The sequence below is a fragment of the Oryx dammah genome, unplaced genomic scaffold (assembly GCF_014754425.2).
Source record: "Oryx dammah isolate SB20612 unplaced genomic scaffold, SCBI_Odam_1.1 HiC_scaffold_10, whole genome shotgun sequence".
NCBI lineage: Eukaryota > Metazoa > Chordata > Mammalia > Artiodactyla > Bovidae > Oryx > Oryx dammah.
Window position 1 is genome coordinate 22,707,796 of NW_024070194.1, and position 70,929 is coordinate 22,778,724.

The window sequence follows — 70,929 nt, forward strand, 5'->3', positions numbered from 1 at the left end:
GCTGGTCACTCCTGCAATTGCAGACAGCGGACAGCTCCACGGGGCAGCTCAGCCTCGCTCATTTGTTTCCAGGGAGCCTTGGCTGGGGAGGATCATTTCTGCTCCATGTGGTCTCAGTGCTGGCTCCTTCATGTGGTGGTTTTGGGGTTTCAAAAAGCAACAAGGGGACTTCACTGGTGGTCCAGTGGTTAAGCATCTGACTGCCAATGCAGGGGACACAGGTTTAATCCCTGGACTGGAAAGGTCCTACATGCCCAGGGGCAACTAAGCCCCTGTGCCACAACTGCTAAGCCTGCTCTCTGGAGCCCTCGAGATGCAGCTATTGAAGTCTGTGTGCCTAGAGCCTGTGCTCTGCAATGGGAGAAGCCACTGTAATGAGAAGCCCCTGCACCACAAAGAGTAGCTTCCTCTCTGCAAAAAAATAGCCCCCGCTCACCACAGTTAGAGAAAGCCCACGTGTAGCAATAAAGACCCAGCACAGCCAAAGATAAATAAATACATAAATAATAATAATAATAAAAACAATTTCCCTAGGTGATGCTGTTGAGCATCCAAGTTGGAGAACCTCTGTGTTTGGAGAAAGCCTGCCTCCTCGGGGACTCAGAGAACTCATGTTAGCGCCTCTCTGTGTCTGTTTGTACAATTGGTATAACCTGGGCATAAATTCTACCTGCCTGTGATGCTAGGATGGGCTCACAGATGTGGGGAGCTATACTGGGTCAAAATCTGAACCACCACCTCAGTTGTGCCAGCTTCCCGTGGAAAGAGGCATAGCCCTATTCTGTCCTCGCTCCCTCTCCACTCATCCTGTTTCGTGGTTCTTCACGGCACTTAGCACCACCTGGCAGGACATTCTCCTCTGTTTGTCTGTGTAGGTTTCATAAGTCTAAGTATCTGCTTTGCTTAAAATTGTCTCCCTGACTCCAATAACAGTGCCTGGCACACAGAACCGCCCAATAAATGTTTGTGAGTAAATGTGCAGATCCTACATGCCCAGAGCAGAGCCAGGACACTTATTAGGCATGGTTAATGTTTACTGGGCACATATGACATGCCAAGCATGGTTCTAAGTGCTTTATGTGCCTTACCTCATTTGATATATGATAGCCAGATGGCCCTCAGTGATCCGTAGCACCTGGTATCCATGGGTTTGTATAATTCCCTCCTACCCCAAGCTGGGGTGACAGTAACTAATAGGAAACTAAAAATAAAGAGCATGACGTTAAGGATAGACCATATATTATGGCTTCTTCCTCGCTCTTCTGGATCATCTATTCTAGGAAAAGCCAAATGCCACATTGTTAGGACTCTAGTAGCCTATGGAGAGATGCATGTGACAAGAAACTTATGCATTCTGCAATAACCAGCACCAACCAAGTCTGTGAATGGGCTTTACTCCTCCAGCTTCAGTCAGGCTTTCAGATAACTGAAGCCCCAGCCAACATCTTAACTATACTTCCTGAGAGATCTTGCGCTCAAACTACCTAAGAAGCTGCTCCTGAAATCCTAACAATAGGAGCTCTGTGAGATCTTCACGTTTATTATCGGAGTCCCCAGTGGCTCAGATGGTGAAGACTCTGCCTGCTAAGGCAGGAGACCAGAGTTCGATCCTTGATTCAGGAAGATTCCCCTGGAGAAGGGCATGGCAGCCCACTCCAGTTTTCTTGCCTGGAGAATTCATGGACAGAGGAACCTGGTGGGCCACAGTTCATGGGGTCACAAAGAGTTGGACACGACTGAGCAACTAACACACACATAGGAGTGAACCCAGGCTTGCGTGATTACAGAGTCTACCCAGTGAGGTGACAGATGTCCAAACTGAATGCCAACTTTTCCCTTGAAGGAACAAGGCTACAATCAGAACACTGAAAAAAAATGCATCTGCCTCCAGTACAAATGTGTTCTGGCTGAGAGGAACGTGAACCTAGGAAACCAGCAGGCTCAGAAGAAGAGAAAAGCCAACAGCAGTGAAAACCAGCAGAAACAGACACCCAGAGTTCAGATAGCAATACTATCAGATACATATTATAAAAGAGAAATATTTAATGCACTTAAATCTATAACAAGCTTGAAACTATTTCTAAAGTATAAGAAGTAATATCAAGTAATGTAATGATGAAAACCTAAATGGATTTGAACTTCTAAAATGAAAAATACAATAACCAAAATAAAACATTCAACAGATGGGTTAAACCACAGATTAGATGTGGCTACGAGGGAACTAGTGAGATAGAAAGCAGACATCAATCACAGATTTAAGAAAGTCCATATGTTTTTACACACAGACACATCAGAGTGAAAATGCACAACACCAAAGACAGAGATTTTAAAAGCAGTCAGAGGGAAAAGAACAAAACAGAGATTACTTTCAAAAGAACAGCAGTACAATGTGGATGAACCTCAAGAACATTATGCTAAATGGAAGAAATCAATCACAAAGAACCATATATTGTAAGATTAAATTTATATAAAGTGTCCAAAATAGGAAAATTTATAGAAACCAAAAGTAAACTAGTGCTGGGGGGTAAGAGAGTAACCCTGTCTGCTAATGGATACAGGGTTTCTTTGGGGGTGGTAAAAATGTTCTAAAATGAGATGGAGATAGTTGCACAACTCTGTACTAAAAACCATTAAATTGTACACTTTAAATGGGTGGATCTTATATAATTTATTTATTGGTAAAGCTATTTAAAGAAAGAACAGCAGTTAGACTGACAGGTGATGATGTCTCAACACCAACCTTGGAAGTTGGAAGACAACAGAATGCTATCTTCAAGGTGTCCAGCTAGAATTCTACATCCAGGAAAAATGTCTTCCAAGAGTGAGGAAGCCCAAGGGCTTCCATGGCCGTTCAGTGGTAAAGAATCAGCCTGCCAATGCAGGAGACATTGTTTCAATCCCTGATATGGGAAGATCTCACATGCCAAGGAGCAACTAAGCCCGTGGGTCACAACTGTTGAGTCTGTGCTCTAGAGCATGGGAACCACAACTACTGAGTCTTTGCACTGCTACTACTGAAGCCCACACACCCTAGACTCTGCTCCATAACAAGAGAAGCCACTGCAGTGAGAAGCCCGTGCAGCTCAACTAAAGAGTTAGCCCCATTCACTGCAAACAGAGAAAAGCCCGCATGGCAATGGAAACCCAGCATAGCCAATGAATAAATAAATAAAATCATTTTTTTAAAAGAGTGAGGTCTAAATAAAGATTTTTCAAACAAAACCCAAGAAAGTTTGTCACCAGAAGACTAACCCCACAGGGAATTCTAAAACAGCAGTTCTCAAACTTGTCTTTTCGTTAGGCTCACCAGAGAACATTAAAAGCTCCTGATGTCTGGGCCTACCCCAGACATTCTGAATCAGTTGATCTGAGATATTAATCTGGGCATAACATTTTTAAAAGTTCCCCAAGTGATTCAAAAGTATAGTTCAGGCTGAGAACCTCTGTTTTTTGGGATCTATTTCAGGCAAAAAGAAAGTGATCCCAGAAGAAAGTCTGAGATTCCTTCATTCACTTAACATAATCTGTGGGGACCTATCAGGTGTTGGGAACTGTGACTAGACACCAGGAACACAGCAATGAGCAAACAGACAAAGGTCCCTACCCTCTGAAAGAAGGAAACAGACAAAAACAAAAACAAGATAAAGAAGTAAACTATGCTATTAGAAAGTAATATATGCTTTGGGAAGAAATGAAGCCAGGAAGGAAAAGATAAAATGTTGGATGTATGTGCATGTGTGTGAAATTTCAGATAGAGTGGACAGGAAAAGTCTTTTGGTAAACGATATAAAGACTTTTGGCTAAAGACATAAAGGGCAAAACAAGCCATGAAGATATCTGGGCTATGGGAAGTGCAAAGGCCCTGAGATGGAAGGGTGTCTGCCTTGTTCCAGGATCTGGAGGCCAGCGGGTGGACTGAGCCAAGGGGAGAGTATTCAGAGAAGGAGCCACAGCACTCTGCAGGTCTCGGGAGGACCCTCGCTTTTACTTTGAGAAAGATGAAGCCTATGGGGAGTGTTCTGAAAGGTGGCATGGCTTGATTCTAACAGGGCCTTCCGGCATCTGGGTGAAAGTGGACCTTAGTGACCAAAAGGGGATGCAAAGAGCCTCCTCAAGAGGCTGGAGCATGGTGCTGGAGGAAAAAGGATGGAGGTGGATTGGGATGGTGGGTGGAGGAGGTGAGAGGTGACAGATTCTGGATCTTTTCTGCAAGCGGATCCCATGGGATCTGCCAATCTCCAGGATGAGGGGCGGGAGAAAAGTTCAAGGGTGGGAAGACAGGATGATGTGAAGAGCTTCCAGCCTGTGTCCGGCAAAAGCAAACTTCATTCAGTTCAGTTCAGTCCCTCAGTTGTGTCCGACTCTGCAACTCCATGAATCGCAGCACACCAGGCCTCCCTGTCCATCACCAATTCCTGGAGTTTACCCAAACTCATGTCTATCGAGTCGGTGATGCCATCCAGCCATCTCATCCTCTGTCATCCCCTTCTCCTCCTGCCCCCAATCCTTCCCAGCATCATGGTCTTTTCCAATGAATCAACTCTTCACATGAGGTGGCTAAAGTATTGCAGTTTCAGCTTCAGCATCAGTCCTTCCAATGAACACCCAGGACTGGTCTCCTTTAGGATGGACTGGTTGGATCTCCTTGCAGTCCAAGGGACTCTCAAGAGTCTTCTCCAACACCACAGTTCAAAAGCATCAATTCTTCCGTGCTCAGCTTTCTTCACAGTCCAACTCTCACATCCATACATGACCACTGGAAAAACCATCGCCTTGACTAGATGGACCTTTGTTGGCAAAGTAATATCTCTGCTTTTCAATATGCTATCTAGGTTGGTTATAACTTTTCTTCCAAGGAGTAAGCATTTTTTAATTTCATGGCTGCAATCACCATCTGCAGTGATTTTGGACCCCCCCAAAATAGTCTGACACTGTTTCCCCATCTATTTGCCATGAAGTGATGGGACCAGATGCCATGATCTTCGTTTTCTGAATGTTGAGCTTTAAGCCAACTTTTTCACTCTCCTCTTTCACTTTCATCAAGAGGCTTTTTAGTTCCTCTTCACTTTCTGCCATAAGGGTGGTGTCATCTGCATATCTGAGGTTATTGATATTTCTCCTGGCAATCTTGATTCCAGCTTGTGCTTATTCCGGCCCAGCATTTCTCAGGATGTACTCTGCATCTAAGTTAAATAAGCAGGGTGACAATACACGGCCTTGACATACTCCTTTTCCTATTTGGAACCAGTCTGTTGTTTCAGGTCCAGTTCTAACTGTTGCTTCCTGACCTGCATATAGGTTTCTCAAGAGGCAGGTCAGGTGGTCTGGTATTCCCATCTCTTGAAGAATTTTCCACAGTTTATTGTGATCCACACAGTCAAAGGCTTTGGAATAGTCGATAAAGCAGAAATAGATGTTTTTCTGGAACTCTCTTGCTTTTTCCATGATCCAACGGATGTTGGCAATTTGATCTCTGGTTCCTCTGCCTTTTCTAAAACCAGCTTGAACATCTGGAAGTTCACGGTTCACATATTGCTGAAGCCTGGCTTGGAGAATTTTGAGCATTATTTTACTAGCATGTGCTGCTGCTGCTGCTGCTAAGTCGCTTCAGTTGTGTCCGACTCTGTGCGACCCCAGAGACGGCAGCCCACCAGACTCCCTTGTCCCTGGGATTCTCCAGGCAAGAACACTGGAGTGGGTTGCCATTTCCTTCTCCAGTGCATGAAAGTGAAGTCACTCAATCGTGTCCGACTCTTCGCGACCACATGGACTGCAGCCTACCAGGCTGCTCCTCCATCATTGGGATTTTCCAGGCAAGAGTACTGGAGTGGGTTAGATGAGTACAATTGTGCAGTAGTTTTGTTGCAGAAAGGGTGACCCCTTCCAGGGACCGAAACTGGGCTCTTGTCTAACACTTGGAAATGAATTGTCCGAGGAGACACATGTGTGATGAAGCAAGAGACTTTATTGGGACAGGGCACCCGGGTGGAGAGCAGTAGGGTAAGGGAACCCAGGAGAACTGCTCTGCCACGTGGCTTGCAGTCTCGGGTTTTATGGTGATGGGATTAGTTTCTGAGTTGTCTGTGGCCAATCATTCTAATTCAGAGTCTTTCCTGGTGGCACAGGCATCGCCCGGCCAAGATGGATGCTAGTGAGAGGGATTCTGGGAAGTGGACGGACACGCGGTGTCTTCTTTTGACCTTTCCTGAACTCTTCCGGTTGGTGGTGGCTTACTAGTTCCATATTCCTTACCAGGATCTCCTGTCATAAAACAACTCATGTGAATGGTTACTAAAGGGCCTGGCCAGGGTGGGCGGTTTCAGTCAGTGTGCTTCCCCTAAGTGTGAGCATTCTTTGGCATTGCCTTTCTTCAGGATTGGAATGAAAACTGACCTTTTCCAGTCTTGTGGCCACTGCTGAGTTTTCCAAATTTGCTGGCATATTGAGTGCAGCACTTTCACAGCATCATCTTTCAGGATTTGAAATAGCTCAACTGGAATTCCATCACCTCCACTAGCTTTGTTCATAGTGATGCTTTCTAAGGCCCACTTGACTTCACATTCCAGGATGTCTGGCTCTAGGTGAGTGATCCCACCATTGTGATTATCTGGGTCGTGAAGCTCTTTTTTGTACAGTTCTTCTGTGTATTCTTGCCAGCTCTTCTTAATATCTTCTGCTTCTGTTAGGTCCATACCATTTCTGTCCTTTATCGAGCCCATCTTTGCATGAAATGTTCCCTTGGTATCTCTAATTTTCTTGAAGAGATCTCTAGTCTTTCCCATTCTGTTGTTTTCCATTTCTTTGCATTGATCGCTGAGGAAGGCTTTCTTATCTCTCCTTGCTATTCGTTGGAACTCTGCATTCAAATGGGAATATTTTTCCTTTTCTCCTTTGCTTTTCGCTTCTCTTCATTTCATAGCTATTTGTAAGGCCTCCTCAGACAGCCATTTTGCTTTTTTGCATTTCTTTTCCATGGGATGGTCTTGATCCCTTTCTCCTGAACAACACCACGAACCTCTGTCTATAGTTCATCAGGTAATCTGTCTATCAGATCTAGTCCCCTAAATCTATTTCTCACTTCCACTGTATAATCATAAGGGATTTGATTTAGGTCATACCTGAATGGTCTAGTGATTTTCCCTACTTTCTTCAATTTAAGTCTGAATTTGGCAATAAGGAATTCATGATGTGAGCCACAGTCAGTTCCGGGTCTTGTTTTTGCTGACTATAGAGCTTCTCCTGAAAGGGATGGGAATACCAGACCACCTGACCTGCCTCTTGAGAAACCTATATGCAGGTCAGGAAGCAACAGTTAGAACTGGACATGGAACAACAGACTGGTTCCAAATAGGAAAAGGAATATGTCAAGGGTGTATATTGTCACCCTGCTTATTTAACTTAGATGCAGGGTACATCATGAGAAACGCTAGGCTGGAATAAGCACAAGCTGGAATCAAGATTGCTAGGAGAAATATCAATAACCTCAGATATGCAGATGACACCACCCTTATGGCAGAAAGTGAAGAGGAACTAAAAAGCCTCTTGATGAAAGTGAAAGAGGAGAGTGAAAAAGTTGGCTTAAAGCTCAACATTCAGAAAACGAAGATCATGGCATCTGGTCCCATCACTCCATGGCAAATAGATGGGGAAACAGTGGAAACAGTGTCAGACTTTATTTTTGGGGGGTTCAAAATCACTGCAGATGGTGATTGCAGTCATGAAATTAAAAGATGCTTACTCCTTGGAAGTGACCAACCTAGATAGCATATTGAAAAGCAGAGATATTACTTTGCCAACAAAAGTCCATCTAGTCAAGGCGATGGTTTTTCCAGTGGTCATGTATGGATGTGAGAGTTGGACTGTGAAGAAAGCTGAGCACGGAAGAATTGATGCTTTTGAACTGTGGTGCTGGAGAAGACTCTTGAGAGTCCCTTGGACTGCAAGGAGATCCAACCAGTCCATTCTGAAGGAGATCAGCCCTGGGATTTCTTTGGAGGGAATGATGCTAAAGCTGAAACTCCAGTACTTTGGCCACCTCATGCAAAGAGTTGACTCACTGGAAAAGACTCTGACGCTGGGAGGGATTGAGGGCAGGAGGAGAAGGGGATGACAGAGGATGAGATGGCTGGATGCCATCACTGACTCAATGGACGTGAGTCTGAGTGAACTCCGGGAGTTGGTGATGGACAGGGAGGCCTGGCGTGCTGCACTTCATGGGGTCGCAAAGAGTCAGACACGACTGAGCGACTGAACTGAACTGAACTGATAGAGCTTCTCTATCTTTGGATGCAAAGACTATAATCAATCTGATTTCGGTGTTGACCATGTGGTGATGTCCATGTGTAGAGTCTTCTCTTGTGTTGTTGGAAGAGGGTGTTTGCTATGACCAGTGCGTTCTCTTGGCAAGACTCTATTAGCCTTTGCTCTGCTTCATTCTGTATTCCATGGCCAAATTTGCCTGTTACTCCAGGTATTTCTTGACTTCCTACTTTTGCATTCCAGTCCCCTATAATGAAAAGGACATCTTTTTTGGGTGTTAGTTCTAAAAGGTCTTGTAGGTCTTCATAGAACCATTCAACTTCAGCTTCTTCAGCATTACTGGTTGGGGCATAGGCTTGGATCACCATGATATTGAATAGTTTGCCTTGGAAACAAACAGAGATCATTCTGTCATTTTTGAGAATGCATCCAAGTACTGCATTTTGGACTCTTTTGTTGACCATGATAGCTACTCCATTTCTTCTAAGGGATTCTTGTCCACAGTAGTAGATATAACAGTCATCTGAGTTAAATTCACCCATTCCAGTCCATTTTAGTTCGCTGATTCCTAGAATGTCGACGTTCACTCTTGTCATCTCCTGTTTGACCGCTTCTAATTTGCCTTGATTCATGGACCTAACATTTCAGGTTCTATGCACTATTGCTCTTTACAGCATTGGAAATTGCTTCTATCACCAGTCACATCCACAACTGGGTATTGTTTTTGCTTTGGCTTCATCCCTTCATTCTTTCTGGAGTTACTCCTCCACTGATCTCCTGTAGCATATTGGGCACCTACCGACCCGGGGAGTTCCTCTTTCAGTATCCTATTGTTTTGCCTTTTCATACTGTTCATGGGGTTCTCAAGGCAAGAATACTGAAGTGGCAAGAATACTGAAGCGGTAAGAATAATGAAGAAAACTTCACTAAGTGAAGTCGCTCAGTCGTGTCCGACTCTTTGCGACCTCATGGACTGTAGCCTACCGGCTCCTCCGTCCATGAGATTTTCCGGGCAAAGGTACTGGAGTGGGTTGCCATTTCCTTCTCCAGAGGATCTTCCTGACCCAGGGATCTAACCCAGGTCTACCTGCATTACAGGAAAAAGCTTTACCCTCTGAGTCACTAGGGAAGCTTCATTAGTGGCCCAATTAAAAGGTGGAGAGTCAACCGCCGAGAGGCAGCGTCCGGCTGGCTAAGGGTGGGTTCCTGAGGCTGCGTGGCCTCGGGCAGATCAGAAACAGAGCCTCGGTTTCTTCTGCCAAAGGAGTAGGGACCGGCAAGCCGACCAGTGCTGGGGCTGCTAAACTGAGCAAGGGCGGTCTCCGCGCCGCGCCCCGCCCTCCCGGCCCGGTCCCCGCCCTCCCGGCCCGGTCCCCGCCCTCCAGGCCGAGTCCCCGCCCCTCATGGTCCCGCCCCTCCCCGGCGCTGCTGGCTGGACCCGGCGGGTGAGTGAGGGTCGCAGTGTCAGTGTCTGGCCGAGGGCGACGTGGGAACGCCCCGGACGGCGGGACAAGAGCGCCCTGGATTCCCGTGACCCGGGGCGGGGGCCGCCGCCGGATAGTCGGGCGGGGGTGGCGGGGAGACCTGGATCCGGGGACAGTCTTCCGCCCCACTTCCGGAGCCGCCACTTTCACTTTCTTTTTCGCTGAAGCTGGTGCGCTCCTTCACGTGACTGACAGGGGCCGCCGCGGGCGGGAGGGCGTTGGGCTGAAATCCCGCACCCCGGAGGGCGCTCCCGCCTCCAGCAGGGAGAAGGGCTCCGGCCCAGCGCTCTGGCTGTGCGGCGCCCCTCCTCCCCTTCCCCGCAGCCAGGCCTGTCCAGTTTCCTCTGTCGCCCAGAGCCGGCTCGGCTTGGCGCTCCTTCTCACCTCCCACCCGTTCCTCCTCCCAGGCCCCATCCCCGGTCCTCGGGTAATGTGATGCTACCCGATTGCCACCCGGGACCCTGAGGCACCAAGAAGGCCCGGGCCGCGCCAGAGGCCACCGGCTGAGGCTGAGTTTCTCGTGGTCTGCCCGTCCTCTAGCAGGTGACTGGGAGATAGCATTTCCCCGGAGCTGCAGCCCGCCCCCCTCCGCGGGGGGATGGGCACAACCACGCCAGATGGACGAGAAGATCAAGAAAGGTGGGCACAGCCTGGGGGCTGCTGAGAAGCTTCGGGTGGGAGGTGGGCCTTGCCAGACGCGGCCTCTCCTCCAGAAGGGCCTGGGAGAGGGGTATTAATCTGTTCTCCTTCTGCCCACTTGCCCCGCAGATTCCTCCCTTGCAGGCCGGTTGCTTCCAAGGGCATCTTGTCATTCTTTTATTTGATGTCCCTAAGGCCTCCCATGGGCAGCACTGCTGAGAAGAGGGCGGGGAGCTCCCAGAGGGCAAGAGACCACCCATGCTAGTGGGGGAACCAGACCTCAATTGACCTGAATACCAGGATCTTTGCCTTCCACCTCGCGCCTTCCACTCAGGTTGGAGAATTTAAGTTAGGTCATGTCACCAACCTGCTCACATACCCCTGTGTTTGTTCTTAGAACAGAAGCCTAGAGCAGTTGGGTAGCCTGCATGCCTGCTGACTTTGCTCACTTCTGCTTTTGCTCATCTCTGCCTTCCCCCATCTGCCCCCTTGCTCATTCTGCTGGAGCTTCATCAGCTTCTCTGTTCTAATCCGACCATTTCTTGACCAAGACCTTTCATTTTCTCTCTCCTTGGAACACTTTTCCCCAACCAGGTCTTGACATTATCCAACACCTCCTGCTTCAGGTCTCAGCTTCAATGTTACCTCCTCTTCTCTTTCCTCATCTCCTTATCCTGTTCATTTCCTTGCCAGCATGAATCACAGTCTGAATCTTTTTCTTTTGTTAACTTGTTAGTTGTCTTCTTACTGGGCTGGGAAGTCCATGAGAAGAGGGCTCCCGTTTATCTTATTCACTGCTGAAGCCCAGTTTCTGTGACAGTGATTGGCACACAGTAAGACCTCAATCCTAAAGGAAGTCGACCCTGAATATTCATTGGAAGGACTGATGCTGAAACTCCAATACTTTGGTCACCTGATGCAAAGAACCAATTCATTGGAAAAGACCCTGATCCTAGGAAAGCTTGAGGGCAGAAGGAGAAGGGGGCAACAGAGGATGAGATGGTTGGATGGTATCAACGGATATGAGTTTGAGCACACTCCGGGAGATAGGCAAGAACAGGGGAGCCTGGTGTGCTGCAGTCCTTGGGGGTCACAAAAAGCTGGATACAACTTAGTGACTGAACAGCAAGAGCTCAATAAATGTTTGTTGGATAAACAAGTGCAAGTATGGGGGACCTGGGAGTATGAAGGGAAAACAGAACCAAACAAGCAGGGGTGGGGAATGTCAGCGAAGGCCTCTCAGAAAAAAGGGACTTTAAGCTGGGTGCTGAAGGATGTGTGGGGAGTTTACCAAGAAGACAGAGAGGAAGCAGCATGTATAAAGAATCACCTCCTTCCTCACCCTCTTTACCCCCAAAGAAAAATAAACCCTGTGCTAACCTGCTTCCACTGTGGATTTCAGCTGAGGAGGTGGCCCAGAGACTCAGCCGAGCAGTGGCTGGTGGGGATGAACAGGTGGCTATGCAGTGTGCCATCTGGCTGGCAGAGCAACGGGTGCCCCTGAATGTGCAACTGAAGCCTGAGGTCTCTCCGACACAGGATATCAGGTGAGGAGTGCGTGGCTGACCAGGAAGCCCAGGGTTCGGAGCTTTCTGAACCCCAGTGGGCTGCAGTGTAGTGCTGGCCTATAGAACAGTTAGAGCTTCCCTGGTGGCTCAGTGGGTAAAGAATCCGCCTGCAATGCGGGAGACCTGGGTTCGATACTTGGGATGGAAAGATCCCCTGGAGGAGGGCATGGCAACCCATTCCAGTATTCTTGCCTGGAGAATCCTTGTGAACAGAGGAACCCGGTGGGCTGCAGTCCATGGAGTCACAAAGAGTCAGACATGACTGAGCAACTGAGCACATAGAACAGTTAAGTTATTCTTAATGGCAGGTTCCTGTGTCAAGAGCCCTAGCTTCAAACCCAGCTCTGTCACAAATCAGCTCTGCGATCTAAGGCAGGTCATTTCAACTCTCAGAGTTTTTTATTTTTTAAATTTTTATTTTTACTTTATTTTGCTTTACAATACTGTATTGGTTTTGCCATACATTGACATGAATCAGTCACGGGTGTACGTGAGTTCTCAATCCTGAACCCCCCTCCCACCTCCCACCCCATATCATCTCTCTGGATCATTCCAGTGCACCAGCTCCATGCATCCTATATCCTGTATCAAACATAGACTGGCGATTCATTTCTTACATGATAGTATACATGTTTCAATGCCATTCTCCCAAATCATCCCACCCTCTTCCTCTCCCACAGAGTCCAAAAGTCCGTTCTAAACATCTGTGTCTCTTTTGCTGTCTCACATACAGGGTTATCATTACCATCTGTCTAAATTCCATATATATGTGTTAGTATACTATATTGGTGTTTTTCTTTCTGGCTTACTTCACTCTGTGTAATAGGCTCCCGTTTCATCCACCTCATTAGAACTGATTCAAATGTATTCTTTTTAATGGCTGAGTAATACTCCATTGTATATATGTACCACAGCTTTCTTATCCATTCATCTGCTGATGGACATCTAGGTTGCTTCCATGTCCTGGCTATTATAAACAGTGCTGCAATGAACACTGGGGTGCACGTGTCTCTTTCAATTCTGGTTTCCTCGGTGTGTATGCCCAGCAGTGGGATTGCTGGGTCATAAGGCAATTCTATTTCCAGTTTTTTAAGGAATCTCCACACTGTTCTCCATAGTGGCTGTACTAGTTTGCATTCCCACCAACAGTGTAGGAGGGTTCCCTTTTCTCCACACCCTCTGCAGCATTTATTGCTTGTAGACTTTTGGATCACCGCCATTCTGACTGGTGTGAAAGGGTACCTCATTGTGGTCTTGATTTGCATTTCTCTGATAATGAGTGATGTTGAGCATCTTTTCATGTGTTTGTTAGCCATCCATATGTCTTTGGAGAAATGTCTGTTTAGTTCTTTGGCCCATTTTTTTGATTGGGTCGTTTATTTTTCTGGAATTGAGCTGCATAAGTTGCTTGTATATTTTTGAGATTAGTTTTTTGTCAGTTGCTTCATTTGCTATTATTTTCTCCCATTCAGAGGGCTGTCTTTTCACCTTGCCTATAGTTTCCTTTGTTGTGCAGAAGCTTTTAATTTTAATTAGATCCCATTTGTTTGTTTTTGCTTTTATTTCCAGTATTCTGGGAGGTGGATCATAGAGGATCCTGCTGTGATTTATGTTGGAGAGTGTTTTGCCTATGTTCTCCTCTAGGAGTTTTATAGTTTCTGGTCTTATGTTTAGATCTTTAATCCATTTTGAGTTTATTTTTGTGTAAGGTGTTAGAAAGTGATCTAGTTTCATTCTTTTACAAGTGGTTGACCAGTTTTCCCAGCACCACTTGTTAAAGAGATTGTCTTTTTTTTTTTTTTTTAAGAGATTGCTTTAATCCATTGTATATTCTTGCCTCCTTTGTGGAAGATAAGGTGTCCATAGGTGTGTGGATTTATCCCTGGGCTCTCAGAGTTTTTTTTTTTTTTTTTTAGTTAAAAAATGGAGCAGTAATAGTAGAGCTGTTAATAGGGTCGTTAGGAGGTATATTAGAATGATAGGTCTCATAGAACAGGAAAAAACATATTAACAGTGGCATAAACAAGTTTGATGGTAGGCACTCCAGATGTGGAAGCTCTGCTGTCTGTAGTTCTCAGAGCTCCTGCTTCTTTTGTTTTATTATTATGCCATTCATGACCTCCTTTCTCAGGTTCACCTTATGATCCAAAATGGCTCTTCCCGTTCCAGCCATTGCATCACCATTCTTGTCAATAGGAAGGAAGAAGGGCACACCCTCTCACTCTCCTAAGAACACAGCTCACAAAATTGCACACACTTCTTCCACTTAACTCTAATGGCCAGAACTTTTTTGCACAGCCACACTCAGCTTGAAGGGAGGCTGTCTGCCCCAGGAGACTTAAACTTGATGCTGAGATACTCAGTACAGTGCCTGGCACATATTAAACACTCAAATGTTTTTTTCCTGCTGTGTAGTAAGACACTTTTACAGTTTCTAATTTTCAGTATTGGATCCCATTTGATTTTTTATTGAGATATAATTGACAGACCCTATTCAGCAATTTAAAGTGCATAGTTCAAGGCTTTTAGTATATTCACAGTTGTGTAACCATCACCATAACCAATTACAGAACATTTTCATCATCCCATTAAGAAACCCCATACCCATTAATAGACACTCCCTATCTCCCGAGTCTTCTTTCCTCAACCCCTCAACCTTAGGCAACAATTAATTTACTTTCTATTTCTAGAAATTTGCCTACTTTGGGAATTTCATGTAAATGAAATGGAATTATACACTATGTGGCCTTTTGGGTCTGGGCTTCTGTCACTTAGCAGCATGTTTTCTAGATTCATCCATGTTGTAGCAGGTATCAAAACTTCATTCCTTTTTATGACTGAATAATAATCTATTGTATGGTTATACCGTATTTTCTTTTTTAATCAGTCGAGGGACATTTGAGTTGTTCCCACTTTTTGGCTAACATACACAATGCTGCTATGAACATTTATGTACAAGTTTTTATATGGACATAATTTTTTCCCCAGTTTTATTGAGATATCATTGACATATAAAACAGAGTTAGTTTAAGGTATTGTGACTTACTTACAGTAAGAAAGGTATATTCTTCCTGTTCTTGGCACTGAGCTGCTAAAACCCTTGGAATTTCTTCAGTGATGAGAATGATAAAGGTGCATTTTGTTATGGTAGTGAGGTGACTCTTAGACTTCCCCTAAATTGCCTAAGGTTGGAGGCTGGTCATAAGAGGAGCCAGCCCTGTGGTTAAAGAATTGGAACTTTCAGTCTCATCACCCTGATCTCCAGGGAGGGGAAGAGGGCTGAAGGTTGAATCATCAGTAGCCCATGGATTAATCAGTCATGCCTATGTAATGAAGCCTCCATAAACACTCAAAAAGACAGGGTTTGGAATTTGGAGAAAATGATGCCCCTTCTCACATACCTTGATCCATACATCTCTTCCATTTGGCTATTATATCCTTTCATAATATAGTAAGTAAATATTTCTCTGAGTTCTGTGAGCTGTTCTAGCAAAATAGTCAACCCATGGAGGAGGTCATTGGAATCCCTAATCTATATCCAGTAAGTCAGAGAACAGGTGACAACTTGGGGTTTCGATTGGTATGTGAAGTGGTGGGGGCAGCCTTGTAGGACTGAGCCCACAGCCTGTGGGAGCTGACCCTGTCTCTGGGTGGAGAGGGCCAGAATCAAGCTGAATTGTAGGATGCCCTGCTGGTGTCGGAAAATTGCTTGGTGCTATGTGGGAAGCCTTCCCTCTCTTTCCCCTTCCACGTGTTGGAAATTGAGCCTCAGAACCATTTTAGGTGTATGACATATGCTTTAATATATGTATATATTGCACAGTGATTACCACAGTAAGTTTAGTTAACATCCATTGGCTGACATAGTAACAAATTATTTTTTCTTGTGACAACTTTTTAAGACTTACTGTCTGAGCAGTTCTCAAATATACGATATTGTTAACTATGGTCACCATGCTGTACATCTCTTCTCCAGAACTTACTTATCTTAAAACAGGAAGTTTGTAGCTTTTGACCACCTGCACCCCCATGCCTCCCCAATCGTCTGTTGTTTCTCTGACATTGATTTTTTTAAAATTCCATATATTAGTGGTATAATACAGAATTTGTCTTTCTCTGTCCGATTTATTTCACTTAGCACGATGTCCGTGTTGTTGCAGATGCCAGAATTTCCTTCTTTTTATGGCTGAATAATATTTCATTGTGTATATATATGGAAACAACCTAAGTAAAACTGCGGTGTGTATGTATACAACGGACACCTATTTTCATTTCCCATTCTATGGGTTGTCTTTTCACTGTATTGATAGTGTCCTTTGAAGCACACATTTTCAATTTTGATGAAATACTGTTTATCTGTTTTCTCTTGTTTGTGCTTTTGATGTCATCTAAGAAACTATTGCCTAATCCACGGTCATAAAGGTATAGCCTTATTTTTGTTTTTAAAGAGTTTTATAGTTTTAGCTTTTACATTTACATCTTTGATCCCTTTTGAGTTAAGTTTTGTTACGGTGGGAGGCAGAGATCCAACTTCATTCTTTTGCATGTGAATATCTAGTTGTCACAGCACTGTTTGTTAAAAATAAAAAGACTGTTTTGTCCCTGTTTAATATCTTGGCACCTTTGTTGAAAATTATTTGACCATAAGTCTGAAGTTTATTTCTGAAGCCTAATTTCTTGTCTGTTGCTCTATATGTCTGTCATTATACCAGTAAGACAGTTTTGATTATTATAGCTTTGTAGTAAGTTTTTAAAACAAAAGCATAAGTACTCCAACTTTGTTCTTCTCTTTCAAGATTTTTTTTTGGCTATTCTGGGTCCCTTGAATCTCCGTATGAATCTTAGGGTTAGTGTGCCAATTTCTGCAAAAAAATGTGAGCTGGAATTTTGACAGGGATTGCATTGCATCTGTTGATCAGTTGGCCATTTGATTTCAAATAAAATACTTGTATATCCATTTCTTGATATATCCACTTAAGATGGTATCTGTGTACACTCCTTGTTACGAAAAATGAGGAATTTAACATACTCATCTCACTGATCCCTTTTCCTAACTTCCTGGGTTTTGTTAGTACTGTAGTAGAAGTGCTCCCAGTTGACCTCCACTTGATTCCCCCAATTAAATGACACCATAGTTGCTGCTGTAAAACATACCACCACACACAGCTTGTTTATATCAGTTGTATTTATTTCCATAGCATAATTTAATAGCTGTTATATCAATCAATAAAACATGAGTGCTAAAAGAGAATTTTATCTATGAAAACTTAAATTGATTGCTTTAGAAAGACAAAATAGAGATGAGGCACCAAAAAAGAAAAATAGCCGTTCATTTGAGGGTGAGTGAGTTGTAAAAAAAAAAAAAAAAATGGTAAAAATCCAAAAGGGCTCTCTGTACTCAGATGCTTTGAGAGTCTTAAGTTCTTGCTCCACTTTAAAGAAGCTGATATTAGAGATCAGAAACCATGTATAATGGGTATAGTTCATACAAAAAGAAAAAAAAAAATCATGGGAAACTCCAGTAGCAGATTTGTACTAAATAAAAAACAAAACCAGTGGCTTTTTTACCTAGAGATTGGCCACTGAATGTGCATTTGTAGCCTATAAGGTAAAATTAAATGTTGGAGTCTGCAACTGTGTCTGCATTTCTCTTGTGTAACGAATTTTCTGACTAACTGATCACTACTGATCTGGTGACAGCAGAAATGAGGGCTCCAACTGTGGCTTCTCTGTTACTGGTGTTAAGGTTATAGCTTTTATTTTATTTTTTAAATTTTATTTATTTTTTGAGTCTTAGTTGTGACACACAGGATCTTTGATTTTCATTGTGGCATGCAGAATTTTTTTTTTTAGTTGTGGCATGTGGGATCTAGTTCCCTGACCAGGGATGGAACCCGGGCCCTCTGCACTGGGAGCTCAGAGCCTTAGCCACTGGACCACCAGGGAAGTCTTGGTTATAGCTTCTAGATTTTGTTTTCTAAGTAAAATTAAGGCTTCTATGCTTTGCCTCTAGGTTGATACTAAAAATGTAAACCCAATGAAATAGCATTTATAGTATTTTGATTATGGAAATATTACTCAGTGTAAAATAAGTAATGCAGTTGACACTATCTTTCGTGTTTCAAAACCCCTGTTGCTTGAAGAAGAATGTCTTGAAGGTTAAGATCTTTAAATTTCCTTTCCTTCTTTAAATTCTCTTTTAGTTTTCTATTCTGCATCAGACTCAGCTATTCTTGTTTCTTGTATTCAAAGACTTTTCATGTGGAGAAGTGGATAGTAAACATCTGTTGTCTTTACGTGTCTAAAACTTGCTCATTTTATTGATAGTTGGCTAGATTTTGAAAATCTTTATCCTGAGAAATTTTGAGGGTATTTTCTGGAGTATTTTAAAGCAAGTCTCAGATTTTAGCTCATTCATAAATAACTTGATATGTCTTTAAAACTAATGACTTAAAAAATAACCTCAATACCATTATTACACCTGAAACATTAACAACTCCTTAAAATCCTCTAATACTCTATTTGTATTAAACTTTTCTCAATTATCTCATTAGTATTTTTTATAGTTGGTTTGTTCTAATTAGGAGCCAAATGAGAATCGACACATAGCATTTCTTAATGTTGTCTGAGTCTCTTTTATCCACTTTCTCTATTTTTAGTGGCATTAATTTTTTAGAAATCTGGTTTTCGAATTCTCCCACATTCTGAGTTTACGAATTGCCTCCTTGGCATGTCATTTGATATTTCTCATTTTCCTTGTGAACCTGTAGATGGGTCCGAAGGCTAGATGAGTCATGAGTTACTGTTAGAGTCCCAGCAACTCTTCTTCACTTTCTGATTGTTTCTTGCTGTTCTTGCTTTAAGGATGCACCGTTTCCCAAGTTGCTCTGGAGGTTCTAAGTGGGCTTTTTTCTCTGTTCTGAAATCAGTTCTGTTTTTCTGTCTCAGCCATCCATTTTCGTGCCATTGGTCTTCCCAAACAGTTTTCGCATCTTTGAGAAGGTTGGTGTTTAAAACCACTTTTCTCTAAAGTACTTCTGTTTGGATTTCAATCCTTCCTCTTACCAGTTATTGTTTACTCAGCAGAGTCACTATAACCTCTCTGTGCCCCTTGTTTTTATCTGTAAAATAGGGGAGATGACAGTACGTGTCTCATGGGTTCATTGAGAGAACTGAGTTAATACGTGTTAAGTGCTTTAAAGAGTCTTAGCATACAGTTAATAATAGCTGCTGTGGTTTGGTTAAGGAGCCAATAATAGCCAGTAATACAAGAGACTGGAGGGGCCAGCGCGTTAAGGCCCTTGATGCCACAGTGAGTTTGGATTTTATTCTAAGAGCCGTGTGGAGCCATTGCAGGGCCTAAGCAGCAAGTTCTGATCCAGGAGGAAGCGCAGGGGAGTGGGAATCCAGGAGCTAGCTGGTGGTTGAGGTTGGACCTTTGTCCAGAGCCCTTGCCCTCCCTGCAGGCTGTGGGTGAGTGTGGAGGATGCACAGATGCACACGGTCACTATCTGGCTCACTGTGCGGCCTGACATGACGGTGGCCTCCCTCAAGGACATGGTGAGTGACGGGGTGGAAGGGAGGGCAGAGGTTCCCCTTTTGCCCCCACCTGTCTCTGCTCTGCTCCTTCCTCCCCACGCTTCCTGTCCATCCTCCCTGACAGGTGTTCCTAGACTATGGCTTCCCGCCAACCCTGCAGCAGTGGGTGATTGGGCAGCGGCTGGCTCGGGACCAGGAGACTCTGCATTCCCACGGTGTGAGGCGGAATGGGGACAGCGCCTACCTCTACCTGCTGTCTGCCTGCAACACCTCGCTCAACCCTCAGGAGCTGCAGCGGGAGAGGCAGTTGCGGATGCTGGAAGGTAAGGCTCTGCTTCCTGGTGATGTGGACTCCCCTGTGGTCGTAGGGCAGAAAGGAGTGAGGAGCAGAGCCCAGGGGCTTTCCATCAGGGACTTGCCTGGAGGACCTTATCCATAGTGGGGAAGAGAGGACAAAGGACACCCCAGGAGGGAGTCACCTGGGGAACCCTTTAGAGAACAGCCAGTCTGGGGGAGAAGGGCTGAGTTCAGTCCCCGCCCTGGCATTTATCAACTCCTTGACCTCAGGCAAGTTCCCTCCTATGTCTCCTCTTCAGTTTTCTAAATCTGTAAATTGGATGTAATAGCTATTTAATTTTTTTACTTCTTATTTTGAAATATTTCAGACCTACAGAAAAGTTGCAAAATTGTACAAAGAATTGTGTAAGGAATTCCCATGTACCTTTCATGTGGATTCCCCAAATACTAATATTTTGACTGTATTTGGTTTATCATTGTCTCCATATAAAATTATTTATTAATGCCTAAGTAATTTTTGGAACTGTTTTGAGAGTAGGTTGCAGACATGATGTCCCTTTTCCCTAAATACTTCAGTTTATATTTCCTTAAAAAAAAAAAAGGTCATTTTCTTACATTTATTGTACAGTTAGCAAATTTAGGAAATTAACTTTGATACATTACCACTATCTAATGTGCAGATCTTGCTCACATTTTACCAGTTGTCTCACTCATGTCCTTTATAGTGAAAGACCTGGCTCTTGGCCTTGGTGTTTCTCAGTCTTTTTCAGTCTTTGATCTCTGGTCTTGACTCTCCAGGCCAGTTTTGTTTTTAGCTTTTCTGTCCTATGTGCCCTTGGGAATGGATTCAGATTCAGTATTTTGGCAGGGCCACTTCAGAAGTGTTGTTTGTCCCTCTTGGTGCGGACACTTGTGTGGACACTTCGGCCCACAGGAGATCTGTTTTCAAGCAGGGTTCTTAAGCCGGGTGGATCTAGGAGCAGTGGTGGGTGGAAGGAGGGACTTTCACCCTGTGGGAGCCAGGACATTCAGCCATGGCTGGGCGCACCTGGCAAGACGGAGCTGGAAATTCCTTGGAGCAGAGGGAGAGGATAGAAGGGGGGTTTCCTGGCTGGCTCAGGGTGTGGATGATATTGGCTACATGGATCCACCACCCCTTGAACCCTTTTCCCCAGATCTGGGCTTCAAGGACCTCACGCTGCAGCCACGGGGCCCCCTGGACCCAGTTCCCCCAAAGCCTGAGGCCCCTCAAGAGCCGGGTCGGGGGCAGCCTGATGCAGCGCCAGAGCCCCTGCCGGTAAGCTGCCCCACATATGCCCCTGTGCCCTGCGCACCGCCCCCCCCACCATTTAGTCTCCCTGCCATCACTGCCCCTCTACCCCCAGGTGGGCTGGACGTGCCCCGGCTGCACCTTCATTAACAAGCCCACTAGGCCCGGCTGCGAGATGTGCTGCCAGGCGCGGCCCGAGGCCTACCAGGTACCTGCCTCGTACCAGCCAGACGAGGAGGAGCAAGCACGCCTGGCCGGTGAGCAGGAGGCGCTGCGCCAGTATGAGCAGGTGGGTGCCGAAGTCCCCGGAAAGACACCTGCAGCCTGGATGGGGGAGGCATAGGCCAGAAAGGGAGACACATCCACATTGCTCCTGCCCCCGTTGCTGCCCCCTTGTGGTCACACCGATGGTGGTGACCCTACACTTGACTGTGACCGGCCTCTCCCTGAGGTCATTCATACTATTGCTGAGACCCTACTCCCCGGCTGTGATGCACATCCAGGCTTATTTGTGCTCCCCCCTCCTCTGTCCCCGTGAGCTGTGGCGCCACCCTTGGCTTTGACTTACTTTCCCATCGTGCACTCAAGGGTACCTGGCTCTGACCCCAGCATCCTAGACAAGACCCAGACCATGCCCCGCTTCATCCAGCTGTGACCTAGGTCTTGCTCCATTAGCCCTGACCTCATCCTGAATCCTACTATTCCTGACCCCCACCCCCACCCCTTCCTTCCTGGCTGTAGCCCTCCTAGACTTCCTGAGAGCCTGGACCCAGCCCCTCGCTGCCCACTTGGAGGCTGACCCGCCCCCTGTTCTGCCCCATCCCACCATCGTGTTCCACACGCACAGATTACATAGATACATAACCCTGAGCGGTTTCCCATTCTGATCTGATGTCCCCATCCCGCCCTTGGACCCAGTGCTGGCCATGACCTCATTGCTGGTCCCATCTACAACCCTGGTCCAGACCCCGGCCTGTCTCCCGCCTTGCTCTGCTCCCTTGCTTTATCACCACCCCTCAACCCCTTGCCTTTCCCCCTGGAGCTTCCCCTGCCGTGCTTCTCGGTAGAAATGGGAACCCTGCTACCCCTGACTCCCTGCTCAGACCCGGGCCCCATCTCCCCCTGACTTGACCCTAGGTTTTAGCCTTAAACTGCCCCTGCCTGGCCCACCTCCTGCCCCATCCCCGTGTTTGGTCGCCTCGCTCCTGGTCCCACCCTTCTCATCATCTCCAGTGCTTGCTCACTGCCTGCCCCATGCCCAGCCCCACCCTAACCCCAGGATCCTTCCATGAGCCCCCCTTTGCCTCCCGTTAGGTGGTCTGACCCATCCCGCCCCCCTACCCAGTCCTGCCCCCCCACCCGGTCCTGCCCCCTTCCTGGTCTGCCCGCCCCTGAGACCCTGACCCGCCCCACGGCCCCACCCCCGTGTGCCCAGCGGAAGCAGCAGCAGCAGGAAGGCAACTACCGGAAGCACGTGCAACTGGATCAGCGGAGCCTGGTTCTGAACACCGAGCCCGCCGAGTGCCCCGTGTGCTACTCGCTCCTGGCGCCCGGCGAGGCCGTGGTGCTGCGCGAGTGTCTGCACACCTTCTGCAGGTGCGGCCCCGCCCCCGGCCCCTGCGATGTAGTACCCGGTGCTGGAAGGGGGTGGGGCCCAGGACTCAGAGCTAGTTGGGCATCCTCACAAACTTGGGAGGTAGGCACCATTTCCTCGTCTTGCAGAAGAGGGATGTGAGGTACAGAGAGGCTGCACAGCTCAGACATTCTGGCGCCAGAGCCCGCACCTTTCCGCACCACCGCCGGGCCCATGCAAGGGCAGTGAGTCCCTTGCTTGACAGCCTGGGCCAGCCCCGCCCTGCCACTTGCTGGTGGACAGTCTGCCCTCTGAGGCTCTCCTCCTGGTCCTGGCTGTGGAGAGCATGTCCTCCTTCACAACACACATTTGATGAGCTGATTTGGGTGCCAGGGACTGGACTAGGCCTGGGAATGCCCACAAAAGCTCAGTTTCTGCCTCCTGAAGCTTACCTTCCCATGGGCAGGCTGATGTTAATCAGATAATCACTGATATAATTGTAAATTGTGTCATAAGTTAAGTGTCAGTGGCTTTTGATAAGCAGCGGAGGCCCTGCCCTAGAACAGGTCAGGGAAACCCCTGGGGAAGCCATGCTGGAGCAGACCAGGGGCTCCACGGTGGGTACCTGCCTGGCCTGCCTGCAGCAGTAAGGGGTCAGTGTGTCTGGAGCAGAGAGATGGAGCAGGTAAGGCATAGGGACAGAGAGGTATTAGAGAGGGTGAGTCACCAGGGCTCTCCGGTTTGCTCTGGTGGGTTCGGATGGGAGGCTTTGAGGAAGGACATGGCCGATCCAGGGACTCCAGTGAGAGGCTTCTACAGTTCTCAGGTGAGGGGTGAGGCACCCTTGGCTGGAGCAATATGTATAGCAGTGAGGTGGACAGACAAGGTGGGTTGATGGGAAGCACCGGAAGAAAGGAAGAAATTGGGGAGGAGCCAGCCCGAGGTCAGGGCTCACCATGCGTGGGCCTCACCATGCGTGGGCCGGAGTCCTCGTGGGTGGGGTTCAGATGACCCCTAACCCCCACCCCTACCCCTTCCTCCCCCCTCCTTCAGGGAGTGTCTGCAGGGCACCATCCGCAACAGCCAGGAGGCCGAGGTGTCCTGCCCCTTCATTGACAACACCTACTCATGCTCGGGCAAGCTGCTGGAGAGGGAGATCCGAGCGGTAAGGCCTGGGGGACGGAGGGGCAGCCCCCTACCGCCCCCCCACCCCAGGGAACTAGGCCGGGAGCTGGCCGGTGGGAATGGGTTTGAGAGTCCCAGTCTTGGGTTCCAGACATTTATCAAGAGCCTTCTCTGTGTGGGATGCTGGCAGCCCAAGCAGTGGTCAGGATAGAAATTGGGGGAAATAGCTAGTAAAGAAACCACCCTGGTGAGGAAAAGACAGCAGAGAAGTTAACAACAGTGGGGAGAGGACTTCTGGGGCCAGATGGCCCGGGTGACCTCAAGGGCAGATACACAGCCCCTCAGTGCTTTGGTTTGCTCATCTTGAAGTAATAGCAAAAGTGTTAGTGGCTCAGTCTTGTCCAACTCTTTATGACCCGGTGGGCTGTAGCCTGCCAGGCTCCTCTGTCCATGGCATTCCTTTTGGCCACACCTCACGGTTCCCAGCCAGGGATCAAACCCTCACCCCCTCCATTGGCAGCACAGTCTTAACCACTGGACCGCCAGGGAAGGCACTAACCTGTTCTTTGGATAGAGTTTGTCAACACTGCTGTGTTGGACTTCATGGGTTGGGGGCTTCCTGAGGGTGGCCAAGAGGGCATGCACCAAGGTTGTGGTCTGCTGGCAGCTCCTGAGCCCCGAGGAATACCAGCGGTTTCTGGACCTGGGCATCTCCATTGCGGAAAACCGCAGTGCCTTCAGCTACCACTGCAAGACCCCGGACTGCAAGGGATGGTGCTTCTTTGAGGATGATGTCAATGTGTTCCACTGCCCCGTGTGCTTCCATGTCAACTGCCTGCTTTGCAAGGTGGGGACAGGGACCCACCCTGTCCAGTCACTGTGGTCCTGCCAGGAGCTCATTGCAAGTCCAAGCTTATTATGGGAATAAGAGAAGGGAGCTGGTATACTGACCTGGTTCCCATGGCTTAGAGCTGTGTGTCAGGGTCGGGTATGGCTTGAGTCCTGACCTGAGCCTAACTCATAGATTGAGCCCTGAACCTGGACTGACCCTGGCCCAAGACTGAGCCCAGTCCTGCCCTCTGACTAACCCTGAGCCTAGTCACAGACCAACCCCAGCCCTGGCCTCAGGCTGTCACCCTCTGTCCTGAATGAGCCCTGACCCCAAACCCAGACTGAGCCCTACCTGACCCTCACTTCAGGCCATCCCCGACATCATTCTCTTAACAGGTGACCACTATAGAGGCTGGTCTTGAGCGGGTAGACAGGGCCGAGCCTGGTCGCAGTCCAGTAAGCTCACTCTTAGAACATTACCCTGGCAACCAGGGCAGAACTCAGCTGGGGACAAGGGGCTGTGCCCTGGGGGAGAGGTGCTTTAGGGATTTCTGTGCCTCTCAGGACTTAGATCGGTATATATGATTATTATATGTGATGACCCTTGCCTCACCACCCTGGACTCAGTGTCCTCTTCTATAAAATTGGTATGTAGTTTACAAAGGAAGGCTCTGTCACTGACACCATCTAGGCATTAAGTGCTTGTGCGGATGCCTGCTTTGGCCCTAACTCTCTGGGCACTTTCTCATCTTGAGCGCCTCATCCACTGCAGGCCATCCATGAGCAGATGAACTGCAAGGAGTATCAAGATGACCTGGCCCTGCGAGCTCAGAACGATATGGCTGCCCGGCAGACGACGGAGATGCTGAGAGTGAGGCTGGGTCAGGGCTGAAGGCCGAGGATCTGAGTTTGGGGAGCAATGGGGGCTTCTCAGGGCTGTGGTTCATGCAGTCCTGGAGGTTCTGAGCGCCTGCTGGCATTTCTCCCGTTCAGAGACGGGACTCAGGACACGTGGTCAGGTGGCGGGCAGCAGGGAATGTCAGGGTGAAGGGAGGAGACTGCAGACACAGGAGAGGAGGCTGCATGCAGCTAGGCCTGCGTAGAGCAGCATGGGAGAGTGAATCTGAGACTCTAGAGGGTGGCCGGTTTCTCTCTGCAGTGGGGTGAGGGCCAGGGAGCGGGCTGGCTCTGAGGTCAGCACCTTCTCTGCTCCAGACCATGCTGCAGCAGGGTGAGGCCATGCACTGCCCACAGTGCCAGATCGTGGTGCAGAAGAAGGACGGCTGCGACTGGATCCGGTGCACTGTCTGCCGCACTGAGATCTGCTGGGTCACCAAGGGCCCCCGCTGGGGCCCCGGGGTAGGTGCCCTGAGAGCAGAGGGCTCAGGAGTACTGGGGAAGGGTGCCTGAGAGTAGAGTTCGGATAAGTCAGCCCATGGGCCAAGTCTAACCCCAGCGCCTGCATTTTTGAAGTTCGTGAACTAAGAAAGCTTTTTGCATTTTTTAAAATGGTTGAACATATCAATACCTATGGCTGATTCATATTGATGTTTGGCAGAAACCAACACAATACTGTAAAGCAATTATCCTTCAATTAAAAATAAATTAATTTCTAAAAAAAGAGGGAGGCTTGAAGCTAGAAAGCCTGGGTTTTAACTTTTCCACAAACTAATTGTGCGTATATTCTTGATTAAATGAGAATAATAAAAGAAATACAATTTTAAAAATGGTTGAACATATTAAAAGGAGCATATTTTGTGACATGTAAAAATTATATGAAAGCCGAAGTTTAGTGTCCATAAGTAAAGTTTTGTGGAAGCCCCGCACATTCATTGGCATACTGTCTGTGGCTGCTTTTGTGCTACAAGGACAGAGCCCTTCTGGCTGGCAAAGCCTCAGATAACTGTCTGATCTTTTACAGAAATATTTGCCCACTGCTGCCCTAGAGGGTGCATGTGGGATTCTGAAGTGGAGGAGTGGGTCCCTGGCTCTGGCACACACTGACCGTGTGGTTATGCTGTTACTCCCTTCTCTGAGCCTCAGTTTCTTCTGTAAAATGGAGATGATAGAGCCCATCTCAGGCTTCCTGTCAGAATCAAATGGAAAACATGCGAGAGCAGGGGTATCTGTCATCGTGAGGAGTGTTCCTGGAGTTGGGGCTGGTGTTGTTCATGTCCAGGCAGGCAGTGAGACAGGTAGAGGTGGAAGGAGCGCTCCCTCCTGCCACCAGTGTGCTGACCCCCTCCAAATATGCAAAAATTCATCAGGTCCTTTGCGGCTCTGGGTCTCAGGTTTGGGTAGATAGAGACCACATAATTGAGGGTGCTACGAGAGACCAGAAAGGCCTTGAGAGCTGTCTCCATCTGGCAGCTGAGGCTATGAGGATCATTCTTAGCAGAATGTGCTCAGGCCAAGACCCAGGGTGGGCGAGTGCGCTTCGTGGGTGTGATGGGGTGCCTGGGGCGGGGGAGGGGCACTGCTCTCTTCTCTGCCCTGACCTTCTCTCTTCTCCCCCCTCATCCCCTAGGGCCCGGGAGACACCAGCGGGGGCTGCCGCTGCCGGGTGAATGGGATTCCGTGCCACCCCAGCTGTCAGAATTGCCACTAAGCTGGGATGGCCTGGTCCCCCTGCTGACCCAGCCTCACATCTACAGGCTTCTGTGGGACAGGCCTGGTGCTTTGGCTCTGATTTCTGGCCGGGAAGATGCCTTTGCGCTCGGCTGAGACAGGGGCCCTGAAGTGGCCAAGGCCCCTGAGCTGCGTGGATGGCCTCGTTTGCTGTGGGCAATGTAAGGGCCCTGCCTGAGCTGGCCGTTGTCCATGGCTGCATCTGCCCCAGTGCCTTTGTCCTTCCCCTGGGGCTCACCAGCCAGACCTTTCATCTCTCTGCGGCTCCCATCTGTCTGACCCAGCCTTAAATACAGCCCCAGCCAGAGGCCTTGCTGGATGGAGACTCTGAGAGCTCTGGATGAGTCCATACACCCCTCATCCACCATGCTCGTCTGCTGAGCACTCAGCCTGCGGCCTCTCCTACTGGCTTTCTGGGGGTGACTTTTCTCTGGCTTTGCTGTTGGAGGCCTGGGGGCCTCTTAGAATTGCTGCTAATTCTGCTTAGAGCCAGGAGGGAGACCTGGCATCCTGAAGACAGCCCAGCCAGTTCAGCTTCTGCATTCTGTCTTCGCTGCCTGTGTACACTAATTAAAATGGTTTTCCAGGAAGGCCTGAGTGTGATGTCATGAGAGAGAGCAGAGGGGTCATGGGCTGGGATTCTGCACCGAGACAGGCAGGGGCCCAAGCTCTCTGGAAATTGCAGTCAAAAGTCGATGTGTCACCCCTGTCAGTGTAGAACGAGAGTGCAAACAGAGCACAGGGATCCTTGCTCCGGACTTGGCACCCCTGTACCCACTTGAGGGCAGCATGCTCTGGGTCAACCTTGACCTGGACAGGCAGCTTGCACTGTGTTGAGAGTCTGCCAGCTGGTGTTTGCATGTGTGTGTGGGCTCCAGGCGGGGAGGTGGGGGCTGGGGCAGCAGCTACAGGCTGGCAGGAAATTCTTGCTGTGAATTTCTAGCCTCTCAGTGGGCATCCACTGTCAGGGAACAGAGATATTTCAGGAAGAGGTGAACGTGCCGCTGTTGCAGGGTGATGCTGTGAGCATTTTTAACATCTGAGATAAGATGGCACATTATTGGTCCAGTGCTCTTTACTAGACCTATTCTGTGCTGGTCAGATGAATAAAATACGGTTCTGGGTGTTCATTCTGGAAGTTTTTACCTCCTCCTCGGACCCCTCCAACTCCCCCTGCCCCCAGTGAAGGCCAGCGCACTGTCTGAGCCAGGATGTGGAGCAGCATTACAATAGGTGGAGGGCATCTTTGTGGCTCACAGTCTAGACTCCAGGCTCCAGGATTTTTGAAAGTGTTAGTCGCTCAGTCATGTCCAACTCTTTGGGACCCCATGGACTGTAGCCCTCTCTGTCCTCTGTCCATGGGATTTTCCAGGTAAGAATACTGGAGTGGGTTGTCATTTCCTCCAGGAATCTTCCCAACCCAGGGATCAAACCTGGGTCTCCCATCTTATAGGAATATTCTTTACTGTCTGAGCCACCAGGAATTGCGGAATGTCATTTGGAGGGAGAGGAGGGGAAGGGCTTATTCTAGACCCTAGAAAGGAACTGCCATTCTGGTCCTGGGTGCCAAGGCTCAAGAGAGTTGACCCCAGGCTCTGTAAGCAGAGAGGTGAGATAATGTGAGCGCTTTCCTGCTCTGCATCAGCTCATGAATCATGAAGGCTTTCCCTCCCTGGGAGTAAGAAGGAGTCAGGCAGAGCCACTGACCAGAGGAAACAGCAAGCTGAGCTGAGCTGGGCCCCAGGAGAGCACAGGGCCCACCCAGACCAGGACCAAGTGCTTGCTCTCACCAGCTCCTCCAACCTCCCTCACTTGCCAGGGCCTGTCTTGGCCTTGGTGAACCGTAGAGGCCTATTGTCGAGCAAAGTAGACCACTCTCTTGGTGCATAGGTACGAACTACTAAGCCCCAGGCTATAACCAGTCTACCCAGTCTTGTTTTATAAACTTGAATTGGTTGCCAGTATTTTTAAATTGAAGATGCTACATTAAAATCTAGGTGCCCAACTTCTCTTGAAAAACACTGAAGCTTGGTAATCTGGGTCCTCATTTCCACGTGGCAGGTCCAGATCACATGATGTTTCTGATCCAGCTCACTGCAGTCCTTCACCCCTAGAGCTTGTCACACCACACTTCCCAGTGTCCTTGCACCATTCTTTTGGCATTGGGTACTAAGAAATGTTAATGAAATGTTTCTTTACCCATGGCTATATCAAAAAAGTGAGGACAAGAGGGAAGTGGGAACCACATGGGCCGAATCTTTTACTTGGCCCACTCCACCTGCACCAAGGCGGGCAAGCGGGTTTATGTCTGCTGCAGCTAAATGGGGGGGTCAGGAGGGCAAATGGGAGGGTGCAGGGCTGTCCTGGGGTTCTAGCTTCCAGCACCATACATCACATGCCGGTGGGTGAAGAACCTAAGATGGGCAGGCTCACAAGTGCTCCCCGCTGCAGTCAAGTGGAGGCACCACCCTCTTGCAAGGAGTCACCCCAAACAGGGCCCTGGCATGAACTCTCCGGGGCGGACTTGAAACCAAACCCACAGGCTTTGGACTCAAGCCATCGACCTGAGGAGGCAGCAGGAGGTCCCAGATGTACTTGTGTGACACAGTTTTTCTCTCCAGGGCCAGTGGTGGCACACTGCTCAGATAAAGAACAGCTGCTGATGTGGGCAGGAAGTGGTGAATGGGCCCCACAGCCTGTGTCAGAGTAACACGTGTCTTCTTCTAGTGTCTGGGGCTGCCATGAAAGCCACTCACTTAAAAAGCAGGAAGCTGGAGGCAAGCCCACAGCCTTGCCGGCTCACAAAGGCTGCTTGACAAATTCCAACCATATGTTAAGTCTGGAGAAAAGGGCCTTTGAGAACTGGGAAAAAAGCAGCAGGACCCACCAGCAGCAAACATGGAGGGGACAATAGGGCAAATGGGAGTACGCAAGCCAGGCTGAGCTCAGGTGCCACCATCTGGTAGTTGTATTTGGCAGAAGCTTCTGGCCCATTCTTCCTTTCAATCGCCACTTAATCCAGGGATGAGCTCCCGGGGCCCAAGTGCAAGGCTGAATTAAAGTGTTTATTGATCCATATATGTTCACGGAAATGAAATCAAAATACGTGTATAACTTCAGTTTGTAAGACGTTTTCACAAACGTCAGTTCATTAAACCATCCATGGTGGGTTGAGACTATCTCTATTTTACTGTCACTGACAATGAGTTTGAGAGATGTAGTGCCTTGGAGAAGCTCACATTGCCAACGAGAGACACATTTGCCATCATGTTACCAGTCACTCTCTCCAAACCGAGTTTTGGTCATGGCCCATCCTCACCCTACAAATTGCCTACAGGGGGAGTTCCAGTTGCTTTCCACAGATCTCAAAACTCTCCTCCGCCTGAGCCCCATTGACAATGCACACTCCCATCTCTGTACAAAACACCCACACTTTTTATTCAGCCATTATTTTTATAGTTTTTCCTTCAGCCTTGTGTGTTGTGTAGTACTTTCTGATATCACGCTTCTCCAATTCTCCAACATCAACTGGGTGTCTAGTAATTCAATCTGGTTCTGACACTAACTACCTGGGGAGTTAGCATCAGATGCCACAAGTTAAAGGGCTCAGTCCCACAGGCTGTCCCATTTCAGATCCAGTTGCAAATGTGGTGCCCAGACCACCTATACTTCTGCCTGGTCAACTACAAGTTTACTAGTTTCCACAAAACCCTCTCAGGTTCACTAATTTGCTGGAAGTGCTCACAGAACTCAAGAAAACACTTCACTTACATGTACTGATTTACTGTAAAGGACGCAACTCACTAACAGCCAAATGAAAGAGATGCATAGGGCAAGGAATGGCGGGAGGGCTGCAGTATTCCCAAGCCGTCTCGGGCCATGTGATCCTCCCAGCACTTTGATGTATTCAGCAACCCAGCAACTCTCTGAACCTCTGAACCAAGAGTTTCTGCAGCACTCAATGTCCAGCCTCTTCTCCCCTCCCAGGTCACTGGTGAGGCTCAAAATTCCCAGTATGTAAGTTGGTATAGCCACTATGGAGAACAGTATGGAGGTTACTAAAAAACTAAAATGATCCTGCAATCCCACCTGGGCATATGTCCAGGGAAAAACATGATCTGAAAGGAAATACCCCAGTGTTCACTGCAGCACTGCTTACAACAGCCAAGACATAGATGCTACCTAAATGGTCCATCAACAGAGGACTGGATGAAGATGTGGTACATGTACACAATGGAATATTTCTCATTAAAATAAGTGAAATAATGCCATTTGCAAAAACATGGGTGGACCTAGTCATACTGAGTGAAGCAATTCACACAAAGAAGGAGAAATGTGACATCCCTCATATGTACAATCTTAAAAAAATGATATGAATAAACTTACTAAGAAATCAGAAACATACACACTTAATGAACCAGCTTATGGTTGCCAGGGTGGAGGGGTGGGGATGGGGAAAGGGATAGATAGTGAGTTTGGGGTGAACAGGTACACACTGCTGTATTTAAAATGGATAACCAACAAGGCCCTACTGTATAGCACATAGAATTCTGCTCAGTGTTATGTGGCAGGCTGGATGGGAGAAGTGTTTAGGGGAGAATGGGTACATGTATATGTATGGATGAGTCCCTTCACTGTTCACCTGAAACTATCACGCTGTTTGCTAATCAGCTATACTCCAATACAAAATAAAAAGTTAAAATAATTCCCCACTGTATAATCTTTCTGGTGTTCTATCCCATCTTAAGGCTATTGAGGGGTCCAACCTTAACTCACCTCAATATCAACCCAGTTGGAATCAAAAGGAAATCATTATGAACAACAAAAGACACCCTTATCACTCAGGAAATTCTAAGGCTTTTAGGGGAATTGGTGATAAAACCCAAATATTTATTACACCACACGTACCTTTCCTTCAGTTTTCCCTTTATCAAATTTCTCTTTACATTTAACCAACTATGAAACTGCCACTGAAAATACGTTGCTCCTTCAATGCAGCTCTCTGGTGAGCTCCCAGCGGCAGAGTGGTGTCCTGGCCAGCCCTGTATCCTCCATGAGTCAAATCAAAGGACAGCATGGGCAGCTGGCCTATGGTGGTGGGACACAGTCAGAGAGCCAAGTGACGCCTGCTCAGCCTTCAGCCCCCTGTCTCCCTCTGGGGCAAGGAAACAGTAAACCCAGACAAGTGAGTTCTTGCCTCAGGTGAAAGAGAAACTGTTTCAAGTTCTCCAGGTAAGTCAAAGCTAACCAAGAGTCCATAGCCTAAGGCACAGCTCCAGGTCAGGGGTGGAGGGAGGGAGCATCCAGATGTCTAAACGCAGAGCCACTCCAACAAGGGCAGAATGACAAGAGGGGTCAGTAACCACATATGGCTGTTTATTTCATACAGGGCTCTGTACAAAATATTTACACGTATTCTTTACAGAATAGTAAACCACTTGAAGGTAAAAACACTTTCTTCTCATTGGCAGGGGCTAATCCTCATGTCAGCAAAGCTATAAATCGTAAGAACTTTCTCCTTTCTAGGCCACAAGAGAAGCAAATGCCACCTGCTTTCCTGGAATCCAAAAAACCATGGCCCTGGGACTTTGATCACATGCACCTCCCCCCCTACCACTTCCCCATCACTTCCCTTCAGTATTTACAGACAGACCCAAGAGTTTGTGGCAGGAGGGGCCGATGCTGTCCACTTGCAAAGATGATGAGACAAACTTGCTGTAGAAGACTGGGAATACCTGTCACATCATCTAGATCTTGGAAACATTCCTGCTGTCTTGATAAATCTACCTCTTTCTAGATTAATCCATCCATATCACGCTAACCCCAGATGGGACTCCTGCTATGGAGAACGATCCGTTGTTTTTGGTTGTAAAGTGCTTAGTGTAACTCATGTAAGTAGATGCCTCTCCTAACCACTCTGCACACTGTGAGAATATGGGGAGGATGTGGAGGTCTGGTATGGTGGGAGGGAGTGCCTCTGGCATGTTTAAGAAAATACCTGCCAAGAGAGAACAGTGCCCGAGACAGACCAGGAGAAGAAAAGTACATGGCTGCTTCTTACCATGCACCCCAGTTCTTCAAAGTAGCAAAAGGCACTTTTTTCCAAGCCACAGTTAATCTAAAACAAACCTAGGTTTGCTTACATGAAAAGCCGTATCAGAAGAACTGAATATGCATCGTGTTCCCTAAGGCCTGGAGAGTCCTTAGGAAGCCTGGAGCAGCGGGGCTGGCTGTCCCAGGCTCCCACCACATGCTTCAGGCTGCAGTTCGTCCCTTTCTGGGTGCTGACAAGGTCCCAGTGACATTTCCAACCAGGAAGGAGAGACCAGCAGCTGAAGAGATAGGTCAAATGCAAAAAACAAAGCCAAGGTCGTGACTGGATGCTGATCTGGGGGTAGAAGGGGGACTGAAGGAAAACATGAAGGAAGGAAGGGAGGCTGGACAGAAGTGGGCACTGTGGAAGTGTGGGGCTGTTTACAAACAGCAACTCTGGCTGAAGTGAAATGTTAAACGTTTGAGTAGAAAGGAAACCTCAGGGTTTTAGAAGCTCATCGTTCTGATGAGAACTATTTTTTTCTTCCATGAAGGAATTATTTTAAAAGTGATGGTACTTTACATGTTGGATGTGTGTAATTCTAAAAATAGTAGTAAATGTACATTTTTATAACCACTATGTGCCTTGTGGAAGAGTAACAAGGAAAAAAAAGGCAGGGGGGCAGGCAAAAACTGGCCTTTGTCAGGGGTCCTAAAACTTAACATTCCTTCCTGTCTGACTGGAAATGCCCAAGTGATTTCTAGGCTGAAAATAGGTAGGATTTACCTACTCACCCAGTTCACATGTGTCTCTTAGATTTCTGACCAGCTTGGAGCTGTTCTTAAAAGGGGCCAATCTTGCTCCCAGGCCAGCCTCCTCGGCTCCTTCCCCTTCATTACAAGGTCTGACTAAAGCAGCAGCTCTGTCCTTCTTTGTTTAGCTGAAGCAGACAGACTAGAGGAGCCGCCAGGAGGGCATTCAGTGGTCCAGTTTACTTACTATGAGCAGCCAAGACACTCCCCAGTGACCAGGCCCAGTGGGTTCCAAAGGCACCCAGGAGCTGCAGAGACCCATTTCCTTCAGCAAAAGAGGAGGCAGTGGGGAGCTCACTCAGGCCACAAGGGAGAGAAGTTCTGTGCTCAGGCCCTCAAGTGCCCAGCATCACGCAGGCTCTGCTATTGGCCTCTGAAGCAAAGGCATCCATCGACAGGAGGGAAAGGGTGCAGGAATAGAAAACCCTTGACAGAAACCCTTTTAATAAAGGAAATTCCACCCCCTCCCATCTGTCCATGGAAGGGTGAAACTGTGACGTCATGTAAGAGGAAGTATCTTCTCTGGCATTTAGGGGAACAGCTGCAGCTGAAACTTTGGGGCCCACTCCAAGGCGCTTTTCACTACGGCTAGGGCGGCCGCTCCAAGCGCCACTGTCAGCCCCATCACTGCCAGCTTCACAAAACGGTTGGTCCTTGGTTTGGTCAGGACATCTTTTGTTCGCTCATCAGGCCGCAGGAGTCCCCGAAACCGCTGCCGCAGTACCATGTCGGGCCTCTGCTGCGCTGACGCCAGCTCAAAGTCTTTGAACGTAGAGGCAGCCGTTCTGCAGAGGGGAAGGAGACAGAAGGGAATGGGATGAAAGAAGAAGGGGGAATAAAAATGGACTAAATAGTTTGAGGGCAGAGCCATCCACTGCTCAGAAAACTCATTCTTGATCGAGACCCATGAAGTCTCAAGTGGGGATTCCGCTGGCATAAGCAGATCTCTGGAAAAACCACTCCCAGCCCTGTCCCTACCAGACACAATCTTCCATCACGTCTGCTCACTAACAAACACCCCTGTGCAACCAGTGCCTCGGCCCCACTCACTTCTCGGCTTGTGGCTGGGCAGCTGCCTCTCGAGCAAGTTCGGACGGGGGAAACTGAACAAAGAGGTCTCCTGCTCTGCTGATCAGTGTCTCATAGGGCAGGTCCTGAGGGATCTGGGACAACAGGTGGTGGACCGAGGCCATGTCACAGTCACAATCCAGGACTTCCTGCTCTCGATACAACACGATCTGTGGGGAGCAAGGCCTTGCGTCAGAGACCAGAACATACAGGGGCTTGGCCACTTCATTTCATTCTCCTTAGAGGTAATATAAATTGGTACCAAACAGGGCTCACCCAAAATGTTCAGCAAATTCCTGTATCTATCTGGGAAGTGATGCTATACTTATCTGAGTGCTTTTCCCAATGGGCTAGCACTTCCTGTTACAAACTTCCACACCATGACATGAAAGGCTGACAAAAGAAGGTTTTTAGGAGGAAGGAAAGGAGAGAGATTACTGGAGATACCTAGAGCTCTAACACAGAAGAAATGGTTCAAAACAGTAGAAAGAATGGTCTTGCTCCCTTTAAAACACAATGAAGACCACCACCTTCACCCTCACGTCTGATAGTTCAGGCCCCTCTAATAACTGGAGGCCCTCATCCCTGACTAAAAGCCATTTCAACTTTCCGTCATAATATGCCTCTTCTTAAACCCAGCTGGCCATTTGCACTAGCTCCAGGAGTTGTCAACACAAACCCTGATAATTCACAATGCACATGAGCATTTGAAAGGTTCAGAAGAATCAAGCAGTAAAAAATCTAACAGCTTTGTTTAACCAGCATTTCCCAAGCTTATTTCTATACATGATGTCTTTGACTCCCATGACTCTCCCAGGAACATTCCAAGAACAGTGTCCAGGACGCCAGCCCAGGAAGTGCTGTCTTTTGTATCTTTCCATAATCACCAGGTTTCCTTTTAGGGAAGATGATCAAGCTGGACTGGGGAACACACGCCAAACTGCTGGCTCATGGTCTGTACCTACCACAGCTGCAAAGTAAATGGGCATCAGTGGGTGGCAGGCCAGGAAGAAGTCGTATAACCGCACAACATGCCTGAAGTCAGACAGGACGTGCCCGAACCAGGTGATAAGCCAGCTGAGCGCAAAGATGGTCCCCACCTCGGCACTAGGAGCAAGGGAGTCCAGATGTTAGGTTCCCTGCTGAGTCATCCTGTCCCTCTCCCTGGGCCTTCTTTGTCCTCAGTGCTGTATGAAGAAAGGAACTGGGGAACATGCTTTCTGGAAAATTCAGCTGCTGATAAATTCAGTATCTTTTCCTCACAAAATATTATAGAAAGTCCTTGCAACATACTCCACATCGTGGCACTAACACCACAGTAGGGTCCTGGTTGGCCTTATCTCCTTGGGTGCTCTCATAATGGCCAAGAAATGTCAACTCCACGAACAAGAATCAGCTGTTTTCAGAGAACTACACCATTTTCCTTCTGGGAAAGTCACACCCTTTTGGGGGGCACAGGCATCTATTCTTAGGCTTGAAAACATAACTTTATTAATTGTATAGTTAACATGAGATGACTAAACACTTTAAGACACAGTTTTTTGTTTTTTTTTTTAAAGAGAGGCAGGTATTGGCCAAGGACACACTTCCAACTAAACAGAAGAGAAAAATCATACAAGAATTGCAAAGAAATATTTCTTTTCCTTGGTGTATGGTAAATAAAACAATCTACAGATGGCCTTGGGTCCTATAGGACTCTGTACTTCTGTCGTAGCAATAACCTCAAAGTTGGCACGCTCAGCTCACCCACCTCTCTCCACTAAATGTAAACTCTTTAAGGGCATGGGCTGTGACATCTCCTGCATTCCTTGAAGAGCACAGCACACAAAAGTGTTCTAAGACTGTGCACAGAACTGAATTATCCAGATTGCTGGTGACTGGAAAGGACAACTCAGAAGAACCTAACACTAATCAACATAAGATGATGATGCAATTGAGCTAGACTTGTGAGGAATAAACAAAGTCTAGGAGAAAGCTGAAGAGGGGTGTCTGTGTGTGCACATGTACACATAAATGTAGACACATATATACCTCTGCATGAAGTCATGGAGTTCTGGATTCACCTGGTCAATGATGGGCATCAGATAGTTTAATATATGCTTGGTGTTGTCCATTGTTGGGTCCATGAAATCCCTAGGAGACATTTCAACGAGCTTGGTCAGACCAAACGCTTGGATCAGGGTTGGGGGGCAGTTGGGAGTGGGGTTCAACCCACTGAAAACACCAACTAGAAAGCGGGCTGAGCAGTTATCCCTGGGGGGAACTGTGTTCTGCCCTTTTGCCCGGGTACCTGAGATGGTGAGTAGACAGCTTCTCTACCAGGGATGTTGCCAGCCTCTCGCCGAGCACCAGCAGAAACGTGACCACTATGTCATGGTAGCCCTGGTAGTAGTGCAGCTGCGGGTTGCGTTCCAAGATGAGGAGGATGATGTCGATCAGCTCTTCCTGCAGCCCTTCTCTCTGTTCTTCTGGCATGCCTGGGGGAAGAGTAGGTGGTGGTGGGGGGGATGCACTTGAACAAGGCAAGCAGTCTAGTAACGTGGAGGTAAGGAAGACAGTAAGCTGTGGATATGCAGAGAAACTGTTTAATAAAGTAAAACAACTTGGCAACACATTCATGATCCATACACTGTGGATAGCTGCCTGGCCATGTAGGAAAGAACCACAGACTTGGCAACCTTACAGTTGGGGAACCCAGCCAACACCATCTTAACCAAGTCACCACAGGGCGTGATGCCAGCAGGGGGACCACTGGGCAGCATGTGCCTCTTGATGTGCTGTGGTGAAAGGAACTCAACATCACTTCAGTGGACTTCCTATCAAGAGTGCATCACCTGAATCTTACAAGGAGGAAATAAAAACTGAGGGGAACTTTATAAAGTAACAGGCCTGTCATAAAATACAAAAGAAGTCTAGACTAAAGGAAGCTGAAGAGATATGAAGAATGAATGGAAAATGCACTTTTCTCTATAAGGAACGTTATTGGAATAAATGGCAAAATCTGAATAAAATCTGTAGATTAGTCAGTAGTATTTTTTGTTACTGATTTTAAGTGTGACTATGTAAAAAAGAACTGTTTTTAAAAAAACACACAGTGAAATATTTATGGATAAGGGGGCACCATGTATGTAATTTATTCTTAATAGCTCAGAGAAAAAAACATGTGTATGTATGGTGAAGGAAAGAGAGAAAAGAAAACTAAAGCAAATCTAGTCAAAGGTTGATGTATAAGGAAACCTGGGAAAAAGCTACCTGGGGAATTCTGTGGCCTATTTTTGCAGTCTTTTCATAGGTGTAAAATTATATAAAAACAAAAAATGTATGAGATGTGTGGTCCCCTCAGAATCAAACTGACTATCATAGGAAGTACTGATCTTGACCCAAAGATGCAGCTGGAAACAGAGGAGCTAGTTTCGGGAGCTCTTTCAGTGCAGGCACTTAGTCTGGCAGCGGTCAGCGTGGCCCCTCAGCTCTTCTGGCTCTTACTATAAAAATGTCAACCTTTGACACACGTGTGCACTCATGGCGGATTCATGTTGATGTACGGCAAAACCAATACAGTACTGTAAAGTAATTAGCCTCCAATTAAAATAAAATTAAAAAAAATGTCAACCCTTGGCCTCATGACCTGTTTTAGGAGGATGACAGACAACACAGCTTTCCTACACCATTAGGTTATCTAGTCAAAAGCAGATCTTGTGAGAGAAGACAGATAATGCAAGGGTCCAGACTGAACTGAAATAAAGGTTTTTAGGTGACAGTGATGCTCATCTCTTATGCACTTTTACCCATTCCTTCTCAAAAAGGCATACTTTAGAAGATAAAAAAGAAAATGAGAGTAAAGCAAGTACTGCGGTCAGGTAAATTAATGAAGCAGTGAGAGAAAAAAGTAAATCTTATTTGAATTTTCAGTATAAAAGTGGTCAGCTAAGTTCAGAAGAACATGAATGTAAAAAGAATATGAAACCACATGGAAAGTGTTGTCTGGAAGAATAATATCCTGGACTGATGTCACATAAATGGAAGAGGAATAAAGGGCTCAGAAGGAAAACAGGTTACACCTAGGGAAAAATATGAGATGCGTCTGTCCTATGTGGTCTCCTCAAGACCAGAGAACAGGAAAAGGGGACTGGACTACAGGTATATGTGTTTATCAAAACCAAGATGGCAAGCTACTGGCTACACAAGAATCACAAGAGCCTTTCTGGGAACCATGATTGTAAACAGGAGGGATGCCCTTTAACAGACAAAGTCCAATGCCAGAGCATGGGCTCAGAAGAGTGAGGCAATGGGCTTTGAGACTCTTGTTCCCTCCAGCAACTCTCCTCTCTTCAATTCAAGGACTTAGAGGTGGAGTTGCGAAAGGAAGAGAAACAGATGAGGTCTGCTGCCCAGTTCCCTTCACTGTGAAAGAAGAGACAACTGTCATTCTTAGTATTTCTGGGGATGAAGAGACAATTTTAGTAACAGACTCTTTAAACATGTAGTGATTGGCCTTCATTCCAGTCCAAGGCCCCAGTATATGTATATGCAAGATTGTTTGTTGTTTAGTCTCTAAGTCGTGCCCAGCTCTTTTGTGACTCCATGGACTGTAGCCCTCCAGGCTCCTCTCTCCATGGGATTTACCAGGCAAGAATACTGGAGTGGGCTACCATTTCCTTCTAAAGGATCTTCTGGACCCACGGATTGAACCTGAGTCTCTTGCAATGGCAGATGGATTCTTTACCACTGAGCCTCCAGGGAAGCCCACAGGCAAGATAGAGCTACTTATAATGAAGGTATTAATAATTCCTGTTAGTGACCACTTCCAAACCAATCTGCTCTTTAAAGTCAGACTGATGGCTCTAAAAAAATCCCTATCAAGTCTCTTCTGTAGCTCTAACGGGCAGGGGGAAAACCCTCTTCTCTCATTTACCTCCTCTAAGCCAAGAGAAATTATTTTGGGCTCAGTGTTCTTGCCTGGAGAATCCCAGGGACGGTAGAGCCTGGTGAGCTGCCATCTATGGGGTCGCAGAGAGTCAGACACGACTGAAGCGACTTAGTAGCAGCAGCAGCAGGCCTTCACAGTGGGGGTCTGAATGGACTGAGTCAATGAAAGAATGAGTCAGCAGACTGGGAGCACGATGGATCCCTGAGGAGGGAGGGTCCTGGATGTGGTCATGTTCTGTGCCAGGACATAAATGTCTTGAGACGAGCAAGCCCAACAGAGTAATGTAACTGCAACTGGACTGAAGCCACCCTACCAAACCTCCCCCTCCCTCCTCCAAAGACCGCCAGAGTGTGTCTCACCAGGCGGGAACCGCCGTAAAGACCGCCGGACATCCAGGAGCACTTGTTGGTAGTCCTTGCTCATCTGTCGTAGGTTTTTCCCTATTGGAGGAGAAGGAACATGTTATTGTAGGAATGTCTGGGAAGCCACAGCAGGAGCAAGACATCCTGGCATGACACAAAAGGCCTGGAAGACATACTCAAGGCTTTTTCTTGAAGTGGACATGACTCAAGATAGAACATTTGGAGAGGAATCTCTGGTTTAGTTCCAAACATGCTGCTTCATGCAAGTCATGATGACCGTGAGAGGAAGGAAGATACATTATCCAGGAGCAGTGGAACGGTCAGGAGGCCGGGACCCACTGTGCGTTACTGGGAACCACTCTGAATTTCAAAGTTCACATCTGTAAAATGGGGATTATTCCCTTCCATGTGTACCTCTCAGATTACTGTTAAGCATCAAGTAAGATCATGAATGTGGAAACCACAGACTGCTGGAAAAACTCTAACATCTATAAAGTGTAGGAAGATTGAGCTGTTCAGAAAGGAGTATTAAGATAAATGTACATGGAGAAAAACCTAAGCTCTCTTAGGCCTGAAATTCTAAAACTAAGACACTGGTAAAAGGAGATAGTACTTGTATTCAGTTGCTAAGCCCAACTGAAAGCAAGGAGGCAGACTCTAGCTGTTATATATATAACAAGTGTACATTTCCTTCATAATGGAAATCAAAACTTAACAGAGGAGCCTGTAGAATACTTCCCCACACACAGACTTCATCTTAAAAAGAGACAAGAAATTTGGAATTTGACAGAACACCATCTCAGGATTTACAGTATGAATATGGCAATGCTTATTCCTTCCAACAAAAGATCACTGCTCTGAGGCAGCCCAGTTCCAAAGTCAATAACAAGTGGCAACTTAAAACATCTACTTGGCCACACCATGACACTGTAAACTTTTTATTGGCAGTGGCTGTTTTAATTATCTCTGGTACCCAGCACACATTAGGAGCACAACTGTGTGTGCGTGCCCAGTCACTCAGTCATGCCCTATTCCTTGCATTGCCAAATGAAAGAAAGAATCCCCAACACCTGGACTTTCGCCAAACATAGTAGGAAAGCAATAAATGTAGACTCAATAAATGACAAAGTGGATTCACTGTTTTCTGTACTTTCTTTTGTATTCTGCACTGTAGTCTAAAAAATTCTTTTTTTCACTACATGGGCCTTGCAGATAAAGTTAAGTACGGTTAGCTGTCCCTTGGTATTTGAGGGGGATTGGTTCCAGGACCCCCAAGGATAGCAAAATCCACTGATGCTCAAGTCCCAAATATTAAACAGTTTAACATTTGCACATCCTCTTGTATACTTAAATCACCTCTAGATTACTTTCAAAACCTGATAGAATGTAAATACTATGTAAATAGCTGCCAGAGTACAACAAATCCAAGTTTTGCTTTTTGGAAATTTCTGGAGGTTCCCCCCCCGCCCAGAATATATGTGCCAGGTGGAATGTAGGATCCTAGTTTCCTGACAAGGGACTGAACCCATGCTGCTAGCGTTGGGTGTGTGGAGTCTTAACCACAGGACCTCTGCGAAGTCCTTCCAGAGTACTTCTGATATATGGTTGGTTGAATCCTTGAACTTAGAGGGCCGACTGTAACAGCTTTTCACAGAGTTACAGAATTTTAGAATTCAAAATGGTCTTAGTATTTCCCTATAAAAAGTCTTTTTTGTTGTTGTTTTTAAGGACTATAAGAGGCATTATATCTCCGTAGAACCCCATGCTTTTCAAATGTCCATCTGTATCAGAATTATGTGGGATTCTTGCTAAAATACAGATTCCTGCAAACTTACTTCTAGGTGAATGTAAACTGGAACATGCATTTTGTGTTTTGGCTGCATGTGTGGCTTGCGGGATATTAGTTCCCAGATCAGGAATGGAACCTGGGCCCTTGGCAATGAAAGCATGGAGTCCTAACCACTTGACCATCAGGGAATTCCCAGAATATATATTTTTAATAAACTCCCCTAATTAGCCAATAATCGCTCCCTCCTTACCTAATAAAAGCTCATTCCGTTTTAAATTAAAATTTTATTTTGCAGTTTGGTCTTATTTTCACAGTAGGCCCAAGCATATCTTAAAACGTTTCAGGTGTTTACACATCTACTCTTGGTTTGAAATGAGCATAAAAATTAACGACCCTGGAATTCTTTTTTCCCTGCCTCCTAGACAAACTCCCATCACAGCACCTCTTCCCCTGACTACCTGATATAGGAGGTGGATCACTGGTGTTGACATTGAGGAGCTTGGGCCACACTTTCCGCCTGATCTCATCGGTCAGGAGCCCTCCTTCACTGATAGCCATGCGTCTAAGGGCAGCCACATCAGTGGGCTCACTGTTCAGAGCCTGGTAGATCTCTGCCACTTTCTTTTTCCTTTTGGCATTAAAGTCTGCAAAACAGAACGAAAGAGGGCATTAGGCACATATTTACTGTCTGTACCTATTCTGTTCAGGGCTCAATCTCCTTACTTGGTTTGAAGTAAGGTAGGTACATTTAACAGAGAAGGCAATGGCAACCCACTCCAGTACTCTTGCCTGCAGAATCCCATGGACAGAGGAGCCTGGTAGGCTGTAGTCCATGTGGTCGCTGAGAGTCGGGCACGACTGAGTGACTTCACTTTCACTTTTCACTCTCATGCATTGGAGAAGGAAATGGCAACCCACTCCAGTGTTCTTGCCTGGAGCATCCCAGCGGGGAGCCTAAGGGGCTGGCGTCTATAGGGTCGCACAGAGTCAGACACGACTGAAGTGACTTAGCAGTATATCCTTGTTACCTTTACTCAGGAAATTATTAATATGCTCAGGTATGCTGCTGCTGCTACTGCTGCTAAGTCACTTCAGTTGTGTCTGACTCTGTGCGACCCCATAGACGGCAGCCCACCAGGCTCCCCCGTCCCTGGGATTCTCCAGGCAAGAACACTGGAGTGGGTTGCCAGTTCCTTCTCCAATTAATTTACTGATGAGCATGGGCTTCCCGGGTGGTGCCAGTGGTAAAGAACCTGCTTGCCAAAGCAAGAGATGTAGGAGACACGGGTCTGATCCATGGGCTGGGAAGATCCCCTGGAGAAGGAAATGGCAACCCACTCTAGTACTCTTTTCTGAAAAATCCCATGGACAGAGGAGCCTACAGTCCACAGTCTAGAGGGCTACAGTCCACAGGATCTCAAAGAGACACGACTGAAGCGACTTAGTATGCACACACACACACACACACACACACACACACACACACTGATTAGCATATATAGTGTGCCAAACACTAGGGAGACATACCATATAAGTAACAAAAAAGGAATTATAGTAAATGCTCAGTACATTTAGGCATATCTAATAGCCACCGTTTATGTTTTCCTAAAGAATGCTGTGCTTCATTAATGCTAAACTTCACAGAGCATTGTCGCTGTTAAGTCAACTCTGCGACCCTATGGACTGCAACATGCCAGGCCTCCCTGTTCCTCACTATCTCCTAGAGTTCGCCTAAGTTCATATCCATTGAATCGATGATGCAATCCAACCATCTCATCCTCTGCTGCCCCCTTTTTTTGCCTTCAAACTTTCCCAACAGCAGAGTCTTTTCCAATGAGTCAGCTGTTCGCATCAGGTTGCCAAAGTATTGGAGCTTCAGCTTCAGCGTCAGTCCTTCCAGTGAGCATGCAGGGTTGATTTTCCTTTGGATCGAATGCTTTGATCTCCTTGCTGTACATGGGATCTCAAGGGTCTTCTCCAGCACCACTAGAGAAAGCATCAATTCTTCAGTGCTCAGTCTTCTCTATGGTTCAACTCACATCCATACATGACCACATCTCTCTTAATATAATAAATTTTGTTTTTTACTGAGGAAAAATGTACATGCATGTCACCAAAATTCAGTATTACACTTTTAAACAAAACCACATGTGAAAAAAGCCTCTGGTTACATGCTAATACAATTGGAAAACATCAGAATCACACGGAGGTATTTTCAAAAGCAGAATGTCAAAGGGTTTATTTGGGACTCTAGTGTGGCTAGTGGTAAAAGGGGCATGCTACTGTTTCTTAAGAACCACATTAATCACTGGTAATCAAAAAGAAATGTATTAAGCATCTTACATCCTCATGTGATAGTCTGTTATTTATACACAGGCATTTTGCTGTGTTTAAATTACTTTTTTAGGAGACTGAGAGTTTGTGGTTAACGTGCATCATATTATAATTGGCTCTATTTAAAATAATGCAGTAACAGGCTCTCAGAATTTTCATGCATAATGTTTACTTCTAGGAACAGCAAACACAAGAAAAGTTAAAACTATTCAACCCACTGAAGAGATGTCACATAGCAGTGCACTGTAATCGTCCGAGAAAAGGTATGTGCAGACACCAAAAGCTCAGACAGCTGTGGGTCAGGCAAACCTGAGAAAGCATTATGGAAAAGTGAACTTTAAAAAGAAAGGGGAGGATTCAGAGAGGCGAGGAGGAGACCAGAAGAAAGGCTTGGAGACAGAAACACAGGCCCTTTCACCTAACAGTAAATGAGGTCACTAGGAAGTATTTATGTAGCATATACGAGGGGCAGGGCATTAGTGTTAATGTAAAGTAGAAGATAACACTGGAAGGTAGGTCAGGCCTTAGAAAGGACTAAGGAGTACGTCAAGGCTGTATATTGTCACCCTGCTTATTTAACTTAGATGCAGAGTACATCATGAGAAACGCTGGACTGGAAGAAACATAAGCTGGAATCAAGATTGCCGGGAGAAATATCAATAACCTCAGATATGCAGATGACATCACCCTTATGGCAGAAAGTGAAGGGGAGCTAAAAAGCCTCTTGATGAAAGTGAAAGAGGAGAGTGAAAAAATTGGCTTAAAGCTCAACATTCAGAAAACGAAGATCATGGCATCCGGTCCCATCACTTCATGGGAAATAGATGGGGAAACAGTGGAAACTGTGTCAGACTTTATTTTTTGGGGGTCCAAAATCACTGCAGATGGTGACTGCAGCCATGAAATCAAAAGACGCTTACTCCTTGGAAGAAAAGTTATGACCAACCTAGATGGCATATTCAAAAGCAGAGACATTACTTTGCCAACAAAGGTCCAGCTAGTCAAGGCTATGGTCTGTCCTGTGGTCATGTATGGATGTGAGAGTTGGACTGTGAAGAAGGCTGAGCACTGAAGAATTGATGCTTTTGAACTGTGTTGTTGGAGAAGACTCTTGAGAGTCCCTTGGACTGCAAGGAGATCCAACCAGTCCATTCTGAAGGAGATCAACCCTGGGATTTCTTTGAAAGGAATGATGCTGACGCTGAAACTCCAGTACTTTGGCCACCTCATGAGAAGAGTTGACTCACTGGAAAAGACTTTGATGCTGGGAGGGATTGGGGGCAGGAGGAGAAGGGGACGACCGAGGATGAGATGGCTGGATGGCATCACTGACTCGATGGACATGAGTCTGAGTGAACTCCGAGAGATGGTGATGAACAGGGAGGCCTGGTGTGCTGCGATTCATGGGGTCGCAAAGAGTCGGACACGACTGAGCGACTGAACTGAACTGAACATCAGAAGGTAAGTGAGGTTTTTAGGACAGACACTAAGCAGCTTTCCTCACTCATGTTCTATTCTGAGGAAACAGTATACAAACTGTTTCCATGACAAAGCTGCATACTGTTAACACAAATGAAAGGTGGTTCCAATAACCCTGGTTACCTATCTATGAGAGAGTTGTGACATAAACCTTATCAACTCAGGCACCGACTGTTTTGGAGTTCCACACAATTCGAGGTATAGATAAGACAGGATGCTTTTTCACCCAGGTAAACTTGTTCCCCTGGCTAGACTGTTATTTTCCCCGGTGGCCTAGTAGGTAAATCTGCTCCAGGCAGTCTGAGAGATTTCTGGTTTACATCTATAGTTCTGGCATAATTAATTGTTCATAGCAAACCCCTCCTCCCATCTGCACTCCTAGAAATGTCCCAGGTTGATGCTAAATTCAATGGTTACTAGAAATCAGGAAAAATCAAGTCCCAATTCCCAATGAATCAGCACAGCAGCAACTATAATAAAATGTTTATTTACAAGGCGTTTCAAGGTCTTGGCTTGGACATGTCTTATCATCCATCCATGCACCTACCTGTGCATTAATGTATCCATTCATTTATCAACCTGTCATTTAATGAGCAACTACTCATAGTAAAGCACCAGGCTGTGCTGTGCTGTGCTTAGTCCTTCAGTTGTGTCTGACTCTTTGTGACCCCACAGATTGTAGCCTGCTAGGCTCCTCAGTTCATGGGGATTCTCCAGGCAGGAATACTGCAGTGGGTTGCCACACCCTCCTCCAGGAGATCTTCCCAAACAAGGGATCGAATCCAGGTCTCCCTCATTGCAGGCGGTTTCTTTACCGTCTGAGCCACCAGGGAAGATCATGAATACTGGAGTGGATAGCCTATCCCTTCTCTAGGGGATCTCCTCGACCCAGGAATTGAACTGGGATTTCCTGCATTGCAGGTAGATTCTTTACTGCTGAACCACCTGGGAAGTCTAGGCTGAGACAAACTACAAGCAGGAATTGAACTTCTAGCAAAGAAGAAAATAAAACTTAAAAAAGTTTTTTAAAACTTAAGAGTGTTCTTGTACTTTGTACTTTCTACACATCACAAATTAAGAACACTTAAATGGTCATACTAAATATTTTTTGAGGTATCTGATATTTAGAAATCTTATTAATCTATTTGCTAAGAGTTTGGACATTTTTCCTCAATTTTTTTTTTTTTTTTTGACATATATCACCCTGCCCATCTTTCCACTTAAGCTATTCCGCAATCTTGGGGAAAGGAAAACTGAAAGTGTCAGTCCCTCAGTTGTGTTCGCAACCCCATGGGCTGTAGCCTGCCAGGCTCCTCTGTTCACAGGATTTTCCAAGTAGGAATACGGCAGTGAATTGCCATTTCCTTCTCCAGGGGGAAAGGAAAACCACTGCTTATATCTTAGGGGAATTAACACTGTTTGCAATCAAGTGGATTTTCAGTGTGTGTTAGTCGTTCAGTTGTGTTCAACTTTTTGCAACCCCATGGATTGTAGCCCAACAGGCCCCTCTGTCCATGGGATTCTCCAGGCAAGAATACTGGAGTGGGTAGCCATTCCCTTCTCTGGGGATCTTCCTGACTAGGGATCAAACCTGGGTCTCCTGCATTGCAAACAGGTTCTTCACCGTCAATTTTAACTATTTTTGAACCCAAATCATTGCTCCAATACTTATTTCTCTCAAAACTCTGTTTGGATTCTATTTAAATCCTGCATTTCAAAATTTACTGCTGTCACCCTGATTCTGATGCTCTGTGGGAACTCAATACATATGGGTGGAATAGAATAAATAACTTAGCTGCTGTTCCTCTGGAAAAATTGGCCTATAGCAAATGGCATTATTTCCCCATATTACTATTAATATTAAGAATATCCTCACTGTAGGGACTTCCCTGGTGGTCCAGTGGCTAAGAATCCACCTTCCAATGAGGGGACAAGGGTTTGACCCCTGGTCAGGGAACTATGATCCCACATGTCATGGGGCAACTACGCCTGTGTGCTGCAACCAGAGAAGCCTGCATGCCACAAAGAAGAACTCATGCTGCAATTAACATGTGACGCTGTCAAATAAATAAATAAAATTAAAAATTAAAAAAGCAAAAGACAATACTCATTATATAACTCTAAATAGATTTATAGGCACTTTGGCCTTTTTCTAAATCTACTGGTGATTCCCAGGGTAGAATGCTGCTCAACTGTAGATTTTAGCTGCTGTCTGTTCAGACCCCAACATCACCTTTCTCAACCCCATATTTAAGCAATCAAATGTTAGTGGAAGATGAAGGCGGCACTCCTATGTGTGCCACACACACAAACAAATATTTCATTGCACCTAATGTACAGGTTTTGATTGTGACATAAAAAGGTAGGAGAAAAAAGAAAAAAACTTAAATGATCTGGAGATGTATAAATTACATAGTGGTAAGGTCAACTGTGAGACTACACAATGAGGGAGAAAAAGTTAAGCGGAGTCTCAACCAATTAATCTACACATATCCTCTTTACTGCAGAAAGAGAAAAATCAGAGCTACTCTTCGGGTACGTGGAAAAAGGTTAAAATAACTTTGCTCCTCCAGGGGATCTTCCCAATCCAAGGACTGAATCCGAATCTCCTGTCTCTTACTTTGGCAGGTGGATTCTTCACCAACTGTGCCACCTGGGAAGCCCAATGTCTAACTATCTGTTTTAAGATAAATTTTACATATGGATTTTGGGGTAGGACACATTTCTGGACTTGAGAATGCTTTATTTGGCTTTGGGATAAAAGCCTACATTTCATCTACCGATTGTATAAATGTAATTCAAATCCCCTTGAATCCTTTCATCTCCAGTTTTGCTCTGCTTATATGAGATGTACTATATATTCCAAAGCTGGTATCTTCCAAACTCCTTTATAGTAAAGGTCTTGGCTTTCACAACCACAACAGAATGAAACGACTATCCTACAGCTGGCTGCAAAATATATAAGACACTGCTATAAATAAATCCCTGCTGTCTGAAAAGTAATTCATTCAACAGAGGAAAAAGGAATGATATTGGCACTACTTGACCAGCTCTCCATTAAAATGATCATTTAAATAAGGGGTACTGAAAAAGTAGTTCTTAACAATTTTGATAAGGATGACTGAGTCTGTTATTGTCTCAAATCTCTCCCTACTCTGGCTATGGAACTCAAGTAAAGATTTCTGTTTCCTCAGAGCAACAGGTATCTTCAAAAGCATGTGGCTTGGGAAACAATATATAGGTGAAGGACAATGGCAAAAAATGAGCACTAGCTACGCTTCCTCTAAAAGTTTTTCCACACCAGCAAAATATGTATCAGTGATTCAGATCAGGTAAATGATCTACACACTTAATATGCATCTTATGTGCAAGAATGAAATTCCATACTGATTATTTGGTTTAAGCTTGCAAATATCAAGAAAGCTTTACAGACTTTAAACATAAGATAAAATTAGCAACGCACTGTTGCTGCTGTTTAGTTGCTTCAGTCATGTCTGACTCTTCCGCGACCCATGGACTCTAGCTCCCTAGGCTCCTCTGTCCATGGGATTTCCCAGACAAGAATACTGGAGTGGGCTGACATTTCTTTCTCCAGGGAATCTTCCCCACCCAGGGATCGAACCTTGTCTCTGGCATTCCAGGCGTATTCTATACCACTGAGCCATCAGGGAAGCTCCCTAGCCTCCCAGATAGACAGACACCCCCAGCTCCACTCCTTGAACTCCTGATGTTGATGCTGGAAATTAACTTAAAATTTTATGCTTACAAAAAATTCCTCCCATTTATCCAGAGAAGCAAAATTCAGGACACTAGAGAATAAAGTCTCGCAACCTAGGCACAGCTGCACTCCAACAGGTCACAAGACCCATATACCACTTGGGGCAATGACCATTATGCCATGGGGACAGATGTCATACAAACACCAGGAAAGGGTTACAAGGCCAAAGGTAAAGAGGAGTAATATGAGGCGTGAGCTTCATTTCAATAGAGGACTAGAAGAGGAGAAAAAGGCAATAACAAAATGAACTCAGAGAAACAAAACTTGGGTTGCACTGGTGGTTGGTTCCGCTATGGGAATCATCCACTAGAGGATGGAAAACTGGGAAAGTTACCTTACTCTTTCCCATTTCTTCTCTTTGGTACAGAGTAAACGTTAATAATTTTAACTGTCATGTATTAACCAGTAGGTAAAACATATTTGAAAACATAGTGCACAATGAAACTGTTTCATGGAAATGAGTTTAAGGCAATATAAAAAATATACTTGCTTTTTACGCAATTCAATAACATTAAAATAGGCGGCATAGGATTGGGACAGAGAATAGATTGGTAGCTGCCAGGAGCTGTGGAGAATGGGGCCTGCGGAGGGATGGTCTCTCTTTTTGGCATTAGAAATGCTGTGGAATTAAGACAGTGCGATGGTTGCCCCACCTTGTAAAAATTACTAAGAACCACAGAACTGTACACTTTAAAGGGTGAATTTCGCGGTAATTAAAAGAAATACGTGTCCAGCGCGTCAATCCAGATGACGACGACCGATGAATGAAGTTTGGAAAACTGGCCTGACCACTAGGGAGGCGGCCCCCGGAGCCTGCGGACGTGGCCGGACAGTCTCGGCCGGGAGCGAGGCTTGGCCTCGGATCTCGGGGAAGAGATGGGACGGACGTGGGGCCCCCGCCGTCCTTCCCACTAGGGGGCTCGGGTCTGCCGCCAGTGTTCCTCCGGTCCCCTCAGCATCAGCTGACCGCCCCCCGCGCCCCCGCCCCAACTCCAGGCTCTCTTCCCCTTCAGACGTGACCCAGGCCTTCAGTCTTTTCCTTTTTCGCTGTCCCGACCCTGGCCGGCGGCCCTGGGCGCACCCCGCGCGGTCGTCCCGGGCCCCCTGCCTGTGGCTCCCTCCTCCGGCAGCTGTCCCATGTCCCCAGGGCCGCCCCTATCCCTCAGGCCGTCCTCGCAGGCCGCTCCTCGGCGCCCTGGCCGGCTTCCGTACCTGCCTTTTCCGCGCCACCGTCCCAGCGGCCGGAGGTGGGGCCGTCACCCCGGGCACTCCGGACGGCCATGTCCCGGGGGCCCGGGCTCGAGCCCGAGCCCCGGCTGGTGCCGGAGCCTACAGAAGACGCGGCTTCAGCCGCAGGTTCCAGCGCCTGCTCCGTGGAGCGAACTCGGTTTGGTCAGCCCGCAGCGCGCAGGCCTCCCTTCGCCGGCCCCGCCCCACGCCGGCACGTGACCACCCGCTACGCCGCGCTGGCGGCAGCGGGGCCGCGGCTGTTACCCGGGCTGGCGCGCAGGCGCCCTTAGCGGCGAGCGAATAGCGCGGGGAGCGTGCCGCAGAGTTTGTTCCAACTAAACTTATAGAGCGTAGCAGTCTTGAAGCGATGTGTTCAGGAGCAGATTTTTATCATTTCTTTGGGTTTTCTTTATCTGTAAAGTGGTATGGATGATTATAGAAGTACTGGACTCAGAAGAGTTCTTGGGAAAGTGTTTAGAACAATATCAAGAATATAGAGACTACTGAGACGTCGGGGCCGGGTTGGATCCCTGGGCGTCATGTCCATCCTGTGCAATCCAGGATCACGGTCCACCATCACATTGTAAGTCCTTTTCAAAAAGGTCCTCTGAGTAGGTTTCAGGAGCAGTAAAGCCTGAAGTTTTTCCCCATGGAAAAGAAATGTAAAAAAGCAAAATGGCTGTCTGAGGAGGCCTTACAAATAGCTGTGAAAAGAAGGGAAGCGAAAAGCAAAGGAGAAAAGGAAAGATATAAGCATCTGAATGCAGAGCTCCAACGAATAGCAAGGAGAGATGAGAAAACCTTCCTCAGCGATCAATGCAAAGAAATAGAGGAAAACAATAGAATGGGAAAGACTAGAGATCTCTTCAAGAAAATTAGAGATACCAAGGGAACATTTCATGCAAAGATGGGTATGCAGCAATGGTATGGACCTAACAGAAGCAGAAGATATTAAGAAGAGGTGGCAAGAATACACAGAAGAACTGAACAAAAAAGAGCTTCATGACCAAGATAATCACAATGGTGTGATCACTCATCTAGAGCCAGACATCCTGGAATGTGAAGTCAAGTGGGCCTTAGAAAGCATCACTACGAACAAAGCTAGTGGAGGTAATGGAATTCCAGTCGAGCTATTTCAAATCCTGAAAGATGCTGTGAAGTGCTCCACTCAATATGTCAGCAAATTTGGAAAACTCAGCAGTGGCCACAGGACTGGAAAAGGTCAGTTTTCATTCCAATCCCAAAGAAAGGCAATGCCAAAGAATGCTTAAACTACCACACAGTTGCACTCGTCTCACACGCTAGTAAAGTAATGCTCAAAATTCTCCAAGCCAGGCTTCAGCAATACGTGAACTGCGAACTTCCAGATGTTCAAGCTGGTTTTAGAAAAGGCAGAGGAACCAGAGATCAAATTGCCAACATCTGTTGAATCATTGAAAAAGCCAGAGAGTTCCAGAAAAACATCTATTTCTGCTTTATCGACTATGCCAAAGCCTTTGACTGTGTGGATCACAATAAACTGTGGAAAATTCTGAAAGAGATGGGAATACCAGACCACCTGACCTGCCTCTTGAGAAACCTATATGCAGGTCAGGAAGCAACAGTTAGAACTGCACATGGAACAACAGACTGGTTCCAAATAGGAAAAGGAGTACGTCAAGGCTGTATGTTGTTACCCTGCTTATTTAACTTACATGCAAAGTGCAGCATGAGAAACGCTGGGCTGGAAGAAGCACAAGCTGGAATCAGGATTGCCAGGAGAAATATCAATAACCTCAGATATGCAGATGACACCACCCTTATGGCAGAAGGTGAAGAGGAACTAAAAAGCCTCTTGGTGAAAGTGAAAGAGAGAGTGAAAAAGTTGGCTTAAAGCTCAACATTCAGAAAACTAAGATCATGGCATCCGGTCTCATCACTTCATGGCAAATAGATGGGGAAACAGTGGAAACAGTGTCAGATTTTATTTTTCTGGGCTCCAAAATCACTGCAGATGGTGATTGTGGCCATGAAATTAAAAGACGCTTCCTCCTTGGAAGGAAAGTTATGACCAACCTAGATAGCATATTGAAAAGCAGAGATATTACTTTGCCAACAAAGGTCCGTCTAGTCAAGGCTATGGTTTTTCCTGTGGTCATGTATCGATGTGAGAGTTGGACTGTGAAGAAGGCTGAGCACCAAAGAATTGATGCTTTTGAACTGTGGTGTTGGAGAAGACTCTTGAGAGTCCTGATCCAACCAGTCCATCCTAAAGGAGACCAATCCTGGGTGTTCATTGGAAGGACTGATGCTAAAGCTGAAACTCCAATACTTTGGCCACCTCATGCAAAGAGTTGACTCATTGGAAAAGACCCTGATGCTGGGAGGGATTGGAGGCAGGAGGGGATGACAGAGGATGAGACGGCTAGATGGCATCACCGACGTGATGGACATGAGTCTGAGTGAACTCCAGGAGTTGGTGATAGACAGGGAGGCCTGGTGTGCTGTGATTCATGGGATTGCAATTGTAGGACACGACTGAGCGACTGAACTGAACTAAACTGAACTGAAAGACTGAAGTTAATCTGATTTTTTAAAACTAATATTCAATTTACTAAACCTTGCTTTTCCTTGATTTCAACTGACATTTTATAATTCCATTCATTAATCTAGTAAGTTTAACAATCACTTCTTTGGTACTGTAAGCCCCTATGGAGCCCTTGGAGGATAGACCCGGTTCCCCTCCTCTGCTCTGCCCTTCCCTGCACCTCTCCTCCATGTCTTCTGTGTGTGTCTCGTAGAAAAATTTTAGCTTCCTAGGCCTTTCTCAAGTTCCAAGGAATAAATTTAATTAGAGAAGTGAGGGAAAAAAAATATAGAAAGGAAGGAAAACAGACAAGAGAAAATAATAGTTTAGCCAAGGCCCCTTAGATCCTCCTCAAGGGCTGTAGATATACTGGGAGCCATATCCTTTGACTTGTTTTGTAGATCCTGAAACCCCCACCAGGATAAAAAAGTTAACTATATGCTGCCCACAAGCATGTAGACCCCAGTCCAGTTGAAATCGGAAGGTTGATGATGTTGACTCCCGATTACTTCACCAACCAATAAGAAAAATGTCCAAGAGCTGATTGCATACCATACAACCCCTCTCCCTCACCAAGTCTTTAAAAACCTTTCCCTGAAAGCCATCAGGGAATCTGGGTCTTTTAAGCACTAGCTGTGTGGACTCTGTGTTGACACCCTGCAATAAGTGCTGCACTTTTCTTCGCCACAACCCTGGGTCAGTAGGTTGGCTTTATTGTGCATGGGCCAGCAGAACCAAGTTTGGTTTGGTAACAGTACCATTAATAAAACTTCATCCATTAATTGCCTTTGAAAATTTGAAACTGCATTTATAAATGTAATAATTTACTTTTCTTTTTAAAGTACCACAAAAATATTAACTGAGAGTTTAAAACATTTCTAATCTTTAAATCATAGTTGAGATTAAAAGATGTTTATTGCTTTGAATAAAAAATTAAGTCAACCCAATTTGGGGGTAACGTGGTGGAGCAATTTGGGGTATTTCTTCCCTTATCAGTTACTGTGCTGGCCAGTGAGCCAGCTGGATTCTTGCAATAGTGATGAGATGTTACTGGCTCCCCTCTCCACCATCACAACTCTAGGGCTAAATAGTGTGTGGTTACTGTGAGGTTTGGGCCAGCTCACATCCTCTCTAAAACAAGAAAGTGGCTGCTCACCAGGAAAAGGGGGAGAAGGCCAACTACTGTCAAGTGCTCAAGATGAACAAGGTGTCCCTTAGAGATAATCAGTTTCTGTCCCAGACTGCTACCCTATCTTTTGAACAGCACTTTTTTTTTTTTGGCAGCTCTATGAAGTTAGCAGAATCTTAACTTCTTGACCAGGGACTGAACCCCAGGCCCTCAGCAGTGAAATCATGGAATCCTAACCACTGGACTGCCAGGGAATTCTTTTTTTTTTTTTTTTCATTCTTCTACTCATTCAGTCAGTATCTACTGAGTCTTCCTTTATGACAGCCCCTGCCTAGCAGGTGGACATACAGCAGTAAATAATAGATACAAAAAAGAAATGAAGAGATGATTAAATATAATTTGCTTCTCTGACTGGCAAAAATTTACAGACTGATAATATCAAATGCTGGTGGGGATGTGGACAAAATGGGCTCTGAGCAGCACTTACAGTTGCAGCTCATCACCATGGAGTTCTAAATGAGAGGGTGAGCAAAGATGCTAGTGATTTTGCCTCATAATTTCCCAAGTCCACTCTTGTTTAGAGATTTAGATGGCAGGTAAAAGTTTTTAAGAAACCTTCCTGAGTCAATAGAAACTAGCCTATGATCTGAACACTGGTCATGTCCACTCCCCGGTGGCCTGGGTGTAGAGCCTGCTGGGTTGGTCTGCCACTGACACTGGGAAACATTAATATCTTGGAAGACCCCCAGTGCCAAACATAGAGATTACTGTTTGCCCAACAAACATTCATGATCCTCCCCTGGCTCATGCTAGGAATCAACATAATGAAGATTTACTCTCTGGGCTCCAGGAAGCTCAGATTAGTAAAGGAGATGGATTTATGAAGGCGTGACAAGTTTTAGGAAAGGGAGAAACTTAGAGGGTTTTGCAAGCCCAAAGAAGGGATCAACCACACACAAGGGCAGAAGAAGGTGATGAAGGGAAGTTTCCTGGGGTAGTAATTTCTAAACTTATATAGAGCAAAGGGTAGCAGTAAGTCAGTTGATGTAGGGAAGAGCATTCTAGTTGGAGAAAATAGCACAGGCATTATCTCGAAGCTATGAGGAAGCAAATTGTAGTCTAGAAACTGCCGGGAGCCAGCGTCAGGAATCCCACCCGCGACAAGGTCATGAGGGAGGAAGCTGACATATGCAAGGCCGTGATCAGACTTCAGGAGTTCCCCTTGGCATTTCCTGAGCATCCACCCCCCAAAATAAAAATCTGCCGGCTTTTGAACTCTGCTTTTCCACTTTTCTGATATTCTCTGGAAAAAAGTCAACTCAGGGCTTTAGTCTTCTGCATTTGAAAGGGATGTTTCAGTTAACCCCCTCTGATTGCTCTCTAGCTTGCCTAACAGGTTCCCTGGACCTCTTACAGCTTGTGAATTGCTTGCAGCCCCCAAACGCGAGAGGCACAAAGCTTAAAAGCATCTTAAAGATACAGAGCCTTTTCTAAAGAGTTAAAAATTATATTGGTGACGGGATTTCACTGTTGACTCAATGATTGCCACCAGGCCTCCATATTCTTTATCTTTTAGGCACCTGGGAGGATGTTAATCAATGTAAACGGGATATGGAAAAAGATATATAGTAGTTCTGATGTTAGCAACACTAGACTTTTGAGTTAATTACTCCTCTTTGCACTCCTCTTGTGTCCTTGCTATGTAAGAATGTAACTTTATTTAGTACTTTCGGAGAGTAGCACCAAACCTTGGGAAGATCAACACAAATAAGTCTTCTGGTTGACTAACCCTTATCAGAAAAAAGGCTGTAAAATGTTAATTGGCCCCTTTTGGCCAGAAGAGGATGTAAATCACCTAAGACTTGTGTATACAATTAGGTATGCAGAGAGAAAAGCCTGGTTTTGATGAGTCTGGGCTGCTAACACTGCATAATTTTGTATTACCCATTGATCTCTATGTACAATCTAAAAGGTATATAAGGCCTTTTAAACAATAGGAGCCGGAGCCAGTCGCTGGACTGGTTTCCCCCGTGTCTCTCTCTCTCTTTCTCCCTCTCCCTCCTTTTCCTCTTTACTTTAATTTCAGGCTGAATTTCCATCTGGGGCTCGGGGGCTCGCCAAGTCTACTTACTTGCCGTGGCTGTTAAGACCCGCGCAAAAGGGAGCCTAAGGCGAGGCACCCTTAGATATTCAAGCGAGCGCCGGTGGCCCAACGTAGATGGTGCAAATTCCTTGTCTGGAATTTTATTGGTCTTCCGCGTAATCCAAGCTATTCAGCCCTCTTCCTCCACTTAATATTCCTACTGCACTGCTGTTTCTTAATCTAATCTTATATCAATCAATAAATAAGTCTTTTCTCACGCCAACGCCGTCCACGCTTCGAATTCCCTGGATCCACGGGGCTGGACCCCGGCAAGAAACTACAAGTTGTTTAGTTTTCTTATAGCACACCAGGAAAGACAAAATGAACTTTGACACTAGTGAGGGCAGAGAAGTGTGCAGGGACAAGCCAGACAGAATCTCTTCAACCATATTCAGAGTTTGGACTAGATGGAGTCAGCAGGGTGAATTAAAGATTTTTTTTTTCTTAGCATTGAATACGTTCTTTGATGTCGTTTAATCTTTATCTCCAATAAGAATCACTTCCACTTATCCATATAACAGAAGTTTATGGATGAAACCAGTGCTAGGCTATGAGACAGGCCATAGAGTGAGTTGAGTTGTTCAACTTCTAATGGGAGAGACAAGTAACCAGGCAACTGAAAAGCCAAGTGAAAAGAGGTCAGAAGAGGGCAACCTAGAAATCTGGGAGAACACAAAAAATCCCAGATACCAAGAGACTCTTAATTGAGTAAAGGGCACAAGAGCATCTGTTAGGTCTGTGTGGTAGGCAGGATTCTAAGATGGTCCCCAAGATCCCCACTCTGGGGTGTACATGCCTGATTAATTCCCTCCCTTTGTGTAGGCAGGACTTGTGACAACAGGATCTCAGTCTCATGATTCAGTGATGTTATATGGCAAAGATGAAGGCATTCTGCAGAGGTAATGAAGGTCTCAGATCAGTTGATCCTGTAGTCAACTGAAAGATTGGCCTGGGTGGACCTAATCAAGCAAGTCATTTAAAAGAAAACGCAGGCCTTCCCTAGAGACATTCAAAGCAGGGGATACTCTCCTGAAGGCCTTTTATCAATTTGTGGTATTTTCTTACAGACCAAGGGATGGACAATTTCACTGCCCCCTCCTCACCCCCAAAAAAAAGCTCAGGCAAAAAGATACAATGGTTCACATTAAATGAAAAGTTGTGCTTCTACATCTCCTGTCTCTCAGCTGCCCATCTCTTCATGTTGATTGCATTTTTCCACAGGCCCTGGGTTCATAACATGACTCTGGCAGCTCCAGGTTTCACATACTTCCTACATCTGACTCTGTGAAATACAGCTGAATTGTTTGTTTCTGCATTTCCAAGAAAGTCCCCTAACCCTGGGCTGAGAGTGGGAAAGAGGTGGAGATTAATTTATGATTGCCCTGGGATTTACAATACACATCTTTAATTACCCAATCTGCCTTCAAATAATATCCTGCTTTCATGGAAAGTATAAAGACCTCACAACAGTAGATTCCCATTTCCTCCCTTTTGTTCTTCATGCTGCTATCATATGCTTTGCTTCGCTTATTAAATTCCTTCCTCTTTCCCTTCTACCCCAACCCTGCCTCAACCTACACTTGCAGACAACAGCTTAAGCACATTTTGTCACTAAATTAGCTTGCATCTTCTGGAATATTATATGGATGGAACCATATAGTATGTAGTCTTTTTGGTTTAATATTCACTCAGCATAATATTCTAAGATTGATCCATGTTGTTGCATATATCAAGTTTATTACTTTATATTGCTTAGTAATCATATATCACAGTTCATTTATTGACATTTTAAACTTTAACATGCTATAAATACATGTTGCTGCTGCTAAGTCGCTTCAGTCATGTCCGACTCTGTGCGACCCCATAGACGGCAGCCTACCAGGCTCCCCCATCCCTGGGATTCTCCAGGCAAGAACACTGGAGTGGGTTGCCATTTCCTTCTCCAATGCATGAAAGTGAAGTCGCTCAGTCCTGTCCAACTCTTACCAACCCCATGGACTGCAGCCTACCAGGTTCCTCCGCACATGGGATTTTCCAGGCAAGAGTACTGGAGTGGGTTGCCATTGTCTTCTCCTTAAGGCCTAGAGATGGGTGTAAATGCATTTAAGATGACCGTCAAGAGACCAAAAAAAAAAAAAAGAAAAGAAAAGAAAACCATGGTTAAGTATGATCTTTCAGAGTAATCCTAGAGGGCTTCGTTTACTTCCGGAATCTTAGAATGTTTTGTTTGTGAGAATCTTGAGTGTCCTTTTTCAGTATTGCCCTCATGAACACATGTTCCAGGACATGAGGAGAGGCTGTAAAAGGGGAGAAAGACTATCTGAGCAAAAAGTCATAGCTGCAAACCTCACTTACTGCCATCTACCAACCCTCTTCCCTGGAACACAGAGCCCTGAGCAGGATTTACAAAGCGATGAGCAATGCTTCAGGAAACTTCAGGATCTTGGATTCAATAAATCAAGTGTCCTATGGTTACCCACTTGCAGTTGAAAAAGCCAAACCTTACCCAATTACTTCCATATAAAAACAACAATAAATGTGAACTTTTATTTTCCCACAAAATAAACAAGGTAGTTAGAAGTTACTGGCAAACACTTCTATTCAATTCAAGTGGCAAATGCAGTTACAAAGATCTGGACATTTTTCTCAAGGTCTGTGGGCTCTGCACGGGCAATGGGATCTCCACCTGTTATGTGGAACTCAGAAGTTCCCCCATGTGATGAAACCTCAGGACATTCTCTGGGTGTAAGAAAGAAATCAATGAAGCAGCAGCAGAAATGGGGCAAATCGTTTTTGTCTCCTGATTGACAATTAACTTTTGCTAACAAAAAAGTAAAAACTCATCTTCAAAATCTTTAACAACCAAGTCTAGCATTTGTCCAAGCTGTTCAAGCTCAAGGTCTACTGGAACAGGAAGCACAGTCAGGCTAATTAATCTCTTACCAATTCATTGTTATTATTTTTGCTTTAGATTAGGGGTTGGCAAAGGGTAACTCATACATGCCAAAACCAGCTCACTGACTGATTTTGTACAGTCCATGAGCTAAGAATGGCTTTTACAATTTTAAATTATTGGCAAAAAAAAATCAAAGTAGGATAATTTGTGGCACATAAAACTTATATGAAATGCAAATCTAAATCCATAAATAAAGTTTTACTGAAACACAACCATGCTTTACCTATTGTCTAAGACTGCTTTCATGCCACAGCAGTGGTTGCAATAGAGATCATGTAATCAGCAAAACCTAAGTTATTTGCTCCTTTACACAAAGTTTGCTGACCTCCTACTTTAGACTTAAGGCAACTAAATCTTTTAAAAATGTACTTATCTATTCCATTTACAGCACTCTTTCATTGTGTAGGTCCAAGTTTCTGTCTGGCATCCTATTCCTTCTGTCTAAAGAACTTCAATATTCCTTTAATATTTCTTCCAGTAACATATTTCCTCAGTTTTTCTTTGTCTGAGAAAAGGCTTTATTTCCCCCCTCATTTTGAAAGGTATTTTCAGTGGGCATAGGATTCTAGATTGACAGTTTTTTCTTTGAGTACTGAAGTCACTCCATTGTCTTCTAGCTTGTATGGTTTCTGATAATTCTTAAGCTTCCTCTACATGCAATGTCCCATTTTTTTGCCCTCTGGGCTGCCTTTAAGATTTTTTCTTTTAAAAAAAAAATTTAAATAATATTTTATTTTTGGCTGCACTGCCCCTTCATTGCTGTAGGTAGGCTTTCTCTTGTTATGGCCAGTGGGGAGCTAATCTCTAGCTGTGGTGCACGGGCTTCTCAGTGCCATGGTTTCTCTTGTTGCAGAGCAAGGGTTCTAGAGCATGCAGACTTCAGTAGTTGTGGCATACCAGCTTAGCTGGCACGTGGAATCCTAGTTCCCAGATCAGGCATCAAACCTGTGTCTTCTGCCATTGGCAGGCTGATTCTTAACCACTGGACTACCAGGGACGTCCTTTTAGCATTTTGAATATGGAATGCCTAGTTTTGTGTGTATAAATTTGTTTCATGTTCTTAGAGCTTCTTGGATCTCTCTGTGGCTTGGTGTCTGTCCTTTGGCCTCTTGTGCCCCAAGCCATCCACCATAAGAACATGCCCTGGGTAGCTGCTGCAACTTCAGCATGGGACCCAGAAGGAACTACATGGAGCCTGAAACCAAACACAGGAGCTCAGTCCAGTCCCATCAATCCTCAACCTGAAGCTGAGCTGCTTGGCTGAACCCACTTTAGATCAGTTGAACTATAGCTGACCTAGAGATCTGTGTGAGGATAATGAAAGAACCAGAGAGCAAAAAAAAGCAAGAGAAAGTTTATCTTTAATGATTGGTTAGAAACCTGGACAGCAATCCTGGAACCACAGCTATACAAAGGCACTCTGGGAAGCAGAACTAAACAAGACACATAGATTCTGATGGCAAGTGTGGGCCCTGACAGCTTGAACTTGCTAAGGCAGGACCTCTCTCAATTCAGATCCAAGTATCCCCTCCTCTGCAAAGGCTTTCTTGATCATTCTCCCCTCTCCAAGAGTTCAGGACTTCTTTCTTCCTAAGGAGTTTTTCTACAACATCATATTACAAACTCACCGTTCAGAAGCATCTACAGCTAAACTTTGTTTTCTTCTAAACTCTTTTCCAGGAGGCAGCCTTTTCAAGTGCCAGAGGATTCTTTATTTTTACCTTCAAAGACACTGAGGTTGTCTTCTCTCTCCCTCGGGGCATTCAAACCCTAGCCCCTAGCCTCTGAGGCCCACCTGTATCCAAGTCACATGTCCTGGGGCCCACTGTGACTTCAATAACCACTTACCTTCAGGATGAATTCTGTCTTCCTTTCTGCCATCTGGAAATTCCCACTTCTTTCTTTGAAACTGGCTTTTTAAAGTAAATTATCTCAGCACCCTCACTTATTTAGAGGTAGGTACCTATCTTTACAGCAATCCACTATGCTGACTAGCAATATGATTTTTTTCCCCCCTAGGGAACAATTTGTTTTCTGCTTTTCTGTTTGACAATAACACATTTCCCCATGGTTGTGCATCTCATCTCTCCCAATCTCCAGTGTTTAGCATGGGACAAGGCTCACAGACATCAGCACATGTTTATTGAGGGGCATATTTTATTAAAAAAATAAATTCTGCAAAGACCAGTCAAGATGAGTAGATAAATAACCCTGATTCTGGGCTGAGGGGATGAAGTTAAATGGGTGAGCAAGGAACAGAATGAGTAAACAGCTATGAGAATTTAGCTTTCTTCATAGGAAGTTTACCATAGAATTCTCAAAACTGTTCAACAGAGAAACAAAGTGCTCCCTTTCTAGGTAAGTCTACAAATGTTTATCTATAGCTGAGACTCTGACTCATAGGGTGAAATCAGGAAACCACTTGCCAGCTGCTGCTACTTTTCCTTTTTTATCATTAGAGGAGCCAAGAAAATTCTGTCAAAGCAGGTGATGCAAGACTGAAGCAGATTCAGAAATACCCAATCCCCTCAAGAACTTCTCCAAGAAAGGGACTGGCCATCCTGTAGTCGCCCATCTGGAGGTATCTGGGGAAGAGCTTCTTACATCGAGGTCACTAAGAATCCCTGGTGATTATGACCACAGGGAGACAAATCCAGACTGTAATTTGCTGTAATGCAAAAATATTTGGCTTTCAGTAGAGAAAAATTCAGAGACAAGAGTGGTAGGATCTTAGAGGGAAAGAGTGATGGGGGTGAGAACAGCCCAATGCTGGCCTTCATGCAAATTAGAAACAAGCTGCATCTGTTGAAAACCTGTTGTATTCAGTGCGTGGGTTTTTTTCTTCTAGAACCAGATACTTACAGCCATCTGCTGTAAAATTATAGAAGTAAATGCACAAGTCCACAGCACTGCACAGCTTATGCAGCATCTTTTTCTGCACATGCACATGACCTACACAATCACACACAATTCAGAGTGGAAATGAATCTTCAGCCTAACTTTACTATGTGCCAGACACTGTAGCAAGCATTTGTATCTAACCTGAATAACCATTTTACAAAATAGATACTAAGACTCCAATTTTACATATGAAAACAATATTAGAACCTCTGGGGCAGGGAGGAAGAGAAGAGGAGCGAAGGGGCTTCATTCGTATTGGTAATACAGACTTGGGTGGGTTCATGGGTCTGTTACAGCTCCTTTACAACTTGGTACATCTAAAAAGTTTTACAATGATAATTTAAGTCATCTGTGAGGATTTAAGAGGTTAAACTACTGATCTAAAACTAAATTCTTGTGTAGCGTACTACTTAACTCTCAGCAGAACCAGAGCATGTGAAGTTCAACTAGATTACTTCTTTGTAGTAGCTAAAATTTACCACATAATCACAGTAAAGTTATAAAATCTAGAAAGCTCTTGTCTATATTAAGTTTGACTCCAGAATCAGACTACCCTGTGATACCCTCTGTATGTCTATTCTACTTGGAGAACAGCCTGAATTTCACATTATTATATACAAATGGTGGAAAGCAGGGATATTGCGGCATCTAAGTCTTCTAAATTGGTCAGGATCATTGCTCAGCCTTCAGCCACTTAAGATTTCACCAAAGGCTCATTATATTACTAAATAAAGAAGCATACATTAAATAAAAATTTTGTCATGTTAATCCAGTCTGGCCTATAGTTTATAATTACAGCTGCAAACCTATGAACAAGGTTCTTCTGATCTTAAGATCTTATTCAACAATACTCCCAATTAACTTATTGTATGTGAGGGAGGAAGAAGGTGGAACTGGGAGTGTAGGATGGAATTACTATTTATTGAGCACCTACTAGGAACCTGGTAGGGCTTCCCAGGTGATGTTAGTGGTAAAGAATCTGCCTGTCAATGCAGGAGACTGCCAATGCAAGAGATCCAAGTTCAATCCCTAGGTCAGGAAGATCCCCTGGAGAAGAAAACAGCAACCCAATCCAGTATTCTTGCCTGGAAAATTCTATGGACAAAGGAGCCTCGCAGGCTATACAGTCCATGGGGTCACAAAGAGTTGGACACCACCAAGTATACACACAGACAGTGCCTCCCTGTGATACTCCACTGATCTTCAATTCTGAGGGATACTACCACATCCTCATAAAAGGCTTTTATGAGGATGCATGGATTCAAAGATTAGTAAAACATACAAGGTCATCAGGGAGTTTACATGCAGGTTGAGAGAGAGACAAAAATAACAAGTTCAGGAAAAAGGGCACAGGGGTAGAGATGGCAGTGGGGGAAGCAGAGAGAGGTGACTTTAAATATGGTGGAGATTATGGTTTTTAGACCCATTTCTTTGAAGACAGAAATGGGGACTGCTTTACTTCAAAGACTTCTGGTGAACATTTGTCAAGCAGGAAAATGTCCCAGAAAGAAAGCCTCCCTAGCATGCACACCACTAACGATCAGCCACAGTCCTCAAAGCTGAGGCATAAGGGAGGGTGAAATTACCAGCAGGGAAGTGGGCAAGGGCTGAAAAGATGAAACAATTACTCAAACCCAATTCTAATCTCAGGGGAGAAGTCTGCTAGTGGGAATGGTGACAGAACCAGGTATTTTTTCAAGAGATACTTGTGACACGCTTGACAACAGGTGAAACATGATGAAATTTAAAGACTGAGAGGAAATAAAACAACTTTGAAATCTGTCAACCAATCTATAATGTTCTCTACTACGTTAGGATTACAGTCATTAGCCACACCCTGAAGTTCTAATTTTACAAAGTATATTCCTCCGCCTCTAATAGGCCCACTCTAACAATTTATCTGTCTCATGGATAAAATAAGAAAGAGATAATGTCAGAAATTAACATTCATTTAACCTAGGCATTTCAGATACATGATATTATGCAATGGCTCCTTTTATCTAAACCATGTTTCTCAACTCCCAATATTAATAATATATGGATGCACTAAATATTTAAAGAAAACTAGCAATCTGGGATAACAGCATCTCCTGATTTCAACTTTATTTCTTTAAATGAGAAAGAATAAATGGCAATTCAAGTATATAATGTTGCTAGAACATACTCATTTGACATCAGTAAGCAATTATGTGGATTATAACAAACTGTGGAAAACTCTTCAAGAGATGGGAATACCAGACCATCTTGCCTGACTCCTAAGAAACCCATACGTGGGTCAAGAAGCAAGTTAGAACTTTATATGGAACAGCTCACTGGTTCAAAATTGAGAAAGGAGTACAACACAGCTGTTTATTGTCACCTTGTTTATTTACCTTATGATGCAGAGCACATCATGCAAAATGCCAGGCTGGATGAGTTACAAGCTGGACTCAAGATTGCCAGGAGAAGTATCAAATCTCAGATATGCAGATGGTAACACTTTAATTGCAGAAAGCAAAGAGGAACTATGAAGAGCTTCTTGATGAGGGTGAGAGAGGAGGGTGAAAAGCTGGCTCAAAACTCAGTATTAAACTAAGATCACAGCATCTGGTTCCATCACTTCATGGCAAATAGAAGGGGAAAAGGTGGAAGCAGTGACATCTAAAATCACTGTGGATGGTGATTGCAGCCATGAAATTAGAAGACGCTTGCTTCTTGGCAGGAAAGCTATGACACACCTAGACAGCGTACTAAAAAACAAAGACAGCACTTTGCCGACAAAGGTCCATATAGTCAAGGCTATGGTCTTTCCAGCAGTCATGTACAGATGTCACAGCTGGACCATAAAGAAGGCAGAGCACCAACGAACTGATGCTTTCAAATTGTGGTGCTGGAGAACTCTTGAGAGAGTCCCCTGGACAGCAAGGAGATCAAACCAGTCAATCCAAAGGAAAATCAACGCTGAATACTTATTGGAAGGACTGATGCTGAAGCTCCACTACTTTGGTCACCTGACGCAAAGAGCTGACACATTGGAAAAGACCCTGATGCTGAGAAAGACTGACGGCAGAAAAAGGGGGTGACAGAGAGTGAGATGGTTGGATGGCATCACCAATTCAATGGACATGACCTTGGGCAAACTCCAAGAGATGGCAAGGGACACAGAAGCCTAGTGTGCTGCAGTCCATGGGATCACAAAGAGTCGGACACGACTTACCAAATGAACAACAAAACCCAACTCTATTTCACTTCTTTTACTGGCCTTTTCATAGTTTCTATTTAAGCTGCCAAATATGTTCCCATAAGCTCACCAGTGGACCTTTCATTCCAGACTCCAAGACTGCAAATTGCCTCCCACACTGGGAGGTATCTCCAAGACTGGTCTTCCACAGGGCTTACTGCCATTAACTAACACTGGTCTCTTCTGCTAACACACTGTCTCTATGAGCCTTTATGCACCAACTCAAACTTTCTAAAATCAGTGTCAGAGTTGAAAAGCAGCTCAGAAGAAATCTCATCCAGTCTCCCCCTGACTGAACACACAGACGTCCCAAGAGAGCCAGAGGAGAGAGAAGTCACACTGTAAATTACTTGCAAAGTCAGGGCCAAGGACTAATCCTCTGTACAAGGGGCCAGGGGAGTTAGGTTTAACAGGTGCCAGATGCTTGACATTTACTCCCATTCAATCCCAAAGCAGCAGTGGCCCCATTTTATGGATGATGAAACAGATCCAGAAGTAACTTGCCAAGTAGCCAAGTATGTAACAAGGGCAGGAATGAAACCAATCCTGTTTAGCAACATCATGCTTTCTTCACTGTATATCCATGTTAAAAATTCCTAGACTTCAGTGCTCCTCCACCAACCTTAATCCATCCCACTTCACACTGCCATCAACCCAGTATTAAATTCAAAGCACATGAGAACTAAGGCATCTATAACACACGGTGTCGGCAGAAGCATACTGTTCAGGCTGCAGGGACATTTCATTTGTTTAAATGTTTTTTATTAAAAAAAAAAAAAAAATTAAAGACCTTCATGGCACAACTTCTTCCCAGCACAATTTATGTTTTCGTTATACCAATAACAATACAATTACAACCAATAAATCGTCGAGGTGGGGAGGGGAAACTTATGACTTCAAACTTAAAAGTGGGGGGAGGGACACTTCAAACAATGTTAAAAAAATACTTAAAAAAATTTTTTTTCAGAGTAACTGCCAACACAACTGTCTGAGATTGGCATTCCAGATCCTGCCATCTAATCAATGCAAACAGGTAGTGCTGAGAAATGAAGTGTCCCAATACAAGGTATACAGATGAGGTAATTTACAACAACACAGAAGTTGTTACTCTGTAAACCCTTGTCCCTCCCACCCACCCAATTGGATCTTTTTTTTAATTTTTCATGCTTCTGCAGTGACTCCTTAAGTAGCATTTTAAAAACTATTTCTTTCAAAAGGCTCCTGGGTAGCATTTCAGAGTCCTCTGCATTCACCTTCAGCTTCCTTCAAGGTCTGATGCATGTTAGGAGGTCCAGCTATTTGCAGCTTCCCACATCAGCCTCAGCTACACCTAGGTTGTTCTCTGAGCTACAAGGATGTGATGTAAAATCTTGATTTACAACCCTCCTCCCCACCTCAGAAGAAAGAATTCATTAGTCCTGTTCAAATCATAATCCAGTGCAAATGAAATCACAGACTGCATCTCTGGCACATCCGGCACTTTGAGCTTCTGCACAGATTCAACATGGTAACCCCCTACAGCATTCTAGGGCAAAAAAGGATCAAGAACAATAAATATCCACTGTACGTGGCCACAAAGAAGAAAATCACCCTGCCACACAGTCCGAATGTTTTCCCTATGGTGGAGAAATATTATAAAAGAAGGCTTTAGCTTTCTCTAAAGTTTACCATTATATTCACTAAAGCCACCACCTTGATAAAGTTACTAGAGCCAAGATGGGTTACAAAGTTAGGTAAGTTCAATTCAACTCCTCAAACAATTATGCTTATCTCTGCCGCCTGGGTGAGAAAGACTTGTAAATCTATAAAGGTAGGAGAATGGGGAACTAAGACTTCAGGTCTTAAAATATGTTGGAAGAATTTTTCCCAGTCCCCATAAGCAGCTACTGTAATGGAATAACAGGAGAAAATACAGAGCTGATGGTTTTGCTATTGTGCTTAAAAAACTAGGCTTCCTCAGTGAAGCACCTGATAAACTTAGGTGGTTGGATTACAGTGGAAAATCCACTTTACACACAAACAGACAAAAACTGGCGACTTTTCCCATCCCCAATCCCTGCACTGCTGAGACACAAAATGATTTTATGGCAAAGGATCCTTAATCCCCAGAGACGCTTTGGCTTGTGGTGCTTTTTTAAGGCCTCTCTGCCCTGCCCGGTACCATGGGTTGAACGAGGGGTGTATAAAAATGGGGGCCTTGGGAAGCCTCCATGGTACAGGGCTGCAGGCCCTTCAGATGTGAACGTGAGACACCCACCCAGCGAGACCTTTACACAGGGAACTTAAATCTAACCTTGATAAATAAAACCAAACGTTTATTTACACCAAAGAATTCCAACACTGGATCTTTCACATATGAAGGACAAAGTATTATATATATACACACAGCAAGGGGTGGCAGGGCTGTAACAAGAGAGTTTAGTTTTCCCACAATTACAGGTCTACCATTTCAGTTTCACTGGAGATAGTGGCTGTGCTCCTACCACTCAGATACATTTATAAACCTGAGGGGCAGGTCTTCTCATTGGATGGCATATGAGGGAAGGGGAAGGTAGGAGGAAATGAAGGTAGAAAGCTGAAAATAAACTTCAGTGGCCACATCTCTCATTAGCTCTTAAAGAGTTGCCAGCATGAAACCTACATAGACAATGTTTTTTTTTCCTTTTGTAAAAAGCAATAAGTTATGCCCAACAACTAACTGAATTCAAAAGGGTCAAGTCAAAGAAAACTGAAAAAGATTTTACCTTCCCCCTCCTACCAGCTATAGAGCATGTTGGGAGATGAAAAGGCAGAGGACCAAGGTAAGGAATCTGGGAGGGATGGTATTAAAGTTTTAAACTAAATTGAAACTAAATTATAAATGAGCTGGATTTAGGTTAGGTCAATAAGACATGATTCAAACTGCACAGAAGTTTTCAGGACCTGTCTGCACTTTGGGTAGATTTTCAGCATCTCAATGTAACTAAGACATATTTCCACTAGATTCACCAGGATAACCCCACTGAATCACTTCTGGAGTAAAGTGATATAAGTGACTAACAGTGTACTGCTCTTCTAGGTTGGGTCCTCCCTTCCTCCTTCCTTCCCACCTCCCTCGAAGAAGCTACATTTTTGTAATCTCTAGAGAAGAGCGTGAAGTACAACCCCCTCCAGAGTGTGGGATGGTAGGGGAGCAATGGTGAGCATGGGAAGAAATCTCCACCCAAACACAGCAGCTGGAATTGAGGCTGGTTTATCTTTGATCTTTAGTGATGAGAAACTGAATTTGGAAGGGGGGAAAAAAAAATTTGTCCGTGAAATAGTCCACCTGCAGATAATTTTTCAGGGAATCCCCTGAGTTATGAAAAGTTCGAGTTAAAAAAAAAAAAAAGAAAGAAAAAAAGAAAAAAAAAGAAAATCAGCCTATTATAATTTTTTTTTTTATGACTGAACTACTATAAATCCACAAGCAACGGTTCAGACACGGTGCTTCTGAAGTATTTCACCCCTCCCCACCAGGCGCAAGCTGCATCAAGGGAGAGAGTGGACTCCCCAACCTCTGCTCAGGCATCAGGCGACGGAAGGGGCCGTTACTGCTGAGCGCCGGCGGCAGCTGGAACAGGCATCCCAAGGGGGTTGGCAGCAGCAATCACTGGTGAGCCCGCCAGAGGTCCAAGGGGTGAAGGGGTTGGCACTGAAGAAATCCCTGAAAGTAAACAGCCAACAGTGAGCTAGAAGCACCAACCACGGAACTCTTAAGTCACCAGTTTTTCAAAGCACCTATCTCAAAAGTGACACAATAAATACTCTCTTTATTGAAGGCCTCACCTTAATTTTTACAAATTACTTTCAAATTAAATCCTCACAAATTAAAATTTAAGTTCCAATAAATTTAGAAGACAGAAATGGAAATCTAAGTTTGGAGAGTTTGAGCAGTTTGTCCAAGGTGCACAACTAAGCATGTACAGCTATGTATGCTTGGATTCCAACCCAAGACTGTCTAAGATAACACTGTCCAACCAAACCTGCTCTGTAACCTCTACTAACATGACAGTCACTAGCCACATGTGACTACTGAGCATCTGCAATGGGTAACTAAACTAAGCAACTGATTTTACAATTTTATTTGACTTCAGTGAATTTAAATAACCACATGTGGCTAGTCACTACAAATTGAACAGCAGAAGGCTGGAGTCAAAGTTCATGTGCTCGTGGCCACTGTGCCTAGAGTCGGCTGGTGCAGAGAGGATCATTTCTCATCTCTAAGTTAAAACAGTGTTTTAGGATTTATTTCCATTTACTTTCTTGATCATATTACCTGTTACACTGCCCTCAGTCAGCTAGTTCTTTAAATTTTCAAAATATTATATATATTTTCTGAATAGGTAATATGGTTACATGACTCAAATAACTGCAAAGAGGATACAGTGAGAATTCTCCCTTATCCTATAACTTGGCCAACTTACAGCACTATTTTTGGTGGTGTATCCTTCCAGAAATATTTTATGGGTAAACCTGAATTTTATAAAAACATGCATATAAGAATCACATATAAGAACTTGATTCTATGTTTTTGCCCATTCCTAGTCTTGAGCATGGTTCTGCATCTTGCTTCTGTTCACCTCACATTACACCTTTGAGTTGAAGCTACAAAAGAACACGAAACACTTGTGCTTTTCTGAGTATATAGTACTCTGCTGAAAGGATGCCCCATAATTCATCTTATCAATTCCTTATTCTACAAGGAGCTGTTTTTAATGTTCTCTGATTACAAATACGGCTAGAATGAGTAACCTTGTGTATGTATCATTTTGCATACTTGCATGATACCCAGAGGTTGAACTCTAGAAGGCAGCTAGTTCTTAAAAAAAAAAAAAAAAATTGAGACAACAGTAATTTTTTGAGGGTGTTGGAGTAGGTACTCTCACAAGAGCACCCATGTGGATGCTACCCATGTATATAATTCTTAGGGGAGAGGCCTATGGTTTCTTTTGGGTAACTGTGGT

General features: G+C 45.3%; 3 protein-coding genes across 7 annotated transcripts in view; 1 reads left to right on the forward strand and 2 right to left on the reverse strand.

The window, feature by feature from the left end:
* The first annotated feature begins 9,657 nt into the window (after positions 1-9,657).
* RBCK1 (RANBP2-type and C3HC4-type zinc finger containing 1) lies at positions 9,658-28,337 on the forward strand. Of its 5 annotated transcripts, none has more exons than XM_040247627.1 (13): positions 9,658-9,704; positions 10,151-10,382; positions 11,785-11,929; positions 19,417-19,510; positions 19,614-19,812; positions 20,962-21,083; positions 21,172-21,345; positions 22,492-22,652; positions 23,683-23,794; positions 24,422-24,601; positions 25,358-25,456; positions 25,801-25,944; positions 27,113-28,337. In XM_040247627.1, exons 2-13 carry the CDS (start codon positions 10,361-10,363, stop codon positions 27,191-27,193), a joined length of 1,533 nt encoding a protein of 510 aa, XP_040103561.1. In that variant the 5' UTR covers positions 9,658-9,704; positions 10,151-10,360; the 3' UTR covers positions 27,194-28,337. The 5 variants fall into 5 exon arrangements, 4 of the variants coding, with proteins under 4 accessions (XP_040103561.1, XP_040103562.1, XP_040103564.1 ...); XM_040247628.1 differs by having other exon boundaries at positions 9,670-9,704; positions 10,284-10,382; XM_040247630.1 differs by lacking the exon at positions 9,658-9,704 and having other exon boundaries at positions 9,857-10,382; positions 25,840-25,944.
* A 4,231-nt stretch (positions 28,338-32,568) lies between these two features.
* On the reverse strand, positions 32,569-51,246 carry TBC1D20 (TBC1 domain family member 20). Its single transcript, XM_040247632.1, has 8 exons — positions 51,012-51,246; positions 42,667-42,852; positions 40,417-40,497; positions 37,418-37,604; positions 37,159-37,260; positions 36,093-36,234; positions 35,110-35,297; positions 32,569-34,844 (listed from the first exon to the last, which is right to left on the reverse strand). Exons 1-8 carry the CDS (start codon positions 51,079-51,081, stop codon positions 34,589-34,591), a joined length of 1,212 nt encoding a protein of 403 aa, XP_040103566.1. The 5' UTR covers positions 51,082-51,246; the 3' UTR covers positions 32,569-34,588.
* Positions 51,247-66,896: 15,650 nt separating this feature from the next.
* CSNK2A1 (casein kinase 2 alpha 1) overlaps positions 66,897-70,929 on the reverse strand; it is a 57,204-nt gene continuing 53,171 nt past the window's right edge. The window contains exon 13 of the mRNA XM_040247633.1: positions 66,897-69,629. Within this exon, the coding sequence (XP_040103567.1) occupies positions 69,514-69,629 (116 nt within the window). The 3' untranslated portion in view covers positions 66,897-69,513. The remainder of the gene's footprint in view (positions 69,630-70,929) is intronic.

Excerpts from the sequence above, each read along its gene's own strand:
- RBCK1 (XM_040247627.1), top strand. The coding sequence starts at position 10,361 with ATGGACGAGAAGATCAAGAAAG. Across the intron at positions 11,930-19,416 it reads TCTCCGACACAGGATATCAG|GCTGTGGGTGAGTGTGGAGG; the intron begins GTGAGGAGTGCG and ends CCCTCCCTGCAG. Across the intron at positions 22,653-23,682 it reads TGTCTGCACACCTTCTGCAG|GGAGTGTCTGCAGGGCACCA; the intron begins GTGCGGCCCCGC and ends CCCCTCCTTCAG.
- TBC1D20 (XM_040247632.1), bottom strand. The coding sequence starts at position 51,081 with ATGGCCGTCCGGAGTGCCCGGGGTGACGGCCCCACCTCCGGCCGCTGG. Across the intron at positions 37,261-37,417 it reads CTGTCTACTCACCATCTCAG|GGATTTCATGGACCCAACAA; the intron begins GTACCCGGGCAA and ends AATGTCTCCTAG. Across the intron at positions 36,235-37,158 it reads CTCCATGACTTCATGCAGAG|TGCCGAGGTGGGGACCATCT; the intron begins GTATATATGTGT and ends CCTTGCTCCTAG.